Consider the following 72,089-nt stretch of genomic DNA (forward strand, 5'->3'; position numbering starts at 1 on the left):
AGACACAAGGTCAAGGCTGATATGCATATGGCAATGACTGACCTGGGGTGGTGTGGAGTGCAAAGAAGTGATGGATTTAGGGCCAGATCTCTGTTTAGGGCCAGATTTCTGTACTGGTGTGAATGTATGACATTGTTTTTTTTTTATTAATTTTTTTAAACTTTATTTATGTTTTAAAGTAAGGTGGACACAGTTACATTGACAGGACGATTGCACAGTTAACGTCATCGCTAAATACATACATACATCAAACATCGGAGTACCATGTTAGGCAGGCAGAAGGCACGAAGTTATCTGCAACACAGGCGTAGTGCATAGCATCGAAAACATTGTTCAGTAGAGGAAATACAATCAAGAGAGCTTAAGTAACTCACAGTCAGCTTATGATACGTTCCCGTGTATAGTGATTTTCAGTATTGTAAGTCACCCCTAGCTAATATGACTATGCGATGAACACGTAGCGTATGTGTATCCAAGCTAGTATAGAGGTCATATAGTGAGTCGTGTCCGAGAGTCTACTGTTATTGATCAGGAGGTGTGCTCGCATCCCCATCCGCCACCCCCACATCATCATCGGGGGAGTCTGTGGTGTTAAGTAGGTATACCTGGAAGGTTCCCCAAATATCCTTAGGTCTACATCCAACTGGCAAGGTGTCTGCATATACCGCTGTTTGTTCCTGATTATACATGAGGTCTGATATCCAATCCTTAAATTTAGGCGCCCTTCCACGTCCCCAGCGGCACGCCACTCTACGTTTAGCTAGTAGTAGTGCCAAGGATATGAATTTCCGATGTTGCTTGGGGATCTGTATTGTATATCCCAATAACATAATCAGTGGGTCTTTGTTGAAAGAATATCCAGTAATTGCTTGGAGAGCTGTATGGACTTCCGTCCAGTAGGCACATACCTCAGGGCATTCCCACGCTAAGTGTATGAATCCTGCCCCTTCCGCCTTACATCTTAGGCATCTATCGTTGTCTGATAATCGAAATCTAAGTTTTAGCACTAGCGTGTAATAAAGTCGCTGCAATATTTTATAATGTATCACTTTTAGCCGGCAGCTGGCCGATATGTGAGCTGTTAAAGCACAACAGTGGTGCCATTGCTCGTCAGTGATTGTACCTTCAATGTCTTCATCCCATTTCCTACGGGCCGGGCTGTCTACCTCTGGACTGTGTAGTCTTATATTCCTGTACAAACTGGACACTAAGTGTCCACCTGCACCTGAACCCAACATCACAGCCAGCGGGATAGTTATCATAGGTTCCGTTGGGAAATCCGGTAACACCTGTCTCAGTCCCTGTGAGAGACGTATATAATAGAACACCTCTAGCGGGGTAGCCTGGAGTCCCTGGAACATTTGCTCCCTTGTTTTGAGGCGTCCCTCGAGAAATAGATCAGCCCACGTATTAACCCTTAGGCGTTTACACATCACTTTGAACCCCGATTCCTGTAAAAGAGGCAGCAGTGGATGATATGCGAGTGGCATATGTGGGGAATACAGCAGCTCCACCTGCAATTTACGTGCTATTCGCTGCCAGGCATCTATCGTACATGAGACTGTGATGGGATTAGTATCGAGAGCGGAGACTGGGCCATGTATAAGGCCAGATAATGGGAGCGGACGCGCCACCCAATCCTCTGCCGCTAATTGTGGCATGAAGGGTGTCGGGACCATCCAATGAAATGCATATTGTGCCTGTGCACTCAAATAGTACACTTCAAAATCAGGCACGTAGAATCCACCACTATCATACGGCAATGTGACCGTGGCCCATTTAAGGCGCGGTTGTTTACCTCCCCAGAATAATCGTATCAATTCGGAGCGCAGTGTGTTGAAAAAAAACCTGCCAGGGTAATAGGGTATATTCGAGAACAGATAAAGGAAGCGTGGTAAGACTATCATCTTTATGAGGGATGCCCTGCCCGCCAAAGAAATCGGCAGCGAGATCCAGCGCGTCACCGTGTCCTTTAGAGCAGTGATCGCCGTCCCATAATTCAGGCGCAGTGTCTCTTCCCTGTTTGTGGATATCTGTATGCCTAGGTAGCGGAGGTCTGAATCGCACCACTCGAGCGGGTAATCCAGCTGAAACCGTGTGACAGCTGTGGTAAGGGGGAAGAATTGTGACTTCCTCCAGTTGACCTGTATACCTGACACTCCCCCGAACAGGAGAATTTCTAGTAACAATGGATTGAGGTTCACCTGAGGGTCTTTAACGTATAGTGTTAGGTCATCCGCATATAGCGAGAGTCCTATTTGCCTCTGGAAACACCTGACCGCGCCTGTAGAGTGTAATTGGCGTATACGACATGCAAGGGGTTCTATTACCATCGCAAACAGGAGAGGGGAAAGTGGACAACCTTGTCTCGTGCCTCTCGTTATCACAAGTGTGGTGATAGTCGGCTATTAAACAGAACTCTAGCAGTGGGTTGTGTGTATAATAGGCGGATCCACGCTATGAACAGTGTGGGGAACCCCATTCTGTTTAATACTGCGAATAAATAGTGCCATTCAACCGAATCGAATGCCTTCGTGGCTTCTAAAAATACAGCTGCCACAGGTAATTCGGGTGCGATGGTTTGGATCAGTGAGAAAAGGGTGCGCAGATTGTGGCTGGTGAAGCGCCCTGGAACAAAGCCAGCCTGATCCGGAAGCACTATTTTGGTCATGAGGAGGGAGAGACGTGTGGCTAGGACCTTAGCTAATATTTTGGCATCACAGTTGATTAAGGATAAAGGCCGATAAGAGTCACAATCTGAGGGATCTTTCCCTGGTTTCAGGAGTGAGGTAATTATCACTTCTCGCATCGAGTTAGGCAAGATGCCCACTTTCATAGATTCCTCGTAAACCTCCTTGAGTACTGGTGCCATTATATCTATGTAGTGTTTGTAAAATTCGGCCGGTAGCCCATCGCTTCCCGATGCTTTGCCATTTTTAAGGGACATGATTGCTTCCCTAATCTCATCTATTTCCAGGGGGGCCGCTAGGAACTGCCTGTGCCAGTCTTCAAGCCAACACAGCGCTATGTCCTCAAAATACTGTTCGCTGCCATCTGCCGTATGCCCTTGAGTCGTGTACAGCTGTTGATAATGCGTATGAAAAATACTCAGCATGCCATCCGTATCTCTGCAGTGTGCTCCCTCCTTTGTGAGTACTTCTTGCACATTATTCCCGAACCTAGGATGTCTGACACTTTCTGCAAGTGCCCGGCCCGGTCTTTCGCCCTCACAATACCTGCGAGCAACCCAATGTTTCCCTTTAAACTTCACCTCCCTATTTGCTTCTTCTTCATAAGCCGATAGCTTCTCCCTAAATTCTTTGTGAAGTCTACCACTATCAGTTCCTACCATCTGCAACTCCAAGGCTCGTAGCTTGTGCTCCAATGTGCGTATAGTATTCCTAATGTCTCTTAATATCCCAAAACTTTTAGAAATACAGAACCCCCTCACCGTGACCATGAACGTTTCCCATATTGTGTCTACACTATTCACTGTACCCTTGTTACGGGGGAAGAAACTGGTGATCTCCTCTCCCAGTTCCGCGCTAAATACAGTATCAAGCAGTGCTGTGGGTTGCAATTTCCATGTGGGTCTAACTCCATCATAACCCGGCAATTTCAGCTGGATCATCACTGGGCAGTGATCCGAATAAGTCCTAGCTAGGTGCCTGGCCCTACCCATGTCTACACTCAAACCCCTAGAAAGGAGACAGTAATCGATCCGAGCCCATGTGTTGGTATAGGATGTGAAATGTGTACCTTCTTTCTTACCAGGATGTAAAAAACGCCAGCCGTCAAGTAAGCCTCCCTCTTCAATGATACCACTCAGTACCTCCCTGGATTTCTTATTATATTGCGCATAACCATCTGCTCTGTCCAGTGCAGGTATCAGTGCAACATTAAAGTCCCCGCCCCAAAGCATGTGTTTGGAGCCAGTATCTACAATTTTACCCCACAAGACAGTGAAAAACTCTGGTGTGTCTACATTAGGGGCATAGCAGTTAGCTATGGTAATGGTATCAGTTCCCAGTCTCCCCCATAGAATGGCATATCTGCCCTCTGCATCACTGAGTTCACCGATCTTTGTAAACTGTACCGCCTTCTTGATCAGAATAACAGTGCCCCTGGAATATGAGGAGTAGGAAGCGAACACTCTAAGCGCTGCCCATCTGCTCGCAAAGGCATGATTCAGTCGAGGCGCTAAGTGAGATTCCTGTAACAGTGCTATGTGCACTTGCTGACGTTCCATGTAAGCTATAACATTCCTGCACTTACGCGCATCGTTAAGCCCCCGGACATTCCAAGACATAACATTCAGATGAGACAGATCTTTAGAAACAGCCATAATCAAGCAGCATCATGGTAAGCAGTATAACATTGAGTACACCCTGTGATGCACCCACGTGACCCATCAACAGTGTAACAATAGCGAAGTGTGCCATGCCCTCCACGCCAAAGCGCCCGCTATCAACCCCGCTCATGTCTACGGACTGGTGCATTTTAGTTAGAGAGACTACCATGGGAACTCGCACACAAAAGTCTGTACTGAGTGCAGCTGCACCTGGTAACATCAGCCCACTACACAGTAATCCATGCACCTGGTATCCCAGTCCGATACTTCCCTGTCTTTCCTGCAGTAGAACTGTGCAACCTGTCATGTCCCTAAGTATTCTAATGTAACTCGAGTAAATACCCTCCCTACCACCCTCCCACTGAAGCATCCCCAACTTGCCAGAGATCCTAACCCACCCCCCACCCAGAACAGTGGGAAAAAAAAACAATAACAGTATTGCAACAAGCATCAGCATTGGGGTACACCCTAACGGGGGCATCCGAGGTGTGCACATTTACACCCCCCTCACCCTTATCCCTCGTGTCGTATAGCCCTAAATGGGCTCATTCTAGGGAAGGTGGGTGGTGCCTGGAATACGTTACCACCAGCAGTCCAATGTCAGTTCGCGCCACAGCAGTTCACCAGCATCTGTCATTCTCGATAGTAGTTCAAATATAGTTCTCCCAGTAAGGGCAATCAGGACAGCACAATATCGTGTGTGACGGTGCTGTGATTTAGAGGCCACCTGCCATCTGATCGTCATTCTCCTGACCTTCTCCTGCGTGACCTCCATTGTTCGCACGAGCTCGTCGCACAGTTTTGAGGAAGTCTTCCACTTGTTGCGGGTTCATGAAAAAATGTTGCTTCGCCTGGTGAGTTACCCTCAATTTAGCTGGGTACAGAAGAGCGTAGTCTATTTGCAGAGTGCGAAGCTTCTTTTTGACCTCCATAAACTTACGTCTCTGCTCCTGTACCACTGGTGTGAAGTCAGTATAAATGGAGAAATTGACTCCCTCACATGATAGGTTTTGGTTAGTTCTCGCAGCTCTTAATGCCACATCGCGGTCTCGGTAGTTGAGGAGACGCGCAATGATGGGCCTAGGTGGTGCACCGGGCTTAGGTTGTGGTCCAAGCGAACGATGTGCCCTCTCGACAATAAACTGCTTAGAGAAAGCATCAGGACCGACTGCAGCTAGGAGGATCTTTTCCACATAATCTTCCATCTGCCCTGTGTTGGTGGATTCTGGCACACCTATGACGCGAATGTTATTCCGCCTACTGCGCGCTTCTAACTCCTCATTTTTAGCGGCAATTACTCTGAGGATATTGTCCATTCTTGTAAGCTGCGTGGCATGGGAGGCTGTGGTATCATCGTTGGCGGAGATGCGCCTTTCAGTTTCCGCGAGCCGTTCTTCGTGGACATCCATCTTATGCGCAATAGCGTCCATTCGCGACGTCATGCGGTCCATCTTGTCTACAACAGTGGCAAAGCCCTGTCTCATTTCCTGCATAAGCTGCTGCATATCCGTGTCTGAGGAGCTAGCGCCTGCTCCCTTTGTTGATGGGCTTTGCGACCCATTCGACTCTGCCGTGGTCCTCGTCGTTTTTTTTTGGGCAGCGGTATCAAAGGCCAGCTTAGTCTGACGGTTATCTGGTTTGCCCATGGTGTGTCCGTGTCTAGGGCCACTGGTAGGATATAAAGTCGCGACACACGTGTCTCCTCGTGAGGAGCAGGCGCTTAAAACAGTATACACCTAGTAGTTAGTCCAGAAGTGGCACACCGGAAAGGGCCTGTGGTACAAGATTGGGTATCAGGTGAATGTATATTCCATCAGAGGCGGTGCAGGGACATATCGTCGCCGTTAAACTATCTTGTAGCGCGACAGCCTCTGCGTGGACGTGTGAGCCGCTATCACTACATTGACATCCACCTATCTGCGTTACGGAATCAGTGACCCACACGGGACGCAGGGCGACCACAGACCAGACTCCAGCAAACGCTATTATTTAGTGTGCGTGAATAGCACTAGCCCTTTATCTGGGCCAAACAGATCCCCAAGCTGCCCGTGGCTGGTTCCCAATAGTATCTGCGCCTCCCTTGTGTCTAGAGGCAGCATCCCATCAAGGTTCACCCTCATGCTATGAGCCCCACTGTAGCTGTGTGGAGCAGCATCTCAGTCTCTCTGCATTGTCTCAGAGCGTTGTCACTCATGGGCCCCGAAGCAGCACTCTCACCTCCAGCGTGTCACCACGTCCTATTCCTCAGCTACAACGGTGACCGGAGGGCAGCTCTCCAGGCGCGGTGTCTGCACCGGAGGTGGGGCCGAGGATCAGGCAGCAGAGGACTTGCCGGGTCGATCTGCAGAGCAGCGCCGGTTTTGAGCAGGTAAGCAGCTCCCATGCCGCGCTGGGTTTTCAATTTGCGCGCAGCAACTCACCACAACAGCGCCGCAAGCCCAGCCTGCTCCTCCCGTAATGGTGGCTCAGCCAGTTCCCGATGGCGTCCAGGGTATCTGCCCCTCCGGTGCAACTAACTCCGATAATATACTCCTCTCCGTAATATTATTGACAGCAGTTCCTTGGCGCTCCCTGGTCCGCCACAATCCAAAAGTCAGTGTGTAGCAAGTGTATGTTCGTGGCGTCTTTTGTCGGGCCTGCACTTCCAGTGGAAAGCCGCGGGATACCGCAGTTCTCGGCCGCCGCTCCGCTGCACTTTCACTTTCTGGTGCTGTTGCCGGCAAGATGCATTCACGTTGTTTTCACCGGATTGCCGTGATGGATTCCTATCAAACTTTCACTGAGTGTAGAACTCAGCTTACCACACTCGCTTATGCGCTCCAATCGGGTCAGCAAGCTGGTTTCCAAGGATAAATGAAGGATAATGGTTCCAGGCGTGCAGGAGCCTCACTCAAGTGCGGCCATTCTGCATGTGCGCCCTCTAGCGCCTCCCGAATGTATGACATTGTTATGCATTCTGTCCATCAACTGCTGTTTTCACATTCCGCCCTTCAAGCCATATCTCATATCGTGTGCTGTGGGCGTGTGCTGGGGGTGTGGGGGTGTAGGGGTGTGGGGGTGTGGGCGTGTGCGGATGCGGGATTACGGGGAAAAAAAGCGAGCGTTGTGGCAAATATTTCATTGTTTTTTCTTCCCAGGTTCTGTACATTCCAGCTCCGGGTGTCCACCCTGCTCCTTTTAAATACCCCTCCAACCCATAATCAAAACCCACCCTTACTCCTTAAAATACCCCAACACCCTTAAACACTAACCCATCTTAACCCTATAAATATACCCTGAATCCCAAAACCCAAACCTATTCCTAAACCCTATAAATACCCCTGTACCCCAAAACCCAAACCTACCCCTAAACCCAAACCTACTCCTAAACCCTAAAATACCCCTGTACCCCAAACCTAGCCCTGAACCCTTAAAATACCCCTGTACCCCAAAAACCAAACCTACCCCTGAACCCTATAAATAACCCTGTACCCCAAAACCCAAACCTACCCCTGAACCCTAACATACCCCTGTACCCCAAACCTAGCCCTGAACCCTTAAAATACCCCTGTACCCCAAAACCCCAAACTACCCCTGAACCATAAATATACCCCTATACCCCAAAACCCAAACCTAACCCTGAATTCTAATTATACCCCTGTACCCCAAAACTCACACCTATCCCTAAACCCTAAGACTACCCCTGTATCCCATAACCCAAAACTATATCTGAACTCTTAAAATACCCAAACACCCCATAACATATACCCCAGTACCACTAAACATACACCCATACTAACCTCATCCAAACTAACCTTAGGCTTAGCTGTAGCATCTTGTGGTAAATAAAATATTACCCTGGCTTAATTTCTAGGCATTAACAATTATCATGCATCAAGTGAGAAGCAGAGTCCATGGTATCTGAGTGAAAATGGGCTTTATTCCAATAACTCGAGTCAAAGGGAGAATATGTTCCATCACCTCTGAGGTTCAGGAAGAGTCTTCTGACATTTAATAACAATGAACAGAATATATACATTTTACTCCTTGTACATAGGGAGGAGCGCTCCAGGCAGAGCAAGAAAAAAAGAGATAAGAGCATGTGGGCGTGTATGAGGGTGCATGAGGGTGTACACTTGATGAGACATAGGTAGGTGATAGGTAGGTGTCATAGGTGGGTGGGTACTTAGAGGAGGAGTATGCATGACCAGCTGGAACTCTGCCCTAATTGTGCAACTCGAGCATGGCGTGCAATTGACGTGTAACTGGGAGGAGAGCTGACTTTCGGCCTAGCAGAGACATCTCTTGTGTCAGGGCGAAAAGCACATCTTGTACAATCTGATATGATAGGGGATGTATTGTCTGAAGCAAAAGGTTGTTCATCACTAGAAATAAAGAAAAAGCATATATTCCTCCGTTCATTGCATGGGGGCTGAGACAGAGAGTTAGGCCTTATCTGTCGCGGACGGGTTCTGTTTGCTTTTTCTCACCGGGCAGGGATGCCACTCTGTACAGCAAAACAGATAACTGTTATTCATAACACTGTCTTGGCAGGCTTCTTGCTGACGTTACTGCAGTTTTCAATGTGCCAGGAGTCATGAAAACAATATTTCAGAAAGTGGTTTCAGGCTCCAACCACAAAAAAAGGGCTCAGTACGATATTTATTTAAAAGTGCACAATGCAAAATGCAAAATACATGGGCCTTCATGTTAGCTTAACGTTTGGGAGACTTGAGGACTTGATGACTTGCAGGACATGTTTGCAGAGGCCTAGTGATTTAGGCCACTACGAGAAATATGCATGGGTGACATGCACATGAATGTAACATAGGGTGTATGTAGTGGACATTTTTGGTCAGGCAAAATATCATTTTCCTCATTCCCTCCTTGTCACCTACATAACCCTTTAGGATACATCTATATTCATGAGACCGTATAGCTGATCATACAGAATCATTTCTTCATCTTTATCCTTTGTACATGTGGATGGGGAACGCAAGCAGTTGCACACAGGCCGCAAATCGCCAGGCCACACTGCAGACAGAGATAGTATCATGGCAAACTGCTCCTGGGCCAAGTTCGCCAGGGCAGATGCAGTCATATTCACTACTGCTTCAAGGGTTCTTGTCCACTTGAGTTTGTCTAACATGTTCTAGTTGTGAATCTCTGTGATAATGGGATGGGGCCAAGGAAACAGGTGGCAATAGGAATGCTATATAACAAGTCCCACCCCAGTCTAAGGGCAGATGTACATAAGCTGTCTGACCGCAAATGAAATAGGTATGGCGTGACGTTTTGAAAGAAGAAAGTCCTTCTGAGAGTGAAGTTCCTTGTAAATAGCTCCTTGTAAATATGGTTTATGAAGAGCATGTCATTATTATAACTTGCTGAGTTTCTTGTAAATATGGCTTGTGAATAGCGCCATGTGGTCATGGTTTGTGCAGAGTATGTTGACATTACAGTAGGCAGGAGAGAGCTAGATTTGTTTGCGGGGGCGTGTCTTTGAGCGGAAATTCGTACCCGTTCCAGTGGAGGGATTTGGTTGCTTTTTGGTGAGGATGTAGGGCATCGCTTGGACTACTGTGATGCCAAATTTGAAAAGGATCTGAGCTGTGGAAGTGGGTGAAAAAGCATGTTTTGTGCGGAGGTGGGATTTGCCATGTTATCCAATGGGCGTTTTTTCCAAAATTTTGAGAAATTATTTCGGCAGAACTCCCTTTGTTTTCTGATAAGGGGGTAGTTGGCCACATACCCAGCAATCAGTTGCATTGCTGGTCTGGTGAGAATGGTGTAACATTTGAATAAAAGCATCGTTACGCAAGGCAAGTCGATATGACAATCCATGAGGTGGCAGGTCACTAAATGTATGCATACTGGATGAATGTATATGTGAGGAAATGAAAAAGAAAACATGTAGCAATAAACTAACACCAATTATAACAATGCACAGAATATAAAGAATGTTCTTGGTAACAATACATCTACTGCGTAATGTCTTGCAGTATTTTTCCTTTTTATCTCTCTTCTTGCTATTCTCATATGTGATCTTATACATGTCAGAAACTAGTCTAACCGATTCACCACCGGGTGGGCTTAAACAATTAAACTACGTCTGACTTACTAGATCTTAATTTGGACCTATACTCTTGCTGAGGGGTCTTTTCAAGCAAAGGCGGCACAAAGTCTGTATTGTCATTAAAGTCAATGTTCTTTGCAAATGTTCCACATTGTCCGAAATGCCGCTTAACGTGATGGGCATGGATCCAGCCCTTGCGTCCCTCCACTTTCAGCGCGGTCCTCGTGGTAAGAAGCACCAATTTCGGGGTCTTCCAGCGCGGCTCGAGGGGGCTGGAACGATCAAAATTCCGGATGCACACAAAGTCCCCTGGGACTATGGCGTGTTCCTTGACCTGGGTGTTGTCAGGGAAGGCGGCAGCAACCTGTGAACGACAAGAGAGTAGTGCAGACATCAAGGAAGCCAGGTAATCTGTCAGCATGTTACTGTCAATATCAGTTATCTTTCTGGGCATAGGCGTACCCCACATATTTGGCGGTCTACCGAAAACCACTTCATACGGAGATAGGCCTGTTCTGGAATGTGCTACCATACGCATGTAAAAAAGGGCAACCGGCAAGGCTACCATCCAATCCACGCCTTTTTCTGCACAGACCATTGCTAATTTTGTCTTGAGGGTCTGATTATGTCTTTCTACAAGGCCTGCTGCTTTTGGGTGTCTGACACAATGGAACTTCCATGTATAACCTAACAGAAGGGACACTTGTTTCATTAATTCAGAGGAGAATGGCTGGCCGTTATCTGAATAGATCACCCGAGGTAATCCATACCTGGGGAAGTACTCGCGCACTAACTGTATGGCTGTTGTTACAGCAGTATAATCTGGAACTGGATAAGCTTCTGTCCATCTAGATAGTGCACACACTACCACCAAGACATACTTGTAACCTCTACATCTGTCCATTTGGATATAATCCATCTGGAGAACCTCAAAAGGGTGGTCAGGAGGATGAAATCCGCCTTGTTCCACCGGGATGCCTTTACCTGGATTGAACTGACAACAGATCATACATGTTCGTACTTTCTGCTTCGCTGCTGCACGCATGTGCTTGTTAAACCAGATGTTCTGTAAGCTGTCTAACATTGCTTTTTCTCCTAAGTGTGCTGGACTATGGGCTGTGTTAATGATTACTTGTACCATGGAATCTGGGAGAAACCATGTGCCTTTTCCCTTAGTCATCCAACCTTGGTCAGTCTGGACCCCTCCTTGTTCAGTCCATTTCTTTATATCATCTGCAGTGGCATGTGTCTGTATGTCGAGTACATCTTGAGTGGGATCCCTGACTGTCATACATGTTGTCAGTAATGGTACCTCTGTCCTTGTCGTGTCTGTTGGTGTCTGGGCTGTCTGGGCTGTAAGTTTGGCTGTTCGATCTGCCAGGTCATTACCCTGGGAAATGGTGTCTGTAACTTTGGTGTGAGCTTTGCACTTCAGGATAGAAATGGCTGTAGGTAAATGTATGGCTTCTAACAGGGCTTGAATAAGCTGGCCATGCTGAATCTTGGTCCCATGGGAGGTCAGGAAACCTCTCTCCCTCCATAGTACCCCGAAATCATGAACAACGCCAAAGGCATATTGTGAATCAGTATAAATGTTTACTTTCAAGTGCTTAGCTCTTATGCAGGCTTGTGTCAGAGCGATGAGCTCTGCTGCTTGTGCTGAGAATGTGTCTATTTTCTGTGTCTCTATGACCTCTGTAGCAGTGGTCACAGCATAGGCCGCTACTAACTCTCCTGCACTCGTTCTCATGCATGATCCATCTACATAGAGCGTTAAGTCTGGTTCTGTAAGTGCAATATCTGTCAGGTCTTGTCTTGGTTTCGTCACTATATTCATTAGTTCCACACAGTCATGTGGTGGTGCATTTACTGTACTTGAGGGCAAAAGTGTTGCAGGATTCAGAATATTACAACGTCTGATCTCTATGTGTGGTTGAAATAATGTCAGTTCATATCCTGTCAGTCTTGCTACAGTCAAGTGTTGTGTCTGTGTTCTGTTTAAGAGAACCTCCACTGCATGTGGAACCTGTACTGTCAGAGGGTGACCCAGCACTATGGAGTCACTTTGTCTTATGGCTAGGGCTGTTGCTGCAACTGATTTCAGGCATGCAGGCAGAGCCTGGGCCACTGGGTCTAGCGTGCTAGAAAAATAAGCACACGGCTTGTGTTTTCCTGCTTGATCTTGTGTGAGAACAGATAACGCTGTTCCTTCTCTTTCAGTTACAAAAAGCATAAAAGGTTTGCTGTAACATGGAGTCGCTAAAACTGGCGCTTGACATAAAGCTCTTTTTAATTCCTCAAATGCCAAGGTGTGTTCTTGTGTCCAAGGGAGGACAGTCCCCCCTGCCTCCTGTGTAGTTAACTGTATGAGTGGTTTGGCTAGAAAGGCATACTGGGGAATCCATTGCCTACAGTATGAAGTGAGGCCAATAAAGGCACGTACTTCCTTTTGTGTCTTGGGCTGTGAAAGGTTAGCAATGAGCTGTATACGTGCTTGTGTTAGCTGTCTCCCCTCTTTGGAAAGCAAGTGTCCTAGGTACACCACTTGCTTATCACAGAATTGCAACTTCGAAGGGGACACTTTGTGTCCCTTATTTGCCAGGAAATATAATACTGTCAGTGATGCATTTTCGCATTCTTTTTCTGAACGTGCTGTAATTAGGATGTCATCCACATACTGTAGTAACGCAGTGTTGGTAGGCATGTGAACACTGTCTAGTTGTCTTTTCAGAGCCTGACTGTAAATACTAGGGCTTTCTGTAAAGCCTTGAGGAGCTCTTGTAAATACAAAGCTACGACCTTTTAATGAAAATCCAAACAGGTACTGGCTGTCTGGGTGAATGGGAACACTAAAGAAAGCGTTCTTCAAGTCGATAACAGTAAAGTAAGTAGCCTCTGAATCAATAGTAGTCAACAATGAAGAAATGTCTGGCACCACTGGATATTGTGGTACTACACATTTGTTCAATTCTCGCAGGTCAATAATCAATCGGTACACTGGCAGTACACTGGGATCAGATCTTTTAAGGATAGGAATGACAGGCGAGTTACATACATTTGAGACTGTCTCTACCACTACCCCCCGTGCAATAAATTCGTCAACTATTTTCAGTAATGCTGTTTCGGCGTCAGGTGGTAAATTGTATTGTCTAATACGTGGAAGTACTACTCCTGCTTTGAGTGTGACATGGTGAGGCGTAATGTCCATGTAACCTACGTCAGTCGGTCCTTGTGCCCACAGGATCTGTGGCACGTTCTTGAGTCTGTGGTCAAAATCAGTCAGTACATAATGTCCCTTAAAATCACGTAAGAACAGGCGTACTCCTTCTGGAGAACAGCAGATAACTGCTCCTAGATCTTTTAATGTCTTCATACCAAGTAAGTTTTCTGGACATGACTTAGTAAGTAGCAAGTCAGTGGTACGTGACATTGGACCAACCCCTAGGGAGACTGGTTTTGATACTTCATTAACAATAGGCTTTCCTGAAAATCCCAGGGAAACATTCTGTGAGCCTGAGAGAGGTGCCCCTGGAACCTCGTCATGACTGATGGTAGTTCTGCTCGCCCCTGTGTCAATCAGAAACTTTCGATCCTGACCTAGAACACAACTATGTACATACGGACCCTCTTGATCTACAGGAACCTCAATAAGGGGCAAGCCTACTTCCCTCTCGAGGCTGTTTCATGAGAACTGTTGATACTCTGGATAGTCAGACTGTGTGTACTGATACATTTGTGGTGTGGCATTAACAGGCGGTGGTGGAGGATAATTTGCTACTGTCTGTTGCGTGTTCTGTTGCGTGTTATTCTGTCTAGGAGTGTACTGTCTCTCCTTTGTCTTGCCTGTAGCTATATTGTGTTTCAGAACAGTGCAGTCCTTTACAAAGTGACCTGGTTGTTTGCAATAATTACAGTTCCCTTTGACAGGTGTCGTGTTATGTTTGTTTGAAGTCGCCGGTACCGTCTGGGCAACCAGCACCTTCATTTTTGTCTCTTTCATGCGTCTCTTTTCATGATCCTGCTCTTCCCTAATTCTGTTCTGATGATACTGTAGCATCTGTAACATTTGTGAAGGGCTGTTTGCTTGCCAAGTACTCTCAACCTTCAGTACTCTATTCTTGATCTGGGGTAAGGAATTCTCTACTAATTTGCTCACAAAAAGATGTGGAAATGACTCGCTACCAGGCTTAAGGCCACTATTAATAGTAAAACATTTCTCAAATCTAGAATAGAAATCACTAGTGTCCTCGTCTTGCTTTTGTTTACATGCTGAAATAGCATCCCAATCTTCCTTTTTAGTAATCAATAATCTTGGCAAAACTTGTATCAGGAATTCAGGTAGTTCTCTAGCTCTATCTCCAAGACCAACTCCTGGGAGCCTGCCCTTCTCTTCTGTTTCCAATGCATCCCAACTTAACTTTTTCTCACCCACTTCCCAGTCTTTTTCCTTAAGCTTTTCATAAATCCCTGCAGGTAACAGTACTTTTAATAGCTTCAGAATGTCAGCGTATGTATAATCTCCTATGCGGAGGATGTCTTTTAATTCACGGTGAAATCCCCCTGGGTCTTTATCATGACAAGGCAACATCTTTTTCATTTCTAAAATCTCTAGTTTCGTTAAGGGGGTGTAAACATACACTCGTTGTAACTCATTGGCCGCATTCTTAACGGGATGAACCTCTCGTAGGGGGTTCTGTCTGTCTATGTGTACGTTATGTCTGTCATGGTGTAAGACTGGAGGCATGTATGTAGTCAGAGAATCTATGTACTTATGTCGTTGATCCAGGATTACATTAATTAATTCAGTACCTAAACCTGTCCATCTATCTAGTAAAATGTCGTCAAGTATTTTATGCAAGTGACCAGGATCAGAATGCTGACTTTTATACAACGTTATCAAGTGTTGAACCATGTAAATACCAGCCAAACGCTGTTCGTTCGGTGGAAGGCTTAAGAAAGTCTGAGCCACTATATCACTGCTATATATATTGGCATTGGACACCCACTGGGTGGCTGACCGGGCCAACTCTATTTCGTGTTGTGTGGGAGGTCGCTCACTCCCTATCCATTGTTTCAGTGCTTTTTCAGTAGCCTGGAATAATGCTTCAAGGGAATACCTTTCTTTTATAGCTGGCCCCTGTTTACGGTAATCAAGGCACTTGGGTCTGTCAAACTGTCGCGCTTTTCCTACATAATTAATCTTGCCTTTCGGATCCTGACGATCCTCTACCTCTTCGGATGATGACTCGCCCTTCTCGTCAGACTCTTTTCTGTGTCTTTCTATTATTTCTTTTCGTATTTTCTTGTACATGGCATCTATCTGTCCCTGTTTCTCATGTCGACCGGCATCTATGTGATCACTCCATTCTATCAAACCTGGCTTTACATCTCCGTCCCCTTCGTCCTGTTCCCTGATCAGGCAGTTAATAATAAAACGTAAGACATGGTTCTTAACCCCTACTTTTCTCTGTGCCATGGCTTGTGCTATACTATCTGGTCCCTCCCCCGTTCTAATAAAACGATACATGCTATCTAGGTGATCTTTCATGTCTGGTAATGTCTCTAGATATGCAACAGCTTGTCTTAGTCTACGTGAAATCACGACCATTGAACCCTTTCCTGGTTCTGTATCATATACACAAAATGGAATGGCTGCATCTACAGTAGGCACCCCTCCCACTGCCCCGGGACCTACGTCATCTTTTGCTAGCTGCTGCTGAAGTTGCTGGAGCTGATCTGCTTGTGGGGGTGGAGGAAAACCTGCATTAACGTAGTCTGGAAGGGACTCGTCTAGATACGAGGAAATGAATGCTTCAGATGCTGTCGGCTTTATTCTATGTACTCTATATGGTACAGGTGGTGGCGTTCGCGACCTACTGGATCTTTCTGAGGTGGTCACTTTAGCTAGTTCTTCTGACAGAACGGGATAAATACCATTAACAATGGCGTTTATTTCCCTATCAGTCTGTTCTGTTTTGACACGTTCCCCCTCCTCCCGCAGTTCCTTTTCTCTGGCTTTCTCCCCAGCTTGTCTAGTTCTGTCTGCTTTATTCAATTCTTTCTCTGTTCTCCTATGTGACTCTTTGCGCCACAATTCGATGGCATCTTTCTGAGAGGGTCTTGACTTCCTTTTCCATAGTGCTTCCTCCACCCTCATAATACATTCAGGATCCCATGTTCCCGAGATTGGCCATCTATACTTTTCCTCCAGGTCCTTTGTATAGTTTACCCATAAATCTAAAAACAAAATGGCGTCTAATCCATGCTTATTATACATATAATGACCAGGTGTGTCTCTAGGCGGGATGTTAACTGATTCTTCTAGTATACCTTTTCTGGTCCCTATCTGACGTAACTTTGAAAACAGTGGCATGTTTGAAACCAATATTCACAAAAATAGACTGAAACAATCAACAATCATTCACACACAAACAAATATTAAACACTAAAACAGTTACAACCTAAACTGATACAGAGAGCTAAACATGTACTTGAAAAACGTTATGCACTGAAATACAGTACAACCATACCGGTCTCAAAAATGAGACACGTCTTGACCGTTCCCACGTTTAACCGTGGGCCCGTCTTTACCGGTCTCACGTGAATGAGACACGTCTTGACCGCGCCCACGTTTACCATGGGCACGTCTTGAATCTTGATGCATTCCCCATAGTGGTACTCACCGGGAAGCAGCAGAACTTGAAACTTGAAGGCCTCGGACTTCTACGCATGCGCCTTGGAACAGGTGGACCTCTGGAGACCTCGGACCTTGCTCTCTCACGGGCTGGGCTCTGGTTTGAGACGATCCGCGTTCCTCACCGCCTCACATGGATGCCTGGTCGCAGTCCGTCCTCCTCCTGGGCCTGAGGGAGTAGCGGGAAATCCCAATGGCGTGTACACTTTAAAGTCCGTCACGGCTGTGGAAGGGGGCAAAGACTAGACCAACAACTCCGGCGAGTGGGGAAAGGGACATGTTCCTGTTCGGGCGCCAATTAATGTGGTAAATAAAATATTACCCTGGCTTAATTTCTAGGCATTAACAATTATCATGCATCAAGTGAGAAGCAGAGTCCGTGGTATCTGAGTTAAAATGGGCTTTATTCCAATAACTTGAGTCAAAGGGAGAATATGTTCCATCACCTCTGAGGTTCAGGAAGAGTCTTCTGACATTTAATAACAATGAACAGAATATATACATTTTACTCCTTGTACATAGGGAGGAGCGCTCCAGGCAGAGCAAGAAAAAAAGAGATAAGAGCATGTGGGCGTGTATGAGGGTGCATGAGGGTGTACACTTGATGAGTCATAGGTAGGTGATAGGTAGGTGTCATAGGTGGGTGGGTACTTAGAGGAGGAGTATGCATGACCAGCTGGAACTCTGCCCTAATTGTGCAACTCGAGCATGGCGTGCAATTGACGTGTAACTGGGAGGAGAGCTGACTTTCGGCCTAGCAGAGACATCTCTTGTGTCAGGGCGAAAAGCACATCTTGTACAATCTGATATGATAGGGGATGTATTGTCTGAAGCAAAAGGTTGTTCATCACTAGAAATAAAGAAAAAGCATATATTCCTCCGTTCATTGCATGGGGGCTGAGACAGAGAGTTAGGCCTTATCTGTCGCGGACGGGTTCTGTTTGCTTTTCCTCACCGGGCAGGGATGCCACTCTGTACAGCAAAACAGATAACTGTTATTCATAACACTGTCTTGGCAGGCTTCTTGCTGACGTGACTGCAGTTTTCAATGTGCCAGGAGTCATGAAAACAATATTTCAGAAAGTGGTTTCAGGCTCCAACCACAAAAAAAGGGCTCAGTACGATATTTATTTAAAAGTGCACAATGCAAAATGCAAAATGCATGGGCCTTCATGTTAGCTTAACGTTTGGGAGACTTGATGACTTGCAGGACATGTTTGCAGAGGCCTAGTGATTCAGGCCACTACGAGAAATATGCATGGGTGACATGCACATGAATGTAACATAGGGTGTATGTAGTGGACATTTTTGGTCAGGCAAAATATCATTTTCCTCAATCTAAAAGAACAATATTCGCAGATGCTTTGAAAAAGCAATTTGACATGCTTCACAGCATGTAACTGATTCGCAAAAATGAACTTTTAAAGCAAACATTGTAGGTAATGAGAGACCTGATGATTTTGGGGTCCCCCCTAACATAGGGGGAGCACTAAGCAGATGCCTTGAACTCAAAGAGCATAAACAAAAAGCACATTTTGTTGAACTTCAGTGGTGATCCCATCATTTTAGGACCACCCCAAGCATAGTTATTGGCAAAAAACAATCCCAACCAAAGGCCCTACAAAGCATAATGGGACAAGATTAGCAGTGGCAGTGAATATTATAGTAGCCAATATCAAAATAATTCTACAAAGAGCTGCAGTTCCACTGGTCGTCCCTAGATGTCCCTCACAAGTCAAATGCAAAGCATTAAAATTATTCTTACATCAAGCTGCAGTTCCACTGGTCGTCCCTAGATGTCCCTCACGAGTCAAATGCAAAACCATTGAAACCCTTTCATCAAGCATTTGCATTTGACTCGTGAGGGACATCTAGGGACGACCAGTGGAACTGTAGCTCTTTGTAGAATTCTTTTGTTATTGTGTACAATATAATATTCACTGCCCACTGCTAATTTCATCCCATAATGCTTTGCAGGGCCTTTAGTTGGGAATGTTTTTTTTTGCCAATAACTGTGTTTGGGTTTGTCCTAACAGGATGGGACCACAACTAAATCATTCAATAAGATGTGCTTTTTTGTTTTCAAGGCATCTGTTTGGTACTCCCCCTAGGTTAGGGAGGATCCCAAAATCATCACATCTCCCACTGCTGGCTAATTTATCATATTCACCTTTGTGAAAGTGCTATGTACATTTTTGGCATATAAAGATAGAAAAGCTTATTTTATCATATCAGGTCAGTACAAGAAATATTTTGCAATTATAGAACAGTACAGAGGTGCTATATAATACTGCAAGGAAAAATAAAGTAGGGAAACTACAATATAGACGGGCTGGTAGTAGTTAATAAAACTATTACTTTTGAAAACAAGCTGGTCTTGTTATTTTCTTGAGTTTTGGTTACCTATAGCTAGTTTTGGCGCCAAAAGTGGCTTCATAATTTGTGGGGTTTGCTAAGTATGATGATTTCATTCTACCGCGGTTGTATATAAATGTATATATTTTGTGAATAGGTTTATTAGGCCACATGATTCAGTTGGTCAAAATATGTCATGTCAGATTAATGGGCCTTGTGTGAGTTGTGATTTATAGTGTATATTGTGGAGTTGGGTAGCGTAGTTTATGACATATTTCCTATAGGACGCTGGATCAATGGCACTTGTGAACAGTAAATCAGGGCGCCCTACAATGAACGCTGCTGAACCTCTGCTCCATAATTTGACCCTTTCCTGTCGCATAATTCCAGTGGCCCTCATTATAACCTGCTGTCATTCTACAGCCGGACTGTTCGCGGTCTAGTGCTTTACTGGAATTATCAGCTGTAAAAGACTGGCAAATACTTATTACTAATCCACAGCTAGATAACGAGGCTGCAGTTGGGCCAGATTAGGACCCGTTTCAAGATCAGGCTGACAGTGTTCTGTTGCATTAGTAAAAGTGAAGAAATTGTGCCTGACCTTGGTACAGTTGCCTCACAGGCAGTCTCGCCCATGTGCATGTGTGGTGCTTGGTGTCATGGCTGTCACTACTGCTGTGCGTGTTTGGCCCCACAGTTTGCTAATGCCAGGTATAGCAGGGATCAGGGGTCTGTCTGGTTCAGCTCCTGATAGCATCCCCGCGGACTGAGGCCAGGGAGGTTGCGAGAGTTGTTGCAGGAGCTGAGGAAGCCACAGTGCAAGATAGGCAAAGCCAGTCCCTGGTGGACCACTGAGTGCTACTGTTCCCCGGGCAGAGTAGCTAGCACCCAGGCATGGTAAGGGGGGGAGCGTCTTGCGTACCCTACAGTACACAAGGGGGCATATTATCAACACAGGCGATAAAATTATCGCTGCTTTTATCGGCAGAAAACTGCCGCAAAAGCGGCTTTAGCGGCAGTTTTCTGCCGATAAAAGCAGTGATAATTTTATCGCCTGTGTTGATAATATGCCCCAAGATGTTTACTACAGCAGAGCTAGTGTTGGGCTATGATCTGCTGCACCTCTGCCAGCACGGACCCCTGGAACAACTGGATAGGACCCTTTACTGCCAGCCTGCCCTGTACTTCTCCTCCTTGCAAGCGGCCAAATTACTCACCCAAGAGCAGCTGAAGGTGAGAGAATCACGAGCCCAGGGCATCTGCCAAAACGTATTGACTCTCATGAGTTAAGTGATGCGGAAGGTAAAACAGCGGGATTTAGGCTGTCAGTTGGCAAAAGCTCCATTAGGGATCTGAACTCATCTGCTGTGCAGTGTTGCCACATTTTTTAACCCTTCTTTCGAAATGTGGTGTAACGGCCAGAGCAGCTGACTTTGTACTCTTTGTACACGTCTATACCCTTATCACTTAGCTACTTGTGTAGCAATATGCGGCCGTTCCGCATTCAGATTCATGTTTCACAGCTGCCACATTGAAATCCAGTGCCTGAATAGTGGGGCGGTGAGATGGTGACTTTACAAGAGCCTTCATATATATGGGTGGGGAGAGCGAGAGAGCTGCAGTAAGTGGGATTGTAGTTAAAAGACACACTGCCCCAAAATTAAAATAATGAAAACCCGTGATTGTGAAAATAAAGGCTGGCATTTAGTTAAAAGGTGGCAGCCTCCAAATTCAAATATTGAAAGTTGCAATGGTAACTTTAACAACTAGATTTGGGCACGTGAGCTCGCTAAAGTTAAAAAAAAGCACACGTGCCTCACGCTCATAAACAAGTTTGACTAGAGGCAGCAGCGAGAAGGGAGAGAGGAGGGGGGCTGAGCTTCCCTTGCGGGAGTGAGCAGGAATCATCTGTTTGTAGTTAACAGATGGTTTGAAAGCTCACTCCCTCAAGGGATTTGCCAAGTGTGCACGAGTTGCCATTCAAAGCAATGCAACACGTGCACGTTTTTGCCTGCAGTGCAAAGCTGAAGCGATTACTAAAGGTCTTTTCCTAAGCAACACATATGCGCTGCAAAGGCAAGACCAATAAATGAAAGTCCCTCAGCAGAAAGCAATTCTGGTATTTTACTGACCTCTGCTGGTTGGTTTTCTATCAAGACAGTTAAATAGAGGCAGTTGAACAGAAAAAAAGTCACTATTTGAAAGCAGCCACAGATGGATCCTGACAGATACAAGAAAGACAGTCACCCAGGCCCTTGTCAGCAGCAGACTCAACTACGGAAACACCCTCTACGCGGGAGCCCCGACCAAGCTCATCAATCGACTACAACGCATCCAAAACGCCTCGGCACGACTGATCCTCGATGTACGACGACACGGCCACATCACTCCCACCTGAGAAACCTGCACTGGCTCCCCGTCAACAAGAGGATATCCTTCAAGCTCCTCATCCACGCACACAAGGCACTCCACAAGACCGGCCCAGCCTACCTCAACAGACGGCTGTCCTTCTACATCCCCAACCGCCAGCTACGCTCCGCCGACCTCTGACTCGCCACCGTCCCGCGCATCCGAAGAACAACCACCGGCAGGAGATCCTTCTCCCACCTCACCGTCAAGACATGGAACACGCTCCCACTGAGCCTACCACAGACCCAAGACCTGCTGACCTTTAGGAGGATACTAAAGACCTGGCTGTTCAATCAGTAGCGCCCCCTCTCTCCTCCCCCTCAGCGCCTTGAGACCCTCGCGGGTATGTAGTTCGCTTAACAAATGACTGATTGATTGATTGATTGAAGTTCTAGGGCTGATCTCCAGAACCCTCAAAGAGGATATACATATAAGTATTTACTAAAGTATATATATATATTCAAGCAGGCCCAGTTCTAGGGGGTGGGCCGGGTGGGCCAGGCCCACCCAAACATGAGCCTGGCCCACCCAAACATGAACCTTGGCCCTTGCAGTGACGTCAGGCTGACCCCTTCAGCAGTTTATCAGATCCGGCTGTGGCACAGAGTTTGAACAGAGCAGGTAAGAGAATGTGTTGCTATTGCTTCATTTTTTTTTTTAATCTGCGGAGGTCCAGCAAGACACATACTTCGTGTATGCTGCGTATATTTAATTTATATTGATGTATCGTTATCATGACGGATGCAAGGCACAACTACTAAAAAGCAATATTTTGTCTGTTTATAATTTTTAAATGCAGATAAACTCTATTTTATGTGGATGTAGATAGCTCAATGGGTTACTTGCAGTACAGAAGTTACAATCCTAAAATAGGACAGTGATCTATAAACTGACATCGAAGAGCTGCATACAAACCTGAATGGTATACTTAGAACTTTTTTTGTGTGTGTTTCAATATAGCTAGATATTTCCTACTCTTTCATTATTCTAATGTTTCTATAAAGAGTTTGTTTTTGGCAGATATACATTTTAATCAGTAAAGCCAACCCCACAAACACTGGGGTATGCTTTCACTCCTGCGTTTGTGCTTCTCCAGACCAAACCCTCTTAAAACATACTGCCCACCAGTATGGATGACATGCGATTCCTACCCCTTGTAATCCTCCTTGGCTTATGTGACATTCCCTATAGGCTGATTTACATACTTGTATGATTCATTGTCTGTGCATAATGTGTGCATGATGTAAAGTACTATGACACCCTACACTATGAGTAGCGCTATACAACAAATGAAATCGAATATGAGAGAGGGTCTATGGAGAGATGACACTGTTGGAGGGTGGCAATTAGGGAATCCGAGGAGGAGGTCATCAGGGGGAGAGGCTAAGGAGCGATGAGGGGCACTGCTGGAGGGTGGCAGTGAGGGAATCCAAGGAGGAGGTCATGGGGGGGCTGGGCTACGGAGCGATGAGGGGCACTGGTGGAGGGTGGCAATGGGGGAATCCAAGGAGGAGGTCATGGGGGGCTGGGCTATGGAGCGATGAGGGGCCCTGGTGGAGGGTGGCAGTGAGGGAATCCAAGGAGGTCATCAGGGGGAGAGGCTATGAAGCGATGAGGGGCACTGTAGGAGGGTGGCAATTAGGGAATCCGAGAAGGAGGTCATCAGGGGGAGCGGCTAAGGAGCGATGAGGGGCACTGGTGGAGGTTGGCAATGAGGGAATCCAAGGAGGAGGTCATGGGGGGCTGGGCTTCGGAGCGATGAGGGGCCCTGGTGGAGGGTGGCAATGAGGGAATCCAAGGAGGAGGTCATGGGGGCTGGGCTACGGAGCGATGAGGGGCAGTGTTGGAGGGTGGCAGTGAGAGAATCCAAGGAGGAGGTCATGGGGGGCTGGGCTACGGAGCGATGAGGGGCAGTGTTGGAGGGTGGCAGTGAGAGAATCCAAGGAGGAGGTCATGGGGGGCTGGGCTACGGAGCGATGAGGGGCACTGGTGGAGGGTGGCAATGGGGGAATCCAAGGAGGAGGTCATGGGGGGCTGGGCTACGGAGCGATGAGGGGCAGTGTTGGAGGGTGGCAGTGAGAGAATCCAAGGAGGAGGTCATGGGGGGCTGAGCTACGGAGCGATGAGGGGCAGTGTTGGAGGGTGGCAGTGAGAGAATCCAAGGAGGAGGTCATGGGGGGCTGGGCTACGGAGCGATGAGGGGCAGTGTTGGAGGGTGGCAGTGAGAGAATCCAAGGAGGAGGTCATGGGGGGCTGGGCTACGGAGCGATGAGGGGCACTGGTGGAGGGTGGCAGTGAGGGAATCCAAGGAGGAGGTCATGGGGGGCTGGGCTACGGAGCGATGAGGGGCCCTGGTGGAGGGTGGCAGTGAGGGAATCCAAGGAGGAGGTCATGGGGGGCTGGGCTACGGAGCGATGAGGGGCCCTGGTGGAGGGTGGCAGTGAGGGAATCCAAGGAGGAGGTCATGGGGGGCTGGGCTATGGAGCGATGAGGGGCCCTGGTGGAGGGTGGCAGTGAGGGAATCCAAGGAGGAGGTCATCAGGGGGAGAGGCTATGAAGCGATGAGGGGCACTGTAGGAGGGTGGCAATTAGGGAATCCGAGAAGGAGGTCATCAGGGGGAGCGGCTACGGAGCGATGAGGGGCCCTGGTGGAGGGTGGCAATGAGGGAATCCAAGGAGGAGGTCATGGGGGGCTGGGCTACGGAGCGATGAGGGGCAGTGTTGGAGGGTGGCAGTGAGGGAATCCAAGGAGGAGGTCATGGGGGGGCTGGGCTACGGAGCGATGAGGGGCACTGTTAGAGGGTGGCAGTGAGGGAATCCAAGGAGGAGGTCATGGGGGGGCTGGGCTATAGAGAGATGAGGGGCGCTGTTGGAAGATGGTAGTAAGGGAATCCGAGGATGAGATCATGAGGGAGAGGGGCTTTGTAGAGATGAAGGGCACTGTTGGAGGGTGGCAGTGAGGGAATCCGAGGAGGAGGTCCTGGGGGGAGGGTGGGAGATACAGAGAGAAGAGGGGTACCGGTGGAGGGTGGTAGTGAGGGAGTCTGAGGAGGAGGTCATGAGGGGAAGGGGCTAGGAAGAGATGGAGTGCACTGTTGGAGGGTTGTAGTAAAGGTATCTACAGAGTAAGAGGTCAGTGGTGGGGCACCAATAAATAGCTCTCCATATGTTCTGTATACTCACAGAAGCAATCCTTGTATCATAGTGACTGTTGGCAAGTAGATATGATGGAATCTATGGCTTGTAGACTAACCCCAGAAGTGACAAATTGGGACGGTCGTGGCCCACCCGAATGTACCCTTGGCTCACCCAAATAAAAATTCCTGGAGCCGGGCCTGTATTCAAGAGATCTGGAATGCTTTACAAATGCTGGCATTAACTACTGTAATGTGAACAACCAGGTTTTGGAACTTTTATCTTAGCGAATACCTTCCAACATTTTTAAAACTAAACTTTCTTATTTCTTATCACGGTCACTCAAAGATCAACCGCGATCGACGCATCATATATATTAAATACTAGGGGGCAGATTTATGATGACTGGCGCATCCCCAGGGATGCGCCAGTCATCCTGCGCCGCTGCTCCGCCACCCATGGTGCGCCGCATTTACAATGCGGCGCACCATGGGGCAAAAACGGCACAGATGCGTGACGCATCTGTGCCGTAAAGGTGGCGCATTGCTGGAGTTCCGTCGCAAGCGCGGCGCAGCTCCAGCAAGGCTCGGTGGTGCCCCATCTCAACAATGCTGCATCAAGACCGGCTTTTGACGCAGCATTGGGCAGAAAGTGACTGAGTGAAATCTCATAAATTTCACTCAGCCACTTTTGCGAGGCGCACCTGCCCCGGAACGCCCACCCTGCGCCGGAACGCCCACAAGCGGCGCAGGGCTTTACAACGTGACGCATCTGCCTAGATGCGTCACGTTGTAAATCGTTCGTAGGGGTGCGTCACCGCAAGTCCTTCATAAAAAAGGCCCCAGATCTAGTTACTGTTTTGCAGACTTCAAAGTTTTAGGAGCTTACTATTTAAATAGCTCCTCCAAAAATTAGTGAAATATTCTTCCATCACTCCCACACTAGGTGAAGTGACTAAAAGAAAATTCCAATACAAATGACAATACTGGACTTTGCTTCATACGTTTTACTAGTAAGTGCAAGTCACCGTTCACTGTTAGCAACGGAATAAAATTCAGACCTAAACACGTCATTCTTAAAATTTGCACCCTCAAAAGTGTATTTTTTCCTACGAGAAAAAAAAAATGTGTTTAGTATATCTCAGAAAACCCTGGATATTCTGGGGCAGATTTATGTTAACTGGCGCATCCCCAGGGATGCGCCAGTTAATGTGCGCCACAGTGCGCCACAGCTCCGCCACCCATGGTGCGCCGCATTTATAATGCTAGATAGAACCACGTTCACCTTTAGAGTTGAAAACAATCAAAAGAATATCTAATTTTTGTTTTTCATTTCTTATGGCATTTTATTCATTCATAGCCAAGATTGTGTAGAACAATTTATGGTAAAGACATGTAATTGTTGCATCATTACATTCCGTATTCGAAACGGCGTATTTCTTCTCTGCGAGCCCCTTTTGCATCTAGCCTTCACTGGCATTGAGCGCCTGCACCGCGAGTTTCTTCAGATGCAGGCCGCCGGGGAAGTGACAGCGCTGATGCGCGTTCCCATCTAAGAAGTGAAACAAACCGGCACCGAGATTTCCACCGTGATTGAACACGCGTTTGGAGTAACAGGGCGGCATTGACCACAAACCCTGTAAGACCAACATACCTATCGAGGACAGATCTACCTGTGCCCAGTTTTCGCCGGCACACCAATTCCATTGGAGCATTCGGAAGCCCCCCCCCACGGACGGCACATTCAATGACCGTTTGCTGATGCTCTCTTTCCTCTTCCTGATGAAGACCCCAACATGAGGCTGTGAATCACCCTTCTTGCGTATCAGGGGTCGAAACGTAGAAATACGCCGTTTTTCCTTGACACACCATAGGAGCTAAATAAGAGATGTATTCTCATAATCTATGTGTGATGTAAAATTGGGAACCTTTGCCCATTAGTCTGGTTGTAGAGGTTTTTCATTTTTAACTTGGATGCAACTATTATGTCACAACACCTTTACTCTGTCCCCTTCACTTATTCACTTACCCTTCCCTTTTCACAGAGAGCACCGATTTCGAATACGGAATGTAATGATGCAACAATTACATGTCTTTACCATAAATTGTTCTACACAATCTTGGCTATGAATGAATAAAATGCCATAAGAAATGAAAAACAAAAATTAGATATTCTTTTGATTGTTTTCAACTCTAAAGGTGAACGTGGTTCTATCTAAAATTGTATATATTTGTATATTACATTTGCCATACTCAGACCATCCTCATATGTACTGACCCACGGACCCAGGTCCTGAGTTTTAAGGGCCTACCCCTTTCATACTCACGCATTTATAATGCGGCGCACCATGGGGCAAAAACAGCACAGATGCGTGACGCATCTGTGCCGTAAAGGTGGCGCATTACTGGAGTTGCGTCGCAAGCGCGACGCAGCTCCAGCAAGGCTCGGGGGTGCCCCATCTTAACAATGCTGCGTCAAGACCTACGCCTGCTTCAAGCAGGCGCAGGCTTTTGACGCAGCATTGGCCTGAAAGTAACTGAGTGAAATCTTATAGATTTCACTCAGCCACTTTTGCGAGGCGCACCTGCCCCGAAACGCCCACCCTGCGCCGGAACGCCCACAAGCGGCGCAGGGCTTTACAACGTGACGCATCTGCCTAGATGCGTCACGTTGTAAATCGTTCGTAGGGATGCGCCACGTTTACGCCGCCTTGCGTGACGCAACAGCGGCGTAAACGTGGCGCAAGTGCCTCATAAATCTGCCCCTCTGATTTTGAACAGAGGATTGTGGGAATGAGACGTCATTCGAGCGCCGGAGGAGGCTGACCCCGGTTGCTCTTCTCTGATTGGGTTGCTCTCTGCAGCGTCAGGAGTGACGCGTGTCTGCTCTGGAAGTCCGGTGTGCTATCCTCGTCATCTGTCATGCTCTGCAAAAATGTTATTTATTTATGCTTCGAACATCTAAGCGGCTGTTTGTGTGCCGGTCCTACTTTCACCTCAACAAAAAGAGCTAGAGGGGGTGTAACTTTAGGAAGAGTTGGATATTTTAGGACTTGATACAATAAAAAATATCATGAATAAGAAAAGCAAACAGTAGCTTATTCCCTTATAGCTCACAGCAGCGATTTCCTCATCTGCTCGTTTTCTTTATTTTAGAGCATGAGCCCTGCAGACTGACTGATGTTTTCTTATGAGCGTGAAGGTGCAGTACCACAGGCCGCCAGTAGATGTCCCTGTAGAGCCAGCGGTACCAGGTGCAGTGCTGTGGGTCATTACTAGGGTCCTCATTTACCTGAATCTGGCGCAGGGCGGCGCAGCAAGTCAGCTTGCTGTGCTGTCCTACCTAAAGTGACAGGGCTGGAATGTACCGTATTTATGTAATACAGTGCATTCCTGTCCTTTCTCCCTGCGCTGGCGCCTATGAAGGTATGGGGCCTCATTTAAGAGGCCGTGCGTCACTTTTACGCCGCCGGTGCGTCACTTTTTGTGACGCACCAGTGGCGTAAAAAATGCGCCTTGTTGCGCCATATTTACAAAGTGACGCATCTAGGTAGATGCGTCACTTTGTAAACCCCTGCGCCACATTATACCTGCGCCAGGTATAATGTATGCAAGGGGGGCGTATTGACGCAAGAAAGGGTCGTAGAAGTGACGCAGAGAAATCTATGAGATTTCACTGCGTCACTTCTAGGACGCCGTTGCGTCAAAATCTTGCGCCTGCCTCACAGCAGGCGTAAGACTGACGCAGACCCTTTCACATGGGGCTTGCCCCATGTGAAAGGACGCATTGCTGGAGTTGCGTCACTTTTGTGACACACTCCAGCAATGCGTCACTTTTGCACTTACAGATACGTCAGAAATACTGACGTATCTGTAACTCCTTGCGCAATGATGCGTCATAATGTAAATATGACGCATCATTGGTGTCGCAAGGAGGGCGCAATGAAAAGTGACGCATCGCTGTATTCAGGCTGACAGTTTTCTGTTGCATTAGTAAAAGTGAAGAAATTGTGCCTGACCTTGGTACGGTTGCCTCACAGGCAGTCTCGCCCATGTGCATGTGTGGTGCTTGGTGTCATGGCTGTCACTACTGCTGTGCGTGTTTGGCCCCACAGTTTGCTAATGCCAGGTAGAACAGGGATCAGGGGTCTGTCTGGTTCAGCTCCTGATAGCATCCCCGCGGACTGAGGTCAGGGAGGTTGCGAGAGTTGTTGCAGGAGCCGAGGAAGCCACAATGCAAGAGAGGCAAAGCCAGTCCCTGGTGGACCACTGAGTGCTACTGTTCCCCGGGCAGAGTAGCTAGCACCCAGGCATGGTAAGGGGGGAGCGTCTTGCGTACCCTACAGTACACAAGATGTTTACTACAGCAGAGCTAGTGTTGGGCTATGATCTGCTGCACCTCTGCCAGCACGGACCCCGGGAACAACTGGATAGGACCCTTTACTGCCAGCCTGCCCTGTACTTCTCCTCCTTGCAAGCGGGCAAATTACTCACCCAAGAGCAGCCAAAGGTGAGAGAATCACGAGCCCAGGGCATCTGCCAAAACGTAAGTATTGACTCTCATGAGTTAAGTGATGCGGAAGGTAAAACAGCGGTATTTAGGCTGTCAGTGGCAAAAGCTCCATTAGGGATCTGAACTCATTTGCTGTGCAGTGTTGCCACATTTTTTTTTTTTCACAACAAATTTTTATTGAGTAGGTAAGCAAAAGGCAATATGTGGCTCCCCACAGTCAGGAGATCACCACCAAGCATCATGACACGTTTTTACCAGTAATGCATAGTCCATACAATAAAAGATGAATAACAGGAACCCCCCCTCCTCCACCCACCAACCCCAACCACCCAACCCCTCTGCTACCCACCCCTTATCCCTCCCTAACCCCTTGCACGTGAGGTCGTCTCGTGGTAGGTATGACGCACTGTCTAGGCCTGTACCGCATCTTCAGCCAGTATTTCTTCCTCCTGTTCCCTTGGGGGGTCCAGTATCAATCCCCTATACTCCGCCCATCGCTTCCAGATCTTAAAGTGTTTCCTGGGGCATCCTCTCGCTTCAAACACCGGACGTTCCAGTCCCATTAAGTAGTCTAGTCCTGCCTTCCACGCACACAGGGGGGGGGCTTGCTCTCCCTTCCATGCTCGCGCTAGGTCTCTTTTGGCAACCACAAGCCCCAACAACAATAAGTGACGTTTATATATATTTCCACCTACTCCCTCCAATACATGAAGTAGCCCTAATCGCGGAGTGCGGGGAAGATCCCAGCCCAATACTTCTGACAAGCAACTCCAAACACCCCTCCAAAATCTGACCAACCCAGCACACGACCACACAGTATGCAGCAGAGTACCCACCGCAGCCCCACAGCGCAGACATTCCGGAGACCCAATCAGTCCCGCCTTCCACAGCCTCTCTCGGGTATAGTATGCCCTGTGTAAGTACTTGAACTGAATGGGCCCGATTCACAGAATGAACTTAAGACTCAATCCTAAACTTACTACTATTTTGGTATTCACAGAATGCACTTACTACTTTTGGCATTCACAGAATGAACCTACTACTTTTGGTATTCACAGAAGTTAGGATTTTGTCTTAAGACAAACTTAAGAAAGACTTAGACAAAATTAAGACAGACTTAAGACAGACTTAAGACAGACTTAAGACAGACTTAAGACAAAATCCTAACTTAAGTCTGTCTTAAGTTTGTCTTAAGTCTGTCTTAAGTTTGTTTTAAGACAAATTTAAGACAAAATCCTAACTTCTGTGAATACCAAAAGTAGTAAGTTCATTCTGTGAATACCAAAAGTAGTAAGTGCATTCTGTGAATGCCAAAAGTAGTAAGTGCATTCTGTGAATACCAAAATAGTAGTAAGTTTAGGATTGAGTCTTAAGTTCATGCTGTGAATCGGGCCCATCGAGTCTAAGCCGTATGGCGAATGCGGCCCCTCGCGGGGACTCCAGGGCCTCCCTCCAGTCATCCTCATCCAGGGGACCAACATCTCCCTCCCAGGCCTCCTTAAAGTGAAAGTAGGGTGGTTGAGCAGTGAGTAACCAGTGTTTGGTAAATTCGGGACACCTTCTTATCTCCAAGGTCTCCCATGAATACCTTCGCTTCAACTGGGCTAAATTCCGGGATTGACTCCAGGTTAGTGAGGCTAGGTGCTAACGCATGGCGAAACTGAAGGTATCGGTAGAATTGGGTCTTGGGCATGTGGAACTCCGTGCTGAGCTCCTGGAACGATTTGAGGGTGACCCCGGTCATTACATGGCCCAACGACGAGATCCCAATTGCATCCCAGCCATCAAATCCCGTCAACGCAGCCAGCGCGGGTAGTCGCCCGTTTTTCCATAACGGAGTCTCCGCCGTCAATCTACCCCACCAGCCCATGCGACGCAGTGCCTGTCTCCACACCTCAAAGACAACCCGCGTGGCACACGGTAGTGTCCGCCGTAACCTAGCCGAGTACAGAATTGTATGGAGGGTGTTATTCCCCATCAGCAAGCGCTCCAGGGCATATGACGGGTCTCCCCTGTCTCCATACCACCATTCATTGAGTACCAGTAGCTGGGAGGCCTGATAATAGGATAAGAGGTCCGACGTGGCTAAGCCACCACAGTATGTAGACAGGAAGCATGTCCGCAGTGCCACCCTGGCAGCACCTCCAGCACACAGGAAGCGGCCCAGAACGGAGTTGACCTGTCGAAACCATCGGGGAGTAATTGGGTGTGGGTAGCTTTGCAGCTGGTATAGGAGGCGCGGGAGCGCAACCATTTTGAAGATCGCAGACCTACCGAAAATAGTTAGGGCCATCCGGGACCACGTTTTTACATCCGTCTGGACCCTTTCCCATACTGGTACTATGTTACGTTCCCAAGCAATATCTACAGATTCTGAGAGGAACACCCCCAGGTACTTTAAACCCCCGGCCACCACCTGCAAAGCTGACGCCCAGGGACCCGCTGCAGCCCCACCACCCAACACCCACAGAGTGGACTCGCGTGGGTTTAAACGAAGGCCCGATACCTCCCCAAAAGCACGCATAATGTCCAAGACTCGGGGCCCCGACCTGTGTAAGTCTGTAAGAAAGAAGAGGACGTCGTCTGCGTATAACGTAATTCTATCGGTGAGGTTCCCACCCCACTCGAAGCCCGCATCTGTGCGTCAATGCGCACCCAAGAGGCCAGAGGCTCCATAGCTAGAGCAAAGAGGTATGGGGAGAGTGGACACCCCTGTCGGGTCCCCCGCCAATCGGAAACTCTTCCGAGACCGCCCCGGAGACGCGCACCGACGCAGTGATGTCTGTATATAGTAATTTGATGTAGGAAATAAACACCGGGCCCAGATTGAGACGGGGCAGGAGCGCAAATAGGTGCGTCCAACTAACTGAGTCAAACGCTCTATCAATGTCTGCTAGCAGCAAAGCCGCCCGTTCCCCTGTGGCACCCATGGCATCAATCGCCGCCTGCGCCCGTCGGATGTTATGCCGCGTCGCCCTATGCGGCATGAAGCCGGCCTGGCCGGGGTGGACCAGATCCGTCACATATGGGAGGAGCCGGTTCGCCAACGCCTTGGCCAGTATTTTAGCCTCTATGGTGAGCAAAGAGATCGGACGGTAGGAATCGTGTCTGTCCGGAGGTCTGCCCGGCTTCTGAAAAACCACCACTTCGGCGTGGCACCAGTCAGGTGGCAGCCTACCCCGTGTGCGCGCCGCTTCTAATGCATTTCGGTAATGGGACCCCAATTGGAGCTGGAATTTCCTATAAAATTCGCTCGGGAAGCCACTTGGCCCAGGTGCCTTCCCGGTGTTGAGCTGTCCCAGTGCGTCACCCAGCTCTTCTGCCGTAAGGGGAAGGTCCAGTGCTATCTTGGTCTCATCCGAGACCACTCTCGGCGGCAAGTCTTCAATGAATTTAGCGACGTCCTCCGCCGATAGATCATCCTGTGGAGCATATTGCGCCGCGAAGTAGTGGGCGAAGCTCGCTGCCAGCTCACCCGGGTCAGTAATCACCACTCCGTCCTCAGCAGTGAGGCCCGGTAGCGTATGCGGCTGGAAGGTACGCTGACACAGCTTATGGAGCATCGTACAGGACTTATCGCCCCATTGATATACTCTACTCCGCGTGGCCAGCCACGCCTGTCGAGCCTCATCGAGCAACACCGATGCATAGGTCCGTTGCGCCTGCAGGAGCAATCTCACCGCAGTCTCATCTCGCCCTCTCCGGCAACGCAGTTCCAAGGACTCCACCAGCGTGGCCGCCTCAGCGATAGCTTCCCGGCGTTGTCTGCGGGCCGCCGCACACCACGCGATGTCAATACCCCGTATGGTGGGCTTCATCGCCTCCCAAACCACCACTGCGTCTATATCATTCACCAGGTTTTCCTGCCAGTAATGGGCAATCGCACCACGTAGATGCTGGACGTAGTCCGGCTGCTGAAGGTGCCACGAGGACATCCTCCACCGGAACGGTTGTCTTCTCTTAAGCAGGTCAACCCTGACCACCACTGGAGAGTGGTCAGACAGCCCTCTCGGCAAAATCTCGGCCTCCCGCACTCTGTCCAGGTACACACTGGGCATAAACACATAGTCCAACCTCGAGAAGGAGCCATGCACCGCGGAAACATACGTGTACTCTCGTACCTTAGGATGCATATGTCGCCACACATCTACCCAGCCCATCCCCTCCACCATCGCAGTCAACCGGGAGGGGGGGCAGCCGCCAATGTACCCCGCAGTCGCTGGCGGTCCATGCATACATCCGTGACCTCGTTCCAATCACCCCCCAACACTGCCATGGACTCTGGGATATCCTCCCACACTGCAAACAGCCGCTCAGACAAGGACCACTGCAGGGGAGGGGGGGCGTAGACACTAGCAAAGACCACTGGTTCGGTACCCACCATACCTTTGATGAAAATGTTAACGACCCTGCGGATCTGCCCATTGCCTCTCGTGGACATAGGCCAACTTGCGGTGTACCAAGACAGCAACACCCCTGGACCCCCTAGCAAATCCGGCATGAAAGACTTGTTGATAGCCAAACCTCTGTAAACTGAGCACTTTCGTTCCCATCATGTGCGTTTCTTGCAATAGTAACACATCCGCAGCTTCCCTCTTCCCCCATCGCAAGATCGCCCCTCGTTTGATCTTGTCGAGCATCCCCCTGACATTCCAGGTTACTACACGCATGGACTCACTGGGGAGCCCCGAAGACGCTTCAGCCATAATCAAGTGGGACCAACCAAATAGGCCCCCTGCGCCACACCCACGCACTTAGCACCGACATCAATATATCAGAAAAACTCACATGCTGTCCCCCCACCTGCCCCTAGTCCCCCCTTCAACAACAGACCCCCACCCACCTTGACCCCACCCAGCCCCAACTCTTCCCCCCTCCCCCCTGCCACCCCGTGCCCCCCACCCCTATACCTCATAGAACTCTGAAGTACCTGTCGCGGCATGGGCAGCCTCGGGCCCAAAACAGAGGACCCAGGACCAACCATGCCAATGGATCCCAACCCCCTGGAAAACAGTGGAAACATCCACCCCGCCCCCCAGTCAACTCCCACTCTAGTAGGAGGATGGCAGCCCCTAATAATCAGCCACCCGAACCCCACCCCACAATCCCACACATGTCCAATACATCATTCGCAATCAGCAACAGAGGCAGTGGTTATGCATCCAAGCGATGGAACCCAGCCATGCGACTCCCTTCAGCAGGAGCCTGTATCAACTACTGAGAAGCAGGGTTCTCCCAAGGCCCTCAATGATCCTTTCCAGAGTGATCAGAGTCCACTGTCCCACTATCCTGTGTCCCACTGACTGAAGCGGATCGCTTCCGTGATTTGGACCTCCGGTTCCTCCTGCTTCTGGCCGGCTGGTCTCCACGTTCCTGCGACGATCCTCTCGAAGAGCCTGGGTTCAGTCCCGGCTGGGCATGCGGCCTGATCCTCACCGTTTCGTCCGTCCATTTAAACACATCTTCAGGGGTGTCGAAGAAGAGTGTTCGCGACTGGAAGACCACCCTCAGGCGGGCCGGATACAGCAGGGAATATTGGATTTTCAGACCTCGCAGCTTCGCCTTGGCGGCTATGAAGGAGTGGCGTTGTTGTTGCACGAGCCTGGTATAATCAGGAAAGATCATGATCTTCTGATTCTCGAACGAAATGGAATCCCTGGTTCTCGCTTCCCGCAAAATGGCGTCCCTATCATGGTAATTCAAAAGTCTAGCTATCACTGGTCTGGGCCGCTCACCCTCCGGTGGCCTCTGTGTCAGGGCTCGATGGGCACGCTCAATGACAAAACAAGTGGAGAGAACCCCCGGGGGTAGCCAGCTCTCCAGCCACTGTGAGAGAAACTGTTCCATGTTCCCTTTCTCGCATCTCTCCGGAAAGCCAATAAAGCGGAGGTTATTTCTGCGGGCCCGCCCTTCGGCATCCTCCACACGGAGTGCCAGGCCCCTTTGAATGTTTTCCATCGCCGCCATTTTCTTCTTCAGGGACCCGACGTCGTCCTCCACCACCGAAATTCTAGATTCTGCCTCTGTGATTCGCACCACTGCGTTCCGTAAATCTTGACGCAGCAGAGTTACATCTGCACCCACTGCACCAATTTTGGCATCTAGCATGTCCCTGGACTGGGTGATCGCTGCCATAAGCGCCGCATTGTCCGGCCCTGCTCCATGAACCCCCCCCCCCCGGGCCCTGTAAATTTATCAATAGTCCCCTGTTTGGAGGGATCACCGCCTCCTCTGGTCATGGCGGCAGTCTACGTTTGGGCCGCCTATGGAATGGGTGGTTGTACCAACGCAGTCTCTTCACACCGTCGGTAATGTCCAATATAGGCCAAACCAGCGTTTCTTCCACCTCGGGGTGCAGGCGGTATTGGCGCAGCCCCCCGGTCGGATTGTGAGTTCGTGACTTCCCCCAGTCTGAATCAGGCCCCGGGATCAGCACCCACACCGTGGCCAACTCGCTTCTGACCGGTCTGCACCACTGCGCCAGGTGCTGCGGGCCCCACACTCCAGCGGCCTGCCTCCCAGGACCAGCCACCGATAACACCAATGTTAGGTTCCCAGGGGAGTCACTTACAGTTCGTCGTCTGCCTCAGGGCAGCGCCCGGCACAGGCCCGATCCTCGCAGATCCGTCCAGCCACACTCCGATCTGCCGCCAGAGAAGTCCAGCAGCGGAAGCCCAGTCGTCTGGGGGAGGCCACACACCAAGGGTCTCAGCTCCCTAGGCGCCGCCGTATGCCAACTGCGGCCGAACGCCGATGACGATCCCAATGGGCGGGGACCATGAAACTCGAGGCCCCGGCTGCACCAGATCAAGTAGGCCGCTGCTCCCTCCGGGTGGCTTCTCCGCTCCAAACACCACAGCTACCACCGGCGAGTCATCTGGGGGAACGCCTGCCGCCTCTCAGTCTCCAGGATAGTCTAAGCCCAGGGAAACGGCAGTTTGGCCGGCCCTCTTAGAGGCCCTCCGGCCCGGAGGCACCAAAATCGAGGCCCCGGCTTCGCCGCCCCGCACTAGGCCTCACGGCTCTTCCGGTGACCCAGCCTCACCGAACAGCCCCGGAGCGTCGCTGTGTGCACCGGAGGACTCCCGACACCTTCGGCAACACTCGCCCCACAATTGGTTTGCAGTTCGGGTTCGGGGGCCAGGATAACCAGTCGGATTTATATCGGGCCGGCGGGAGCTCTAGAAAGCTGCGACCGCCATTGTCGCCCGCTAAGCCACGCCGTGTTGCCACATTTTTTAACCCTTCTTTCGAAATGTGGTGTAACGGCCAGAGCAGCTGACTTTGTACTCTTTGTACACGTCTATACCCTTATCACTTAGCTACTTGTGTAGCAATATGCGGCCGTTCCGCATTCAGATTCATGTTTCACAGCTGCCACATTGAAATCCAGTGCCTGAATAGTGGGGCGGTGAGATGGTGACGTTACAAGAGCCATCATATAGGGGTGGGGAGAGCGAGAGAGCTGCAGTAAGCGGGCGTGTAGTTAAAAGGCACGCTGCCCCAAAATTAAAATAATGAAAACCCGCGATTGTGAAAATAAAAGCTGGCATTTAATTAAAAGGCGGCAGCATCCAAATTCAAGTTGCAATGGTAACATTAACAACTAGATTTGGGCACGTGAGCTCGCTAAAGTAAAAAAAAAAGCACACACGCCTCACGCTCATAAACAAGTTTGACGAGAGGCAGCAGGGAGAAGGGAGAGAGGAGGGGGGCTGAGCTTCCCTTGCGGGAGTGAGCAGGAACCATCTGTTTGTAATTAACAGATGGTTTGAAAGCTCGCTCCCTCAAGGGATTTGCCAAGCGTGCACGCGTTGCCATTCAAAGCAATGCAACGCGTGCACATTTTTGCCTGCAGTGCAAAGCTGAAGCGATTACTAAAGGTCTTTTCCTAAGCAACACATATGCGCTGCATAGGCAAGACCAATAAATGAAAGTCCCTCACCAGAAAGCAATTCTGGTATTTTACTGACCTCTGCTGGTTGGTTTTCTATCAAGACAGTTAAATAGAGGCAGTTGAACAGAAAAAAAGTCACTATTTGAAAGCAGCCAAAGATGGATCCTGACAGATACAAGAAAGACAGTCACCCAGGCCCTTGTCAGCAGCAGACTCAGCTACGGAAACGCCCTCTACGCGGGAGCCCCGACCAAGCTCATCAATCGACTACAACGCATCCAAAACGCCTCGGCACGACTGATCCTCGATGTACCACGACACGGCCACATCACCCCCACCTGAGAAACCTGCACTGGCTCCCCGTCAACATGAGGATATCCTTCAAGCTCCTCATCCACGCACACAAGGCACTCCACAAAGCCCGCCCAGCCTACCTCAACAGACGGCTCTCCTTCTACACCCCCAACCACCAGCTACGCTCCGCCGACCTCTCACTCGCCACCGTCCCGTGCATCCGAAGAACAACCACCGGCAGGAGATCCTTCTCCCACCTCACCGCCAAGACATGGAACACACTCCCACTGAGCCTACGACAGACCCAAGACCTGCTGACCTTTAGGAGGATACTAAAGACCTGGCTGTTCAATCAGTAGCGTCCCCATCTCTCCTCCCCCTCAGCGCCTTGAGACCCTCGCGGGTATGTAGTGCGCTTAACAAATGACTGATTGATTGATTGATTGAAGGGTTGTATTGTGAAGGCTTGGAAAGGGTTGCCTACCTGAGGACGCTGATATCGACGAAGGGCATTTGAGACTAGTGTTGACTTCTGTTGCCCCAGCGCCTCGCCGCACCCGCTTCGCGGGTGCCGCTTCGCGGCGCTTGGATTGCCGTGCGATTCCCGGTTGTTGCGTAGAGCAGAGCGGTTGCTGTGGGGGTGGAGCGTTGCAGGGACTCACTGATCCAGGAGTCCCTGCGTGGCCCGAGTGACCCGGCCTGCTCCCCCTGCTAGCTCCGCCTCCGGGCTGCAAATCACCTTAAAGCGCCCATCCACCAGGCGCTCTTGGGAGTATTGTGAAGGCTTGGAAAGGGTTGCCTACCTGAGGACGCTGATATCGACGAAGGGCATTTGAGACTAGTGTTGACTTCTGTTACCCCAGCGCATCGCCGCAACCGCTTCGCGGGTGCCGCTTAGTGGCGCTTGGATTGCCGTGGGATTCCCGGTTGTTGCATAGAGCAGAGCGGTTGCTGTGGGGGTGGAGCGTTGCAGGGACTCACTGATCCAGGAGTCCCTGCGTGGCCCGAGTGACCCGGCCTGCTCCCCCTGCTAGCTCCGCCTCCGGGCTGCAAATCACCTTAAAGCGCCCATCCACCAGGCGCTCTTGGGAGTATTGTGAAGGCTTGGAAAGGGTTGCCTACCTGAGGACGCTGATATCGACGAAGGGCATTTGAGACTAGTGTTGACTTCTGTTGCCCCAGCGCCTCGCCTCACCCGCTTCGCGGCGCTTGGATTGCCGTGGGATTCCCGGTTGTTGCGTAGAGCAGAGCGGTTGCTGTGGGGGTGGAGCGTTGCAGGGACTCACTGATCCAAGAGTCCCTGCGTGGCCCGAGTGACCCGGCCTGCTCCCCCTGCTAGCTCCGCCTCCGAGCTGCTACACGCCCTTAAAACTCATCCTCTTCTCCCGCAGCGCGGGACGCGCGCGGGAGCGCCCGGGCGAAGCCCTCTGAGGCCAGAGAAGGCTGGGCTGGGCCACCCCCCTTACTTTTGACCAACTGCCCTGTGTGTGGACAACTAATTCATTGACAGGTACTATCAAGACCATCGTCATTATTGTACCCTGTTAATTGCGCGCTGATATTGACTGCCTCGTCATCAGCTCAAGAGAAATTCCTCAGTGGGTGAGAACTTATCAAGCTTGATACACATTAATCTTAAAAGCATGAGGAAGGTTTTTAAAATTGCCAGGATGCCCACGCTACGCTCTAACACTAGACAGAAGGCTGATACACCCCAGCCCTTACCTACACTAACAGCGATAGACAAGATGCTACAACACACTATAGGGGTAGTAGCCACGGCAATAGTTAACACCGAAAGGAGGCTTTCATTACCACCGACCATAACCATCCAAGACTTAGGTGATGACTTCTCAGTAGTTACAACAGATGCCCCGGATACAAGCTTTTGTCTTACTTCCTCCTACGCGGAGCTCCCCTGTGCACAGGCACTCACGGAGACCCCCAGAGGTACTGAGAACATCCCGATAAACTTAAGTCCCGCGCCCGTTACAAAAAAGGCAAGACCAAGTAATATAGACCCGAAAAGGACCAAAGAAACTCGAGTAAACAACAAAAAAAAAAGGAAGAAATTATACGGCAAATCATAATCTAGTGGCACCAATAACTAATATCACACCAGGGATACCTTGTTGTGTGGCAAATATGGTAGCTGATTTAAAGGCAGATCTAGAAGAAACCATCATTACCCACATCAAACCCCTGATGTCAAAGATTGACAGATTAATATCTATAACAAATAATAGGGGGGTAGGAACTTCTAGGCCGGTGGAACAAGACGGAATACCAGTCCAGGCTGGGCAGGAAAGGGGAGCTACTAATAACACACATAAGGATAAGGCAGTACCAGTTGTTAATCCTTCTATAAATAAATTTAAGAAAGGTACTCAAATTAGTACCCCAAAAAACAACAAAGCTCCCATATCCTCGAACCCTAATACTACTACCACCCCCCAAGTACATACAAACCAGGGAAAGGGAAATCCTCTAGTTTCAAATGACACAACAGGCCCTAACACGAAGGAGAGTATCATCACATCCATAAATATTCTGCCCAAAGACATACCTTAAAAAACAAGATCGCCTCGCTTCCAGACAATTAATCTGCCCCCAGAAGCCTTGCCTTTTGTCGTAGTACTGACAGGAGTTCCCCCCCTAAAGGAGGGGAAAAGAGAAACACACTTTGAGCTAAAAAACAAATGTGTGCAATGGTTAAGGGCGAACAGACCTTTACCCCCAAACATGTCCGGTGAAATATTTGCTGTAAGAAGAGGGGAGTGGATAGGGAAAGGAATAAAAACGTTAGCAGGGGACATTATAACGATTAATTTTAGAGACACCGCTGCAGTAAATATATATGTAACGCCCCGCTGAGTGGAACAAATACACAAATTTACCCGTTGCACCTATCATACTTTTACCCAATTATGCCTCAAAGACCCATGCAGATAAATAGGGCTCCTGCGAGTAGGGTATTCACTTTGACCCCCAGTATAGAACGCAACAATGGCAAACACCTTGGCAGGGTACACCCATCTATGATTTTGAATACAGCTTTGGAATACCTTGCCCTTGGTACTACGCAGCACATCTAACTTACTGACTTTTAGGAAGGGCCTCAAAACATGGCTCTTTATCCTTTAGTGCGCTCTTTTCTCTATTGTTGGGTCTGTTTTTATTTTTACTGCTCTGTTTCACTGTGTTGTGTTTTGTCTGTTTCTGGCTGTCAATAAAAGCGCCGGGACACTCCATTGGAGTAGCCGTGCGCTATAAAAGACTAATTTAACATAACATAACAATTTAACATAACATGATCCTATCACATCACAGTATGCTCATTGGAATAGGTTCTGTGTATTGGACGAGGTGGACTGACTCGTACAGGAGGAAATTAGTATAACACAACCGGACACGAGTATATTTGGGGAAGGGCTCTTAGGGATGGGAAACACCACACCCACCATTCCAGAAGAAAGTGGTAGTAGGAGGGTCAGCAAAAGGAACGCCCCAGAACAACAAGGGGAGACAAAGCACAAAGAATCAAAGGCGATAGATAAACTGGCAAGGATGAATGTAGAAAACACACTTGTACTAAACACTAATACTACAACAGTGGGGGAAGCCAGGAAATCTTGTCCATTAAGGGAATTGGAAGGAGCGACAATGTTGGTTAGTCAGGATAGTATTAGAATCATATCATGGAACATTGCAGGTCTCGCGGCCAAATATGACTGCCAGGAATGGCGACAGTATATAAATAATTTCCATATTATATGCCTGCAAGAGACTTGGGCGGTCGACCCTAATCAGTACAGTATGGAGGGGTATAAATGTTTCTCTGTCCCTGCTGTAAGATCATCATCGGGGAGAGCGATTGGAGGACTACTAATATATGTAGACCTCCGTATACAAGGGGTTTGGTCCAATTATAACTGGGACTCACAAAACATGCAGGCGATAGGTTACCGCGCTAAAGGGACTAATATCCTAGTGCTAAACTGGTATAATGCGGTGGGCTCAAATGGCAGAGGAAATGTATTAAAAGACTTGGATTCCCGATTAGACGTGCAGATATCATCAAATAAGACAACAAGCATCCCTAGTATAATACTCATGGGGGATTTTAACTATCACCTCTGTGAGAATTTGAGACCACTGAACAAGGATTGGTCGCGGTGCACTGTGTCAAATGGACCACACTTTGCACATACTACAGAGGGATGGGAAATAGAGAAGGTAACAAAAAGGCATAATTTGGTCCATACTATGGACTAGATAGAGTTAGGCAGTAATGGAGATCCTAAACCAACGTTTAAGGGCAGAGGCCGCCACTCATATATAGACTTTGTTATGGTCTCGCCCACACTTAAAAAAAGGACTACTAGTATGGCAATTGAAATTAGTATTTTTAGCGATCATAATCCTCTGGTCATGGAATTAAATGGTCCAAATTGCAAGAAACCATCATGTAGAACAGATATAACAGAAAAGGCGGTGGATCAGGGGAGGAGGCTCAAGTGGGCTAAGATAGACGGAGACAAATTTGATAGAAGCCTAATATCAGGGATTGGCCCTTGACTGGCTCAGATCTTTCCTTCACCAGCGTTCACAGTCCGTTCACCTCTCCACCTTTTCCGCGTCCTACACTTCCCTTCCCTGCGGTGTCCCACAGGGTTCTGCACTATCCCCTCTCCTTTTTAATTTGTATCTCCAACCACTTTTAGCTTCCCTCCGCAACTCCCCGGTCACAATTTTTAACTATGCGGACGACCTTCAGTTAATCTTTCCCATAGACTCACACCCTTCCTCCCGTATCAACTTTCAGTCTACCATGCTGACCATTGCGGAGTGGATGTACCACAGCCACTTAAAGCTGAACCCCACCAAAACCGAGCTCGTCCTGGTAGGAGGACCCAATCACCCATGGAATGCCACTTTCTGGCCTACATCCTTGGGGACAGCACCCACTCCTGTGAGCTCAGTCAAAAGTCTGGGGGTGATCATTTCCGAAGACCTATGAATGAGACCGCACATCAACGCGGTCACTTCTGCCTGTTTCTTCCACCTCAGGCGGATCCGTAAGATCAGCAGGTTTCTCACCAAAGAAGCCCTAATCCAAGTTGTCATCGCGCTCATCACCTCCAGGCTTGACTATGCCAACATACTGTACGCAGGAATTCCTGCATGTCATCTTCACCGACTTCAGCTGGTGCAGAATCAGGCTGCTCGCCTGATTTTCCGCCAGCCCAAACATCAACACGTCACTCCCCTCCTCCGCACGCTTCACTGGCTTCCGGTTTCTAAACGCTGCACTTTCAAACTGGCATGCACCACTTTCAAGGCCCTTTCGGACGCAGCCCCCTTGTTCATCTTTTCAGCCTTGTCCCGTCACATCCCCTCTAGAGCTCTTCGCTCAGCATCTCTAAACCTCCTCAAAGTCCCCCGTTTCAAAAGAAAAAAGCATGGTGGCCTGAGCTTTTCTGTTCTGGCCCCCTCCACCTGGAACTCCCTACCTCCTTCTCTCCGTCTCTGCCCAAAGTATGACTGTTTCCGCAGATCTTTAAAAACCTTGCTCTTTCAAGCCGCTTATGATTAACCCTCTCATTCTGGATCAACGCAATATGTCAAAGAGCGCCAAGAAACCGATGGTGATAGTGCGCGTTATAAATAATTTTAATAGAATAGAATAATAGAATATCAGCAGGGCAAAATGCTATAAACATATGCCTCGATCAAAGTATGGAGGGAGGGATCGTGGTTAGCGCATTCGAGGAAATAGCATGTCTTGTAGAAGGTCTATTAAAGACCTCTAAAGGAAGCAAAACAGTACCTGCATCGCGCTGGTTCGACCAAGATTGTATTAAGGCACATAAAGACCTCAAACATAGCCTTAAGCAGCGCCCTAGGGACAACTCCAAAATAGCCCACTGTAGATCAAAATATAAAAAGGCCCTAAAATCTCGTAAAGAGAGTTTACAAACACAAGCCTGGGAGGACTTAAGGGAGGTGGCTGAAAGAGGAGATATGTCTGGGTTCTGGTAAGTTATAAATACACCGTGCTTCCAGGAACCTGGCGGTCCCAAATTACTAAATACTATCTTACCTGAACAATGGTACACTCACTTCCAGAGTCTCTACAACTACACAGGGCAACCAACTCATGATGAAGACCAGAGGCCAAAATTGACTACACAACTAGATTTTTCCGTGGCAGAAGTGGAATTGGCTATTTCAGGGTTAACTAAAAATAAAGCACCAGGCCCAGATGGTATACCCCCTGACCTTTATCTGAGCAACATAGAGATGTGGGCTCCCATTCTCACGAGGGTCTTGAACGAGGCAGTTGTGTCAGGACTGCCACGTTCTTGGTCATCGGCAACTATTGTTCCAATTTACAAAACAGGGAATCGGGATGACCCACAATGTTATTGCCCTATATCTTTAATCGACGTGACGGCTAAGGTGCTGGGCGGTGCTATTCTAAATCGTCTACAAGAATGGGCTGTGGAAAACCAAATTCTCACAGATATACAATATGGGTTCAGGGAGGGCAGATCTACTACCGACCAGTGTCTGAATTTATACCTTTTGACCGCTAAGTATACTATTGCCAGTAAGGGGGCCATTTATATGGGGTTTATGGACTTCTCTGCGGCCTTCGACCGCGTAAACAGAGAAAAACTGTGGGCATTGATGCTAAACATAGGAGTGGAACAAAAGTTAGTTGACATCCTGAAGGCCCTACACTTGAACACCTCGGCAACGGTCCGATATAACCAAGAGGGAAGCAAGACGGAACAATTTTTATGCACGAGTGGCGTGCGGCAGGGCTGTATTTTAGCGCCATTTTTATTCTCGTTATATATTAATAACCTGGACAAAGAACTATCCAAACTGAGCGTGGATTCCCCCCAAATAGGACACCGTGCGGTGCCCGTATTGCTTTACGCGGACGACGCGGTGTTGCTAGCCAGAACACCGCTGGGGCTCCAGAAGCTGATTGATGGATTCGTCAACTTTATGGCCACACTCGATCTATCTGCTAACCTGGAAAAATCCTACGTCATGATAGCGGGAGGTACAGCAAAAAGGAAATTTGTATACAAGATAGGCTCTCACAAAATAGGCCAGGTCAAGTCTTTCTCCTATTTAGGCGTGTTATTTGATGAACATTTAAATTTTAAACCCCTGATGGAAAAACATGCAGCGAAACTGGTGGCGTCATCGGGGGTTATAATGGGCTATGGGAGAAGACTTGGAAGATGGTCACCGGAGCAATTTTGCACCAGATTCAGGTGGAGGAAAACAAGTTTTTCAAAAGAATCTTGAAAGTGCCACAGAGTACTCCATCTTATATTATACACGAAGAACTGGGAGAGCCCTACATTGAAGACCGAATTAAGATCAGGCCACTTTTGACTTGGATTAAAATCTGGACCAACCCAGAGGCGGGACTCACGAGGCAAATTCTTAAAGACTGCCTGAACCTCGACAGAGGGGGTCTTATCCCCTGGCTGAACTACGTAAAAGTTTCCTTGGAGGCAATTGGCTGCAAAACTTTTTCACTGCACCAGAAGCTTTAAATACCCAGAACAAGTCAATGGTCAAAAAACTTTTCACTGATTGGACACTTGCTAACAGGACTGTTGTCGAAAAGCGTAAATCTGCAGTCTTAACCTATTGCTCACTGAAAAAGAAATATGGAATGGAACCATACCTCGCCGTGCTGTATAACGCACAGGATAGATTTGACATGACTCGTTTCAGACTTAATATGTTACATCATCTACTTTCTGTCCCCTCTGGATTCACCCTATCATTGGAGTTGAAGGGTACCTGTGGCTGCGACGGTAGGTCTCCGCAGGATACCCTTCACTTCGTACTGCTATGCCGTTTTTATTCTGTCCCCAGACGTAAGTTTTTAGTGGGGATTCTGAAAGAAGTTAAATTTAGACAGGCGAAAGCAGCCCTAATGTTTCTACAGGAAGCTCCTGATGCTCATACATTGTTTTGTATAGTAAGCTTTATCAAGGTGGCAATGAGGCTATGGAACACAAGAGAAGCAAGCGATTGTAATGCCCCATAATCAGAGACTTATCTTCGGAAACCCTTTTAAATGAATGTAATGCTTTTTGGCTTTTTTAAATCATTTTAAACGTGCTTTTTTATATACTTTTAAAATGTAATTGCTTATGTACTTTTATGGTGTCTTTTTAAGTGCCGAATAAAGCATTTAATTGAATTGATTGATTGAAGTTCTAGGGCTGATCTCCAGAACCCTCAAAGAGGATATACATATAAGTATATACTAAAGTATATATATATATATATATATATATATATATATATATATATATATATATATATATATATATATATATATATATATATATATATTCAATAGATCTGGAATGCTCTACAAATGCTGGTATTAACTACTGTAACGTGAACAACCAGGTTTTGGAACTTTTATCTTAGCAATACCTTCCAACTTTTTTAAATCTAAAAATTTTTATTACGGTCATTCAAAGAGATCGACGCATCATATATATAAAATACTGGATCTAGTTACTGTTTTTCAGACTTAAGTTTTAGGAGATTATTGTTTAAATAACTCCTCCAAAAATTGGTGTTTATTTTCCCATCACTCCCACACTAAGTGAAGTGACAAAAAGAGAATTCCATCACAATGAGGATACTGGACTTTGCTTCATACCGTTTACTAGTAAGTGCAAGTCACCGTTCACTATTAGCAGCGGAAAAAATTCAGCCCTCAACACGTCATTCTTAAAATTTGCACCCTCAAAAGTGTCTTTTTTCCCACGAGAAAAAAAAATGTGCTTAGTATTTCCCAGAGAACCCTGGATATTCTGATTTTGAACAGAGGATTGTGGGATTGAGACGTCATTAGAGCGCCAGAGGAGGCTGTCCCCGGTTGCTCTTCTCTGATTGGGTGGCTCACTGTAGCGTCAGGAGTGACGCGTGTCTGCTCTGGGTGTCCGGTGTGTTTTCCTCGTCATCTGTCATGCTCTGCAAAATATTTATTTATTTATGCTTCGAACATCTGAGCGGCTGTTTGTGTGACGGCCCTACTTTCACCTCAACAAAAAGAGCTGGAGGGGGTGAAACTATGGGAAGTGTTGGATATTGTAGGACTTGATACAATAAAAAATGAACGAGAAGAGAAAACAGTAGCTTTTTCCCTTATATCTCACAGCAGCGATTTCTTCATCTGCTCGTTTTCTTTACTTTAGAGCATGAGCCCTGTCTGACTGATGTTTTCTTATGAGCGTGAAGGTGCAGTACCACAGGGCGGCACTAGATGTCGCTGTAGAGCCAGCGGTTCCAGGTGCAGTGCTGTGGGTCATTACTAGGGTCCTCATCTACCTGAATCTGGAACTCCCTTCCGCCTCAGCTCCGGACCACCACTTCCTCCCAGGCCTTCAAAACTGACCTCAAAGTTCTCCTCCTTCAAAGACACTTCCAAATCTAATTCATGCCCTCTCTATTATCTGAAGAAAGACCTCCCATAACTGAAAACTCTATTCTCCATGACTATGGAAGTGCCTTCCCAGTGTGTTCTTGTGGTTTGAGAGTCTGCCATTTATTGCAGTATTACCCTTTTACCTGTGTTTGGTACTCTTTTGTAACATGCACACGTCACTTTTCTCTTGTAACACACTGCTTGCTACCTCTTACATTTTGTTTGCTTTCGATACTTGCACAAGTGCCACTATTGCTTACGTAACGTTTGTTCTTGTGCTTAAGTGTCTGCCATGTATTGCAGTATTATACCTTTACTTGTACTTTGTACGCTGTTGTAACCTGCACACGTCACTTTTTCCTCCTGTAATGCACCGTTTGCTACCTCTTGTATTTTGTTTGCTCACGATTGTCACTTTTGCCTCATTTAACTTAGCGTTTGCTGTTGTAATTTGTTTACTTGTAATGTTCTCATGTTTCAGTTCTGTTCCTATTGTGAAGCGCTCTGACACCTTTGGGTAAAGTCCACGCTATATAAAAACACATAAATAAATAAATAAATGTATGCCAACATTTTAGAAGAGAAAAGCGGGAGGGGCCTTATTTATGAAAAGTGTTGCATCGTTGGTCGAAAACAGCGATGCAACACTTAATCGCGCCCTCCTTGCGACACCAGGGATGCGCCGTATTTACACTTCGCTGCTCCATATGGCAAGGATTGAACACATACGTCAGGGATCATGACGTATCTGTTAGCGCAGTAATGACGCATTTCTGGAACGGGTCAGAAAACAGATGCAATTCCAACAATGTGTCATAACACATGGGCGAGTCCTATGTGAAAGGCCCAACGTCAGTTCTTACACCTCCTCGAAGCAGGCGTAAGGATTTGGGGCAATGAAGTTGTAAGAAGTAGCGCAATTAAGTCTCTTAGATATCATTGCACCACTTCTATGCGCCTTTTTTTTACCGGGGAATGTACACCCTGCATACATTACACCTGACACAGGTATAATATAGTGCAGGGCTTTACAAAGTGACGCATCTCCCTAGATGCGTCACTTTGTGTGTAGGACGCAGTGTGGCGCATTAATGGCGTATTAATGGCGCGAAAGCCCTTCATAAATAAGACCCAGAGATTTTTTTTTTTTAATTAGAGAGAGAATGTGTTTCTCCCATTAACTTCTATTGGGGTATGAATAAGATTAATGTCATGTTTGGGATTTGCAAGTATGCTGCTGCAGGATCAGATAGTAGAAACATAAATGATGATTTTTATTTTCTTACCTGTCAGAAGCACATAGAAAGCGCTCTGGCAGAGTAGAGAGAGTGTGATGCAAGTGTTAAGCACTGGCCTGCAGATGCAGGTTGCTGGCACTGCATACTCAGAGTAACACAAAACCAGTCGCTGTTAGCTGAAGCCTGCAGAGGAATTTGGTTTCTGCATGCAGGAACCAGGAGGTGGGAAACTTGCCTTGAAACTGAAAGTTTCCCACCTGAATCAGGAGTGTTGGCATGTATGTTGCACTATAGAGCAAGGGTGCCTGTGTTTCGGTCAGGATTGGTTATGTGCAGGAGGGTGTCCCTTTCATCACAGAAACAATCCTAAGAGGCATTTTCCTCTTTCTATGTGTGCTGCATTCTGCAGCACACTTAGAACGAGGACAAAATGAGGAGAAATAAAGATATTTCTCCCTGTCAGGCCTCACCTCAGGAGGCGTATGGTTTTAGCTCATCCGCAGGTTTACATGCTCTTGTAAATCTGGGGAAGTCTCAAAATTCATGGATGTTGCATTGGAAAACCCACTGTTAGAAATGGGGATTTCTGGTTGGCTAAGGCTTGCGCCAAAGCCAGGCAGAAACCACCATTCTAGTCAGGGCAAGGAAGTCACCTGCCAAAGTTAATCCCTGCTCACACCCTTGGTAGCTTGGCACGAACAGTCAGGCTTATCCCGGAGGCAATGTGTAAAGCATTTGTGCACGCACCCACCAGCAACAACATCCCAGGCCCCCCACAAAAGGAACTCCACACAAGGTAATATATAAAAACTAGCAGCCCGTCCCGACGTTGTCCGGGTATGAATTGCTGCCGGCCAGTAGTATATTGTTTTGTAGGATTTCGTTTTGATGGTATTTCTTATCTGTGACAGGCCTGTGAAACGCTCCGATTCAGAGTGCACTGCTGATGCACTTAAGAGTGTGCGTTCAATAGTGTGTGAACTCGAGTTGCCCTACTTTATTTTTCCTTGAAATATTATATAGCGCGAACTCGACAACATGGCATGAGCACAATTTACATTACAGAAGAACACATTCATTTGTGGTAGGCACGAGGAGACAAAGCGATTTGCCTGGAATCACAGGATGTTGAGCTGATGCCGAGATTCGAATGTAGCTCCCCAGCTCTAAAGTTCGCAATTCTAGAACTTGTGGCGGGAGGTGTGCCTAAAAGTGTATGTCGGTGCTGGCCATCAATGAGAGAGACCTGTGCATTTTTCAAATCGGTGGTGAAAAAATATGAGTATGTTGCTGGAGATGTGGGCCGCCGTGCCACCAATGTACTTACCGGGGGAGGATAAACACCCATTATTCGGCAACTTTCTTTCCGCATACCATCACTCCGCATACTTTCATTACGAAAGTACCATGACTCCGCAATGCCATTATAACGCATGGCATTACATTTTATATGCTTTTACCACACATACATTTACAACGAAATTCGTTGTAAATGCATGAATGGTAAAAGCATTTTTTTAAATGTTTGGATAAGGTAAGTATGGGTATAGGGGTATATGTTTTGGGGTACTAAGGTTTATGTTTTGGGGTGTTTGGATATTTTAAGGGTTCAGATATAGTTTTGGTTATGGGGTACAGGGGTAGTTTTAGGGTTCAAGGCTAGGTTTGGGTTTTGGGGTATAGGGGTATTTTTAGTGTTATGGGGTAGGTTTGGGTTTTGGGGTACAGGAGGACTCCCGACACCTTCGGCAACACTCGCCCCACAATTGGTTTGCAGTTCGGGTTCGGGGGCCAGGATAACCAGTCGGATTTATATCGGGCCGGCGGGAGCTCTAGAAAGCTGCGACCGCCATTGTCGCCCGCTAAGCCACGCCGTGTTGCCACATTTTTTAACCCTTCTTTCGAAATGTGGTGTAACGGCCAGAGCAGCTGACTTTGTACTCTTTGTACACGTCTATACCCTTATCACTTAGCTACTTGTGTAGCAATATGCGGCCGTTCCGCATTCAGATTCATGTTTCACAGCTGCCACATTGAAATCCAGTGCCTGAATAGTGGGGCGGTTAGATGAAGACGTTACAAGAGCCTTCATATAGGGGTGGAGAGCGCGAGAGAGCTGCAGTAAGCGGGCGTGTAGTTAAAAGGCACGTTGCCCTAAAATTAAAATAATGAAAACCCGCGATTGTGAAAATAAAAGCTGGCATTTAGTTAAAAGGCGGCAGCATCCAAATTCAAGTTGCAATGGTAACATTAACAACTAGATTTGGGCACGTGAGCTCGCTAAAGTAAAAAAAAAGCACACACGCCTCACGCTCATAAACAAGTTTGACGAGAGGCAGCAGGGAGAAGGGAGAGAGGAGAGGGGCTGAGCTTCCCTTGCGGGAGTGAGCAGGAACCATCTGTTTGTAATTAACAGATGGTTTGAAAGCTCGCTCCCTCAAGGGATTTGCCAAGCGTGCACGCGTTGCCATTCAAAGCAATGCAACGCGTGCACATTTTTGCCTGCAGTGCAAAGCTGAAGCGATTACTAAAGGTCTTTTCCTAAGCAACACATATGCGCTGCATAGGCAAGACCAATAAATGAAAGTCCCTCACCAGAAAGCAATTCTGGTATTTTACTGACCTCTGCTGGTTGGTTTTTTTATCAAGACAGTTAAATAGGGGCAGTTGAACAGAAAAAAAGTCACTATTTGAAAGCAGCCACAGATGGATCCCGACAGATACAAGAAAGACAGTCACCCAGGCCCTTGTCAGCAGCAGACTCAGCTACGGAAACGCCCTCTACGCGGGAGCCCCGACCAAGCTCATCAATCGACTACAACGCATCCAAAACGCCTCGGCACGACTGATCCTCGATGTACCACGACACGGCCACATCACCCCCACCTGAGAAACCTGCACTGGCTCCCCGTCAACATGAGGATATCCTTCAAGCTCCTCATCCACGCACACAAGGCACTCCACAAAGCCGGCCCAGCCTACCTCAACAGATGGCTCTCCTTCTACACCCCCAACCACCAGCTACGCTCCGCCGACCTCTCACTCGCCACCGTCCCGCGCATCCGAAGAACAACCACCGGCAGGAGATCCTTCTCCCACCTCACCGCCAAGACATGGAACACCCTCCCACTGAGCCTACGACAGACCCAAGACCTGCTGACCTTTAGGAGGATACTAAAGACCTGGCTGTTCAATCAGTAGCGTCCCCCTCTCTCCTCCCCCTCAGCGCCTTGAGACCCTCGCGGGTATGTAGTGCGCTTAACAAATGACTGATTGATTGATTGATTGAAGGGGTGTATTGTGAAGGCTTGGAAAGGGTTGCCTACCTGAGGACGCTGATATCGACGAAGGGCATTTGAGACTAGTGTTGACTTCTGTTGCCCCAGCTCCTCGCCGCACCCGCTTCGCGGGTGCCGCTTCGCGGCGCTTGGATTGCCGTGCGATTCCCGGTTGTTGCGTAGAGCAGAGCGGTTGCTGTGGGGGTGGAGCGTTGCAGGGACTCACTGATCCAGGAGTCCCTGCGTGGCCCGAGTGACCCGGCCTGCTCCCCCTGCTAGCTCCGCCTCCGGGCTGCAAATCACCTCAAAGCGCCCATCCACCAGGCGCTCTTGGGAGTATTGTGAAGGCTTGGAAAGGGTTGCCTACCTGAGGACGCTGATATCGACGAAGGGCATTTGAGACTAGTGTTGACTTCTGTTACCCCAGCGCCTCGCCGCACCCGCTTCGCGGGTGCCGCTTAGTGGCGCTTGGATTGCCGTGGGATTCCCGGTTGTTGCGTAGAGCAGAGCGGTTGCTGTGGGGGTGGAGCGTTGCAGGGACTCACTGATCCAGGAGTCCTTGCGTGGCCCGAGTGACCCGGCCTGCTCCCCCTGCTAGCTCCGCCTCCGGGCTGCAAATCACCTTAAAGCGCCCATCCACCAGGCGCTCTTGGGAGTATTGTGAAGGCTTGGAAAGGGTTGCCTACCTGAGGACGCTGATATCGACGAAGGGCATTTGAGACTAGTGTTGACTTCTGTTGCCCCAGCGCCTCGCCTCACCCGCTTCGCGGCGCTTGGATTGCCGTGGGATTCCCGGTTGTTGCGTAGAGCAGAGCGGTTGCTGTGGGGGTGGAGCGTTGCAGGGACTCACTGATCCAAGAGTCCCTGCGTGGCCCGAGTGATCCGGCCTGCTCCCCCTGCTAGCTCCGCCTCCGAGCTGCTACACGCCCTTAAAACTCATCCTCTTCTCCCGCAGCGCGGGATGCGCGCGGGAGCGCCCGGGCGAAGCCCTCTGAGGCCAGAGAAGGCTGGGCTGGGCCACCCCCCTTACTTTTGACCAACTGCCCTGTGTGTGGACAACTAATTCATTGACAGGTACTATCAAGACCATCGTGATTATTGTACCCTGTTAATTGCGCGCTGATATTGACTGCCTCGTCATCAGCTCAAGAGAAATTCCTCAGTGGGTGAGAACTTATCAAGCTTGATACACATTAATCTTAAAAGCATGAGGAAGGTTTTTAAAATTGCCAGGATGCCCACGCTACGCTCTAACACTAGACAGAAGGCTGATACACCCCAGCCCTTACCTACACTAACAGCGATAGACAAGATGCTACAACACACTATAGGGGTAGTAGCCACGGCAATAGTTAACACCGAAAGGAGGCTTTCATTACCACCGACCATAACCATCCAAGACTTAGGTGATGACTTCTCAGTAGTTACAACAGATGCCCCGGATACAAGCTTTTGTCTTACTTCCTCCTACGCGGAGCTCCCCTGTGCACAGGCACCCACGGAGACCCCCAGAGGTACTGAGAACATCCCGATAAACTTAAGTCCCGCGCCCGTTACAAAAAAGGCAAGATCAAGTAATATAGACCCGAAAAGGACCAAAGAAACTCGAGTAAACAACAAAAAAAAAGGAAGAAATTATACGGCAAATCATAATCTAGTGGCACCAATAACTAATATCACACCAGGGATACCTTGTTGGGTGGCAAATATGGTAGCTGATTTAAAGGCAGATCTAGAAGAAACCATCATTACCCACATCAAACCCCTGATGTCAAAGATTGACAGATTAATATCTATAACAAATAATAGGGGGGTAGGAACTTCTAGGCCGGTGGAACAAGACGGAATACCAGTCCAGGCTGGGCAGGAAAGGGGAGCTACTAATAACACACATAAGGATAAGGCAGTACCAGTTGTTAATCCTTCTATAAATAAATTTAAGAAAGGTACTCAAATTATTACCCCAAAAAACAACAAAGCTCCCATATCCTCGAACCCTAATACTACTACCTCCCCCCAAGTACATACAAACCGGGGAAAGGGAAATCCTCTAGTTTCAAATGACACAACAGGCCCTAACACGAAGGAGAGTATCATCACATCCATAAATATTCTGCCCAAAGACATACCTGAAAAAACAAGATCGCCTCGCTTCCAGACAATTAATCTGCCCCCAGAAGCCTTGCCTTTTGTCGTAGTACTGACAGGAGTTCCCCCCCTAAAGGAGGGGAAAAGAGAAACACACTTTGAGCTAAAAAACAAATGTGTGCAATGGTTAAGGGCGAACAGACCTTTACCCCCAAACATGTCCGGTGAAATATTTGCTGTAAGAAGAGGGGAGTGGATAGGGAAAGGAATAAAAACGTTAGCAGGGGACATTATAACGATTAATTTTAGAGACACCGCTGCAGTAAATATATATGTAACGCCCCGCTGAGTGGAACAAATACACAAATTTACCCGTTGCACCTATCATACTTTTACCCAATTATGCCTCAAAGACCCATGCAGATAAATAGGGCTCCTGTGAGTAGGGTATTCACTTTGACCCCCAGTATAGAACGCAACAATGGCAAACACCTTGGCAGGGTACACCCATCTATGATTTTGAATACAGCTTTGGAATACCTTGCCCTTGGTACTACGCAGCACATCTAACTTACTGACTTTTAGGAAGGGCCTCAAAACATGGCTCTTTGCCCTTTAGTGCGCTCTTTTCTCTATTGTTGGGTCTGTTTTTATTTTTACTGCTCTGATTCACTGTGTTGTGTTTTGTCTGTTTCTGGCTGTCAATAAAAGCGCCGGGACACTCCATTGGAGTAGCCGTGCGCTATAAAAGACTAATTTAACATAACATAACAATTTAACATAACATGATCCTATCACATCACAGTATGCTCATTGGAATAGGTTCTGTGTATTGGACGAGGTGGACTGACTCGTACAGGAGGAAATTAGTATAACACAACCGGACACGAGTATATTTGGGGAAGGGCTCTTAGGGATGGGAAACACCACACCCACCATTCCAGAAGAAAGTGGTAGTAGGAGGGTCAGCAAAAGGAACGCCCCAGAACAACAAGGGGAGACAAAGCACAAAGAATCAAAGGCGATAGATAAACTGGCAAGGATGAATGTAGAAAACACACTTGTACTAAACACTAATACTACAACAGCGGGGGAAGCCAGGAAATCTTGTCCATTAAGGGAATTGGAAGGAGCGACAATGTTGGTTAGTCAGGATAGTATTAGAATCATATCATGGAACATTGCAGGTCTCGCGGCCAAATATGACTGCCAGGAATGGCAACAGTATATAAATAATTTCCATATTATATGCCTGCAAGAGATTTGGGCGGTCGACCCTAATCAGTACAGTATGGAGGGGTATAAATGTTTCTCTGTCCCTGCTGTAAGATCATCATCGGGGAGAGCGATTGGAGGACTACTAATATATGTAGACCTCCGTATACAAGGGGTTTGGTCCAATTATAACTGGGACTCACAAAACATGCAGGCGATAGGTTACCGCGCTAAAGGGACTAATATCCTAGTGCTAAACTGGTATAATGCGGTGGGCTCAAATGGCAGAGGAAATGTATTAAAAGACTTGGATTCCCGATTAGACGTGCAGATATCATCAAATAAGACAACAAGCATCCCTAGTATAATACTCATGGGGGATTTTAACTATCACCTCTGTGAGAATTTGAGACCACTGAACAAGGATTGGTCGCGGTGCACTGTGTCAAATGGACCACACTTTGCACATACTACAGAGGGATGGGAAATAGAGAAGGTAACAAAAAGGCATAATTTGGTCCATACTATGGACTAGATAGAGTTAGGCAGTAATGGAGATCCTAATCCAACGTTTAAGGGCAGAGGCTGCCACTCATATATAGACTTTGTTATGGTCTCGCCCACACTTAAAAAAAGGACTACTAGTCTGGCAATTGAAATTAGTATTTTTAGCGATCATAATCCTCTGGTCATGGAATTAAATGGTCCAAATTGCAAGAAACCATCATGTAGAACAGATATAACAGAAAAGGCGGTGGATCAGGGGAGGAGGCTCAAGTGGGCTAAGATAGACGGAGACAAATTTGATAGAAGCCTAATATCAGGGATTGGCCCTTGACTGGCTCAGATCTTTCCTTCACCAGCGTTCACAGTCCGTTCACCTCTCCACCTTTTCCGCGTCCTACACTTCCCTTCCCTGCGGTGTCCCACAGGGTTCTGCACTATCCCGTCTCCTTTTTAATTTGTATCTCCAACCACTTTTAGCTTCCCTCCGCAACTCCCCGGTCACAATTTTTAACTATGCGGACGACCTTCAGTTAATCTTTCCCATAGACTCACACCCTTCCTCCCGTATCAACTTTCAGTCTACCATGCTGACCATTGCGGAGTGGATGTACCACAGCCACTTAAAGCTGAACCCCACCAAAACCGAGCTCGTCCTGGTAGGAGGACACAATCACCCATGGAATGCCACTTTCTGGCCTACATCCTTGGGGACAGCACCCACTCCTGTGAGCTCAGTCAAAAGTCTGGGGGTGATCATTTCCGAAGACCTATCAATGAGACCGCACATCAACGCGGTCACTTCTGCCTGTTTCTTCCACCTCAGGCGGATCCGTAAGATCAGCAGGTTTCTCACCAAAGAAGCCCTAATCCAAGTTGTCATCGCGCTCATCACCTCCAGGCTTGACTATGCCAACATACTGTACGCAGGAATTCCTGCATGTCATCTTCACCGACTTCAGCTGGTGCAGAATCAGGCTGCTCGCCTGATTTTCCGCCAGCCCAAACATCAACACGTCACTACCCTCCTCCGCACTGTTCACTGGCTTCCGGTTTCTAAACGCTGCACTTTCAAACTGGCATGCACCACTTTCAAGGCCCTTTCGGACGCAGCCCCCTTGTTCATCTTTTCAGCCTTGTCCTGTCACATCCCCTCTAGAGCTCTTCGCTCAGCATCTCTAAACCTCCTCAAAGTCCCCCGTTTCAAAAGAAAAAAGCATGGTGGCCTGAGCATTTCTGTTCTGGCCCCCTCCACCTGGAACTCCCTACCTCCTCCTCTCCGTCTCTGCCCAAAGTATGACTGTTTCCGCAGATCTTTAAAAACCTTGCTCTTTCAAGCCGCTTATGATTAACCCTCTCATTCTGGATCAACGCAATATGTCAAAGAGCGCCAAGAAACCGATGGTGATAGTGCGCGTTATAAATAATTTTAATAGAATAGAATAATAGAATATCAGCAGGGCAAAATGCTATAAACATATGCCTCGATCAAAGTATGGAGGGAGGGATCGTGGTTAGCGCATTCGAGGAAATAGCATGTCTTGTAGAAGGTCTATTAAAGACCTCTAAAGGAAGCAAAACAGTACCTGCATCGCGCTGGTTCGACCAAGATTGTATTAAGGCACATAAAGACCTCAAACATAGCCTTAAGCAGCGCCCTAGGGACAACTCCAAAATAGCCCACTGTAGATCAAAATATAAAAAGGCCCTAAAATCTCGTAAAGAAAGTTTACAAACACAAGCCTGGGAGGACTTAAGGGAGGTGGCTGAAAGAGGAGATATGTCTGGGTTCTGGTAAGTTATAAATACACCGTGCTTCCAGGAACCTGGCGGTCCCAAATTACTAAATACTATCTTACCTGAACAATGGTACACTCACTTCCAGAGTCTCTACAACTACACAGGGCAACCAACTCATGATGAAGACCAGAGGCCAAAATTGACTACACGACTAGATTTTTCCGTGGCAGAAGTGGAATTGGCTATTTCAGGGTTAACTAAAAATAAAGCACCAGGCCCAGATAGTATACCCCCTGACCTTTATCTGAGCAACATAGAGTTGTGGGCTCCCATTCTCACGAGGGTCTTGAACGAGGCAGTTGTGGCAGGACTGCCACGTTCTTGGTCATCGGCAACTATTGTTCCAATTTACAAAACAGGGAATCGGGATGACCCACAATGTTATTGCCCTATATCTTTAATCGACGTGACGGCTAAGGTGCTGGGCGGTGCTATTTTAAATCGTCTACAAGAATGGGCTGTGGAAAACCAAATTCTCACAGATATACAATATGGGTTCAGGGAGGGCAGATCTACTACCGACCAGTGTCTGAATTTATACCTTTTGACCGCTAAGTATACTATTGCCAGTAAGGGGGCCATTTATATGGGGTTTATGGACTTCTCTGCGGCCTTCGACCGCGTAAACAGAGAAAAACTGTGGGCATTGATGCTAAACATAGGAGTGGAACAAAAGTTAGTTGACATCCTGAAGGCCCTACACTTGAACACCTCGGCAACGGTCCGATATAACCAAGAGGGAAGCAAGACGGAACAATTTTTATGCACGAGTGGCGTGCGGCAGGGCTGTATTTTAGCGCCATTTTTATTCTCGTTATATATTAATAACCTGGACAAAGAACTATCCAAACTGAGCGTGGATTCCCCCCAAATAGGACACCGTGCGGTGCCCGTATTGCTTTACGCGGACGACGCGGTGTTGCTAGCCAGAACACCGCTGGGGCTCCAGAAGCTGATTGATGGATTCGTCAACTTTATGGCCACACTCGATCTATCTGCTAACCTGGAAAAATCCTACGTCATGATAGCGGGAGGTACAGCAAAAAGGAAATTTGTATACAAGATAGGCTCTCACAAAATAGGCCAGGTCAAGTCTTTCTCCTATTTAGGCGTGTTATTTGATGAACATTTAAATTTTAAACCCCTGATGGAAAAACATGCAGCGAAACTGGTGGCGTCATCGGGGGTTATAATGGGCTATGGGAGAAGACTTGGAAGATGGTCACCGGAGCAATTTTGCACCAGATTCAGGTGGAGGAAAACAAGTTTTTCAAAAGAATCTTGAAAGTGCCACAGAGTACTCCATCTTATATTATACACGAAGAACTGGGAGAGTCCTACATTGAAGACCGAATTAAGATCAGGCCACTTTTGACTTGGATTAAAATCTGGACCAACCCAGAGGCGGGACTCACGAGGCAAATTCTTAAAGACTGCCTGAACCTCGACAGAGGGGGTCTTATCCCCTGGCTGAACTACGTAAAAGTTTCCTTGGAGGCAATTGGCTGCAAAACTTTTTCACTGCACCAGAAGCTTTAAATACCCAGAACAAGTCAATGGTCAAAAAACTTTTCACTGATTGGACACTTGCTAACAGGACTGTTGTCGAAAAGCGTAAATCTGCAGTCTTGACCTATTGCTCACTGAAAAAGAAATATGGAATGGAACCATACCTCGCCGTGCTGTATCAATCAATCAATCAATGACACTTGTAAAGCGCGCTACATACCCGTAGGGTCTCAAGGCGCTGGGGGGGGGGGGGGTGCCGCTACTGTTCGAACAGCCAGGTCTTCAGCTTCCTCCTGAAGGAGAGGTGGTCTTGGGTCAGGCGCAGGTCGGTCGGGAGGGAGTTCCAGGTCTTGGCAGCCAGGTAGGAGAAGGACCTTCCTCCTGTAGTCGCTCTTCGGATGCGGGGGACGGCGGCGAGGGCGTGGTTGGCTGATCGAAGGTGGCGTTTGGGAGCGTAGAAGTTGACTCGGCTGTTGAGGTAGCTCGGGCCTTGGTCGTGTAGGGCTTTGTGTGCGTGGGTGAGGAGGCGGAAGGTGATTCTTTTGCTGACGGGGAGCCAGTGAAGGTCTCTGAGATGTCCGGAGATGTGACTGGTTCGTGGGATGTCGAGGATGAGTCTGGCTGAGGCGTTCTGGATCCGCTGGAGTCTCTTCTGGAGCTTGGCGGTGGTACCGGCGTAGAGGGCGTTGCCGTAGTCCAGTCGGCTGGTGACGAGGGCCTGGGTGACGGTCCTCCTGGTCTCGGTGGGGATCCACCAGAAGATCTTCCGTAGCATGCGTAGGGTGTTGAAGCACGCCGAGGAGACGTTGTTGACTTGCCTGGTCATGGAGAGGGAGGAGTCCAGGATGAAGCCCAGGTTGCGTGCATGGTCTGTCGGTTTGGGTGCGGTGCCCAGGGCGGGAGGCCACCAGGAGTCGTCCCAGGCGGAGGGTGAAGAGCCCAGGATGAGGACCTCCGTCTTGTCCGAGTTCAGTTTCAGGCGGCTGGTCGTCATCCACTCGGCTACCTCCTTCATCCCTTCGTGCAGGTTGGCTCTGGCGGCGGCGGGGTCGTTGGTCAGGGAGAGGATCAGCTGGGTGTCGTCGGCGTAGGAGATTATGCTGAGGTTGTGTTTGCGTACGATGGCCGCGAGGGGGCTCATGTAGACGTTGAAGAGGGTGGGGCTCAGAGATGATCCTTGAGGGACGCCGCAGTATAACGCACAGGATAGATTTTACATGACTCGTTTCAGACTTAATATGTTACATCATCTACTTTCTGTCCCCTCTGGATTCACCCTATCATTGGAGTTGAAGGGTACCTGTGGCTGCGACGGTAGGTCTCCGCAGGATACCCTTCACTTCGTACTGCTATGCCGTTTTTATTCTGTCCCCAGACGTAAGTTTTTAGTGGGGATTCTGAAAGAAGTTAAATTTAGACAGGCGAAAGCAGCCCTAATGTTTCTACAGGAAGCTCCTGATGCTCATACATTGTTTTGTATAGTAAGCTTTATCAAGGTGGCAATGAGGCTATGGAACACAAGAGAAGCAAGCGATTGTAATGCCCCATAATCAGAGACTTATCTTCGGAAACCCTTTTAAATGAATGTAATGCTTTTTGGCTTTTTTAAATCATTTTAAACGTGCTTTTTTTATATACTTTTAAAATGTAATTGCTTATGTACTTTTATGGTGTCTTTTTAAGTGCCGAATAAAGCATTTAATTGAATTGATTGATTGAAGTTCTAGGGCTGATCTCCAGAACCCTCAAAGAGGATATACATATAAGTATATACTAAAGTATATATATATATATATATATATATATATATATATATTCAATAGATCTGGAATGCTCTACAAATGCTGGTATTAACTACTGTAACGTGAACAACCAGGTTTTGGAACTTTTATCTTAGCAATACCTTCCAACTTTTTTAAATCTAAAAATTTTTATTACGGTCATTCAAAGAGATCGATATATAAAATACTGGATCTAGTTACTGTTTTTCAGACTTAAGTTTTAGGAGATTATTGTTTAAATAACTCCTCCAAAAATTGGTGTTTATTCTCCCATCACTCCCACACTAAGTGAAGTGACAAAAAGAGAATTCCATCACAATGAGGATACTGAACTTTGCTGCATACCGTTTACTAGTAAGTGCAAGTCACCGTTCACTGTTAGGAGCGGAAAAAATTCAGACCTCAACACGTCATTCTTAAAATTTGCACCCTCAAAAGTGTCTTTTTTCCCACGAGAAAAAAATAATGTGCTTAGTATTTCCCGAAGAACCCTGGATATTCTGATTTTGAACAGAGGATTGTGGGATTGAGACGTCATTAGAGCGCCAGAGGAGGCTGTCCCCGGTTGCTCTTCTCTGATTGGGTGGCTCACTGTAGCGTCAGGAGTGACGCGTGTCTGCTCTGGGTGTCCGGTGTGTTTTCCTCGTCATCTGTCATGCTCTGCAAAAATTGTATTTATTTATGCTTCGAACATCTGAGCGGCTGTTTGTGTGACGGCCCTACTTTCACCTCAACAAAAAGAGCTGGAGGGGGTGAAACTATGGGAAGTGTTGGATATTGTAGGACTTGATACAATAAAAAATGAACGAGAAGAGAAAACAGTAGCTTTTTCCCTTATATCTCACAGCAGCGATTTCTTCATCTGCTCGTTTTCTTTACTCTAGAGCATGAGCCCTGTCTGACTGATGTTTTCTTATGAGCGTGAAGGTGCAGTACCACAGGCCGCCACTAGATGTCGCTGTAGAGCCAGCGGTTCCAGGTGCAGTGCTGTGGGTCATTACTAGGTCCTCATCTACCTGAATCTGGAACTCACTTCCGCCTCAGCTCCGGACCACCACTTCCTCCCAGGCCTTCAAAACTGACCTCAAAGCTCTCCTCCTTCAAAGACACTTCCAAATCTAATTCATGCCCTCTCTATTATCTGAAGAAAGACCTCCCATAACTGAAAACTCTATTCTCCATGACTATGGAAGTGCCTTCCCAGTGTGTTCTTGTGGTTTGAGAGTCTGCCATTTATTGCAGTATTACCCTTTTACCTGTGTTTGGTACTCTTTTGTAACATGCACACGTCACTTTTCTCTTGTAACACACTGCTTGCTACCTCTTACATTTTGTTTGCTTTCGATACTTGCACAAGTGCCACTATTGCTTACGTAACGTTTGTTCTTGTGCTTAAGTGTCTGCCATGTATTGCAGTATTATACCTTTACTTGTACTTTGTACGCTGTTGTAACCTGCACACGTCACTTTTTCCTCCTGTAATGCACCGTTTGCTACCTCTTGTATTTTGTTTGCTCACGATTGTCACTTTTGCCTCATGTAACTTAGCGTTTGCTGTTGTAATTTGTTTACTTGTAATGTTCTCATGTTTCAGTTCTGTTCCTATTGTGAAGCGCTCTGACACCTTTGGGTAAAGTCCACGCTATATAAAAACACATAAATAAATAAATAAATGTATGCCAACATTTTAGAAGAGAAAAGCGGGAGGGGCCTTATTTATGAAAAGTGTTGCATCGTTGGTCGAAAACAGCGATGCAACACTTAATCGCGCCCTCCTTGCGACACCAGGGATGCGCCGTATTTACACTTCGCTGCTCCATATAGCAAGGATTGAACACATACGTCAGGGATCATGACGTATCTGTTAGCGCAGTAATGACGCATTTCTGGAACGGGTCAGAAAACAGATGCAATTCCAACAATGTGTCATAACACATGGGCGAGTCCTATGTGAAAGGCCCAACATCAGTTCTTACACCTGCTCGAAGCAGGCGTAAGGATTTGGGGCAATGAAGTTGTAAGAAGTAGCGCAATTAAGTCTCTTAGATATCATTGCACCACTTCTATGCGCCTTTTTTTTACCGGGGAATGTACACCCTGCATACATTATACCTGACACAGGTATAATATAGTGCAGGGCTTTACAAAGTGACGCATCTCCCTAGATGCGTCACTTTGTGTGTAGGACACAGTGTGGCGCATTAATGGCGTATTAATGGCGCGAAATCCCTTCATAAATAAGACCCAGAGATTTTTTTTTTTAATTAGAGAGAGAATGTGTTTCTCCCATTAACTTCTATTGGGGTATGAATAAGATTAATGTCATGTTTGGGATTTGCAAGTATGCTGCTGCAGGATCAGATAGTAGAAACATAAATGATGATTTTTATTTTCTTACCTGTCAGAAGCACATAGAAAGCGCTCTGGCAGAGTAGAGAGAGTGTGATGCAAGTGTTAAGCACTGGCCTGCAGATGCAGGTTGCTGGCACTGCATACTCAGAGTAACACAAAACCAGTCGCTGTTAGCTGAAGCCTGCAGAGGAATTTGGTTTCTGCATGCAGGAACCAGGAGGTGGGAAACTTGCCTTGAAACTGAAAGTTTCCCACCTGAATCAGGAGTGTTGGCATGTATGTTGCACTATAGAGCAAGGGTGCCTGTGTTTCGGTCAGGATTGGTTATGTGCAGGAGGGTGTCCCTTTCATCACAGAAACAATCCTAAGAGGCATTTTCCTCTTTCTATGTGTGCTGCATTCTGCAGCACACTTAGAACGAGGACAAAATGAGGAGAAATAAAGATATTTCTCCCTGTCCGGCCTCACCTCAGGAGGCGTATGGTTTTAGCTCATCCGCAGGTTTACATGCTCTTGTAAATCTGGGGAAGTCTCAAAATTCATGGATGTTGCATTGGAAAACCCACTGTTAGAAATGGGGATTTCTGGTTGGCTAAGGCTTGCGCCAAAGCCAGGCAGAAACCACCATTCTAGTCAGGGCAAGGAAGTCACCTGCCAAAGTTAATCCCTGCTCACACCCTTGGTAGCTTGGCACGAACAGTCAGGCTTATCCCGGAGGCAATGTGTAAAGCATTTGTGCACGCACCCACCAGCAACAACATCCCAGGCCCCCCACAAAAGGAACTCCACACAAGGTAATATATAAAAACTAGCAGCCCGTCCCGACGTTGTCCGGGTATGAATTGCTGCCGGCCAGTAGTATATTGTTTTGTAGGATTTCGTTTTGATGGTATTTCTTATCTGTGACAGGCCTGTGAAACGCTCCGATTCAGAGTGCACTGCTGATGCACTTAAGAGTGTGCGTTCAATAGTGTGTGAACTCGAGTTGCCCTACTTTATTTTTCCTTGAAATATTATATAGCGCGAACTCGACAACATGGCATGAGCACAATTTACATTACAGAAGAACACATTCATTTGTGGTAGGCACGAGGAGACAAAGCGATTTGCCTGGAATCACAGGATGTTGAGCTGATGCCGAGATTCGAATGTAGCTCCCCAGCTCTAAAGTTCGCAATTCTAGAACTTGTGGCGGGAGGTGTGCCTAAAAGTGTATGTCGGTGCTGGCCATCAATGAGAGAGACCTGTGCATTTTTCAAATCGGTGGTGAAAAAATATGAGTATGTTGCTGGAGATGTGGGCCGCCGTGCCACCAATGTACTTACCGGGGGAGGATAAACACCCATTATTCGGCAACTTTCTTTCCGCATACCATCACTCCGCATACTTTCATTACGAAAGTACCATGACTCCGCAATGCCATTATAACGCATGGCATTACATTTTATATGCTTTTACCACACATACATTTACAACGAAATTCGTTGTAAATGCATGAATGGTAAAAGCATTTTTTTAAATGTTTGGATAAGGTAAGTATGGGTATATGTTTTGGGGTACTAAGGTTTATGTTTTGGGGTGTTTGGATATTTTAAGGGTTCAGATATAGTTTTGGTTATGGGGTACAGGGGTAGTTTTAGGGTTCAAGGCTAGGTTTGGGTTTTGGGGTATAGGGGTATTTTTAGTGTTATGGGGTAGGTTTGGGTTTTGGGGTACAGGAGGACTCCCGACACCTTCGGCAACACTCGCCCCACAATTGGTTTGCAGTTCGGGTTCGGGGGCCAGGATAACCAGTCGGATTTATATCAGGCCGGCGGGAGCTCTAGAAAGCTGCGACCGCCATTGTCGCCCGCTAAGCCACGCCGTGTTGCCACATTTTTTAACCCTTCTTTCGAAATGTGGTGTAACGGCCAGAGCAGCTGACTTTGTACTCTTTGTACACGTCTATACCCTTATCACTTAGCTACTTGTGTAGCAATATGCGGCCGTTCCGCATTCAGATTCATGTTTCACAGCTGCCACATTGAAATCCAGTGCCTGAATAGTGGGGCGGTTAGATGATGACGTTACAAGAGCCTTCATATAGGGGTGGAGAGCGCGAGAGAGCTGCAGTAAGCGGGCGTGTAGTTAAAAGGCACGTTGCCCTAAAATTAAAATAATGAAAACCCGCGATTGTGAAAATAAAAGCTGGCATTTAGTTAAAAGGCGGCAGCATCCAAATTCAAGTTGCAATGGTAACATTAACAACTAGATTTGGGCACGTGAGCTCGCTAAAGTAAAAAAAAAGCACACACGCCTCACGCTCATAAACAAGTTTGACGAGAGGCAGCAGGGAGAAGGGAGAGAGGAGGGGGGCTGAGCTTCCCTTGCGGGAGTGAGCAGGAACCATCTGTTTGTAATTAACAGATGGTTTGAAAGCTCGCTCCCTCAAGGGATTTGCCAAGCGTGCACGCGTTGCCATTCAAAGCAATGCAACGCGTGCACATTTTTGCCTGCAGTGCAAAGCTGAAGCGATTACTAAAGGTCTTTTCCTAAGCAACTCATATGCGCTGCATAGGCAAGACCAATAAAGGAAAGTCCCTCACCAGAAAGCAATTCTGGTATTTTACTGACCTCTGCTGGTTGGTTTTTTATCAAGACAGTTAAATAGGGGCAGTTGAACAGAAAAAAAGTCACTATTTGAAAGCAGCCACAGATGGATCCCGACAGATACAAGAAAGACAGTCACCCAGGCCCTTGTCAGCAGCAGACTCAGCTACGGAAACGCCCTCTACGCGGGAGCCCCGACCAAGCTCATCAATCGACTACAACGCATCCAAAACGCCTCGGCACGACTGATCCTCGATGTACCACGACACGGCCACATCACCCCCACCTGAGAAACCTGCACTGGCTCCCCGTCAACATGAGGATATCCTTCAAGCTCCTCATCCACGCACACAAGGCACTCCACAAAGCCGGCCCAGCCTACCTCAACAGATGGCTCTCCTTCTACACCCCCAACCACCAGCTACGCTCCGCCGACCTCTCACTCGCCACCGTCCCGCGCATCCGAAGAACAACCACCGGCAGGAGATCCTTCTCCCACCTCACCGCCAAGACATGGAACACCCTCCCACTGAGCCTACGACAGACCCAAGACCTGCTGACCTTTAGGAGGATACTAAAGACCTGGCTGTTCAATCAGTAGCGTCCCCCTCTCTCCTCCCCCTCAGCGCCTTGAGACCCTCGCGGGTATGTAGTGCGCTTAACAAATGACTGATTGATTGATTGATTGAAGGGGTGTATTGTGAAGGCTTGGAAAGGGTTGCCTACCTGAGGACGCTGATATCGACGAAGGGCATTTGAGACTAGTGTTGACTTCTGTTGCCCCAGCTCCTCGCCGCACCCGCTTCGCGGCGCTTGGATTGCCGTGCGATTCCCGGTTGTTGCGTAGAGCAGAGCGGTTGCTGTGGGGGTGGAGCGTTGCAGGGACTCACTGATCCAGGAGTCCCTGCGTGGCCCCAGTGACCCGGCCTGCTCCCCCTGCTAGCTCCGCCTCCGGGCTGCAAATCACCTTAAAGCGCCCATCCACCAGGCGCTCTTGGGAGTATTGTGAAGGCTTGGAAAGGGTTGCCTACCTGAGGACGCTGATATCGACGAAGGGCATTTGAGACTAGTGTTGACTTCTGTTACCCCAGCGCCTCGCCGCACCCGCTTCGCGGGTGCCGCTAAGTGGCGCTTGGATTGCCGTGGGATTCCCGGTTGTTGCGTAGAGCAGAGCGGTTGCTGTGGGGGTGGAGCGTTGCAGGGACTCACTGATCCAGGAGTCCCTGCGTGGCCCGAGTGACCCGGCCTGTTCCCCCTGCTAGCTCCGCCTCCGGGCTGCAAATCACCTTAAAGCGCCCATCCACCAGGCGCTCTTGGGAGTATTGTGAAGGCTTGGAAAGGGTTGCCTACCTGAGGACGCTGATATCGACGAAAGGCATTTGAGACTAGTGTTGACTTCTGTTGCCCCAGCGCCTCGCCTCACCCGCTTCGCGGCGCTTGGATTGCCGTGGGATTCCCGGTTGTTGCGTAGAGCAGAGCGGTTGCTGTGGGGGTGGAGCGTTGCAGGGACTCACTGATCCAAGAGTCCCTGCGTGGCCCGAGTGACCCGGCCTGCTCCCCCTGCTAGCTCCGCCTCCGAGCTGCTACACGCCCTTAAAACTCATCCTCTTCTCCCGCAGCGCGGGATGCGTGTGGGAGCGCCCGGGCGAAGCCCTCTGAGGCCAGAGAAGGCTGGGCTGGGCCACCCCCCTTACTTTTGACCAACTGCCCTGTGTGTGGACAACTAATTCATTGACAGGTACTATCAAGACCATCGTGATTATTGTACCCTGTTAATTGCGCGCTGATATTGACTGCCTCATCATCAGCTCAAGAGAAATTCCTCAGTGGGTGAGAACTTATCAAGCTTGATACACATTAATCTTAAAAGCATGAGGAAGGTTTTTAAAATTGCCAGGATGCCCACGCTACGCTCTAACACTAGACAGAAGGCTGATACACCCCAGCCCTTACCTACACTAACAGCGATAGACAAGATGCTACAACACACTATAGGGGTAGTAGCCACGGCAATAGTTAACACCGAAAGGAGGCTTTCATTACCACCGACCATAACCATCCAAGACTTAGGTGATGACTTCTCAGTAGTTACAACAGATGCCCCGGATACAAGCTTTTGTCTTACTTCCTCCTACGCGGAGCTCCCTTGTGCACAGGCACCCACGGAGACCCCCAGAGGTACTGAGAACATCCCGATAAACTTAAGTCCCGCGCCCGTTACAAAAAAGGCAAGATCAAGTAATATAGACCCGAAAAGGACCAAAGAAACTCGAGTAAACAACAAAAAAAAAGGAAGAAATTATACGGCAAATCATAATCTAGTGGCACCAATAACTAATATCACACCAGGGATACCTTGTTGGGTGGCAAATATGGTAGCTGATTTAAAGGCAGATCTAGAAGAAACCATCATTACCCACATCAAACCCCTGATGTCAAAGATTGACAGATTAATATCTATAACAAATAATAGGGGGGTAGGAACTTCTAGGCCGGTGGAACAAGACGGAATACCAGTCCAGGCTGGGCAGGAAAGGGGAGCTACTAATAACACACATAAGGATAAGGCAGTACCATTTGTTAATCCTTCTATAAATAAATTTAAGAAAGGTACTCAAATTATTACCCCAAAAAACAACAAAGCTCCCATATCCTCGAACCCTAATACTACTACCTCCCCCCAAGTACATACAAACCAGGGAAAGGGAAATCCTCTAGTTTCAAATGACACAACAGGCCCTAACACGAAGGAGAGTATCATCACATCCATAAATATTCTGCCCAAAGACATACCTGAAAAAACAAGATCGCCTCGCTTCCAGACAATTAATCTGCCCCCAGAAGCCTTGCCTTTTGTCGTAGTACTGACAGGAGTTCCCCCCCTAAAGGAGGGGAAAAGAGAAACACACTTTGAGCTAAAAAACAAATGTGTGCAATGGTTAAGGGCGAACAGACCTTTACCCCCAAACATGTCCGGTGAAATATTTGCTGTAAGAAGAGGGGAGTGGATAGGGAAAGGAATAAAAACGTTAGCAGGGGACATTATAACGATTAATTTTAGAGACACCGCTGCAGTAAATATATATGTAACGCCCCGCTGAGTGGAACAAATACACAAATTTACCCGTTGCACCTATCATACTTTTACCCAATTATGCCTCAAAGACCCATGCAGATAAATAGGGCTCCTGTGAGTAGGGTATTCACTTTGACCCCCAGTATAGAACGCAACAATGGCAAACACCTTGGCAGGGTACACCCATCTATGATTTTGAATACAGCTTTGGAATACCTTGCCCTTGGTACTACGCAGCACATCTAACTTACTGACTTTTAGGAAGGGCCTCAAAACATGGCTCTTTGCCCTTTAGTGCGCTCTTTTCTCTATTGTTGGGTCTGTTTTTATTTTTACTGCTCTGTTTCACTGTGTTGTGTTTTGTCTGTTTCTGGCTGTCAATAAAAGCGCCGGGACACTCCATTGGAGTAGCCGTGCGCTATAAAAGACTAATTTAACATAACATAACAATTTAACATAACATGATCCTATCACATCACAGTATGCTCATTGGAATAGGTTCTGTGTATTGGACGAGGTGGACTGACTCGTACAGGAGGAAATTAGTATAACACAACCGGACACGAGTATATTTGGGGAAGGGCTCTTAGGGATGGGAAACACCACACCCACCATTCCAGAAGAAAGTGGTAGTAGGAGGGTCAGCAAAAGGAACGCCCCAGAACAACAAGGGGAGACAAAGCACAAAGAATCAAAGGCAATAGATAAACTGGCAAGGATGAATGTAGAAAACACACTTGTACTAAACACTAATACTACAACAGCGGGGGAAGCCAGGAAATCTTGTCCATTAAGGGAATTGGAAGGAGCGACAATGTTGGTTAGTCAGGATAGTATTAGAATCATATCATGGAACATTGCAGGTCTCGCGGCCAAATATGACTGCCAGGAATGGCAACAGTATATAAATAATTTCCATATTATATGCCTGCAAGAGACTTGGGCGGTCGACCCTAATCAGTACAGTATGGAGGGGTATAAATGTTTCTCTGTCCCTGCTGTAAGATCATCATCGGGGAGAGCGATTGGAGGACTACTAATATATGTAGACCTCCGTATACAAGGGGTTTGGTCCAATTATAACTGGGACTCACAAAACATGCAGGCGATAGGTTACCGCGCTAAAGGGACTAATATCCTAGTGCTAAACTGGTATAATGCGGTGGGCTCAAATGGCAGAGGAAATGTATTAAAAGACTTGGATTCCCGATTAGACGTGCAGATATCATCAAATAAGACAACAAGCATCCCTAGTATAATACTCATGGGGGATTTTAACTATCACCTCTGTGAGAATTTGAGACCACTGAACAAGGATTGGTCGCGGTGCACTGTGTCAAATGGACCACACTTTGCACATACTACAGAGGGATGGGAAATAGAGAAGGTAACAAAAAGGCATAATTTGGTCCATACTATGGACTAGATAGAGTTAGGCAGTAATGGAGATCCTAATCCAACATTTAAGGGCAGAGGCTGCCACTCATATATAGACTTTGTTATGGTCTCGCCCACACTTAAAAAAAGGACTACTAGTATGGCAATTGAAATTAGTATTTTTAGCGATCATAATCCTCTGGTCATGGAATTAAATGGTCCAAATTGCAAAAAACCATCATGTAGAACAGATATAACAGAAAAGGCGGTGGATCAGGGGAGGAGGCTCAAGTGGGCTAAGATAGACGGAGACAAATTTGATAGAAGCCTAATATCAGGGATTGGCCCTTGACTGGCTCAGATCTTTCCTTCACCAGCGTTCACAGTCCGTTCACCTCTCCACCTTTTCCGCGTCCTACACTTCCCTTCCCTGCGGTGTCCCACAGGGTTCTGCACTATCCCCTCTCCTTTTTAATTTGTATCTCCAACCACTTTTAGCTTCCCTCCGCAACTCCCCGGTCACAATTTTTAACTATGCGGACGACCTTCAGTTAATCTTTCCCATAGACTCACACCCTTCCTCCCGTATCAACTTTCAGTCTACCATGCTGACCATTGCGGAGTGGATGTACCACAGCCACTTAAAGCTGAACCCCACCAAAACCGAGCTCGTCCTGGTAGGAGGACCCAATCACCCATGGAATGCCACTTTCTGGCCTACATCCTTGGGGACAGCACCCACTCCTGTGAGCTCAGTCAAAAGTCTGGGGGTGATCATTTCCGAAGACCTATCAATGAGACCGCACATCAACGCGGTCACTTCTGCCTGTTTCTTCCACCTCAGGCGGATCCGTAAGATCAGCAGGTTTCTCACCAAAGAAGCCCTAATCCAAGTTGTCATCGCGCTCATCACCTCCAGGCTTGACTATGCCAACATACTGTACGCAGGAATTCCTGCATGTCATCTTCACCGACTTCAGCTGGTGCAGAATCAGGCTGCTCGCCTGATTTTCCGCCAGCCCAAACATCAACACGTCACTCCCCTCCTCCGCACTCTTCACTGGCTTCCGGTTTCTAAACGCTGCACTTTCAAACTGGCATGCACCACTTTCAAGGCCCTTTCGGACGCAGCCCCCTTGTTCATCTTTTCAGCCTTGTCCCGTCACATCCCCTCTAGAGCTCTTCGCTCAGCATCTCTAAACCTCCTCAAAGTCCCCCGTTTCAAAAGAAAAAAGCATGGTGGCCTGAGCTTTTCTGTTCTGGCCCCCTCCACTTGGAACTCCCTACCTCCTTCTCTCCGTCTCTGCCCAAAGTATGACTGTTTCCGCAGATCTTTAAAAACCTTGCTCTTTCAAGCCGCTTATGATTAACCCTCTCATTCTGGATCAACGCAATATGTCAAAGAGCGCCAAGAAACCGATGGTGATAGTGCGCGTTATAAATAATTTTAATAGAATAGAATAATAGAATATCAGCAGGGCAAAATGCTATAAACATATGCCTCGATCAAAGTATGGAGGGAGGGATCGTGGTTAGCGCATTCGAGGAAATAGCATGTCTTGTAGAAGGTCTATTAAAGGAAGCAAAACAGTACCTGCATCGCGCTGGTTCGACCAAGATTGTATTAAGACACATAAAGACCTCAAACATAGCCTTAAGCAGCGCCCTAGGGACAACTCCAAAATAGCCCACTGTAGATCAAAATATAAAAAGGCCCTAAAATCTCGTAAAGAAAGTTTACAAACACAAGCCTGGGAGGATTTAAGGGATGTGGCTGAAAGAGGAGATATGTCTGGGTTCTGGTAAGTTATAAATACACCGTGCTTCCAGGAACCTGGCGGTCCCAAATTACTAAATACTATCTTACCTGAACAATGGTACACTCACTTCCAGAGTCTCTACAACTACACAGGGCAACCAACCCATGATGAAGACCAGAGGCCAAAATTGACTACACGACTAGATTTTTCCGTGGCAGAAGTGGAATTGGCTATTTCAGGGTTAACTAAAAATAAAGCACCAGGCCCAGATGGTATACCCCCTGACCTTTATCTGAGCAACATAGAGTTGTGGGCTCCCATTCTCACGAGGGTCTT

The sequence above is a fragment of the Lissotriton helveticus genome, chromosome 1_2 (genome assembly GCF_964261635.1).
Source record: "Lissotriton helveticus chromosome 1_2, aLisHel1.1, whole genome shotgun sequence".
NCBI classification, from domain to species: Eukaryota; Metazoa; Chordata; class Amphibia; order Caudata; family Salamandridae; genus Lissotriton; species Lissotriton helveticus.